Here is a 69,256-nt window from a genome sequence, read left to right as displayed (position 1 = left end):
TTTGCCCCCTACCTACCCCCCCGCGTCCCCCCCAAGTCATCTCTCTCCCCCCGCCTATCTCCCTCCTGCCCCCCCTCCACCCTCCTCGGTCTCTCCCTGTGCCTCAGTCGCCTCTGCCGGCTGCTCTCTCTCTCTCCCCGGCGACGGAATTATGAAAAATGCGCCCATCGACAGAGCGCCTCAGCTTCGATTAGCCGAGATGGGACATGACAGGCCGCGATCAATACTTATACCGTCCTATAACGTGTCAACTAATGAATCAATCTCGGCTAAATTTTCCATTTTTCAAAAGCCGACGCGAGAGACTGGAATATCCTCTTTTGTAAAGATATTATTATCGATTTCGTCGGCAATTTGACATCGGGGGTAGTTAATTCCACTCTAGAATAAAATTGAAAACACTTGAGATTGAAGTGAGAGAGGGAGAGAGGGGGTGAGCGGGGAGAGGGGGGAGGAAGGGGAGGGGAGGGGGGGGGGCAAGGGCAGGCAGCAAGGGAGGGGGAGACGGCTGTTGACTTGATAAAAGAGAATGGGAAGATGGAAGGAAGAGGAAAGGGGATAGGAAGCAGAGATCCTACTGGCAATGGACAGAAGCAGTCGCTTCATGTTTGTATCCATCTAAATAAACATAAAAACACAAAGTAACACACACAATAAAAACAAATATGAGCTGCTGTTAAAACCACATTCATGAAACTCTACTATTCACAAAGGGTTGAGGTTGTAGTTCCTGTCTGCGTTTATTTAATGTTGTATAGTTAATGTTGTTTGAAATGGACTTAAGGACCACTGGGCTGTAAAAGTGATACGTGATGTTCTTCATGCACCATAGTGTTCACTCACTAAACAGGAAGTTACTCAAAGCGCGAGATAATTTCAACAGCACCGTAAACTTTTGCATTTCAAAACATATATTTAAAAAAAACACAAGTTATGGGAACCTCACCTTCTGGGGGTTTCTGTGCACAAATGAGTGTGTGTCGGGGGGAGAGAGAGAGAGAGAGAGAGAGGGAGGCAGAGAGTCAGCATGTGTGTCAGAGTGAAATATAGATGGAGGAGGCCGGTGTGTGAGGGTCAGCGAGGTGCAGTGTAACTGTCGACAATCACAGCCTTATTTACCTGTCAAAAACACTATCATCCCACACAGCCCCAGCCAAGCAATTTCTCCTGTCTCTTCCTCCCTCCTCTCCCTCGCTCTCTTCCCCCCCCCCCCTCTCTCTCTCTGCCTCCAATTACAACCTAGAGGGCTATTTCTCTCCAGGACAAAAACACTCGCTCCTTTCCGATAGCCCCCGTCTCTCTCGTTTCTGCCCTTCCCTCCCCTTCTTCTCCCCCCCCCCCTCACTCTCACCCCTTCTTTTCCTCTGCCGAGAGTTGAGAGTGGAAATGAACAAGCTGTAAACACACACCACTTATCGCAGTGTATGCTGTCGTGTATTTGTTGGGCGAAGCCCGGCGAGGTGAAGGCTGTGGTGTGCGGGGCCAGAGGTGGGGGCTACTGTACCAGCCGGAGAGAAGCGGGAATAAAGATGCACAACAGGTCGAAGGGGCAGTTTGATCAATGCGCCCGTTGGCCGCTCCGCTCAAACACTGCAGCAGCTGAAGTGTGCACAGTTACAGGGTGCGTAGAATGAATCCTGTGCTACGACCTCGGAAGATAAAAGACCAAAAGCATCAATGAATCGATCCTGCGGGATTTGTCCGTCTAAAGCTCATTCCTATGGACCCCCCCCTCCTCCCCGTGGAGGGATGCGTCCGTGACCCTTATGATAAACGCATATTCTAAACACAAATTAAAGAGAGGTGAATATTATCTGCATGAATGAATTCAACATGAATGCCTGTATATTTATCAGATAGTTTTGAGGAACATTAGAAGGTATTCAGCCCAGTCTGCTATATTTCTGACTCCACTGTTCCGTCTCTCTTTGCCCCAGTTTCCTACAGAGAAATACAAGACATGTTTCCAATAATTCCACGTGGATGTTTTTGAATCTGTCAAAGAGGAAAATCGCTGTCAGGAAGGAGGAGCGTTAAATACTTTCAGCGCGGAGCTGTCCAGGTCGGTGGTGCTGAAGCGTTTTTTCCGTCAGAGGACAGATGTTTAACGTCTAGCTTCCAAAGTCGCAAAGAGATTATCTAACGGGAACAATATAATGTATTACCTTTTGAATGCTGTTTAGTTAGATATTTATCATACATGACCTATCGTATTGATATGTATCTAGATATGTCACTGACAAGTACATACACATTGCGCCTGTGTGTCTGTTTGGATTTGTATCCGATACACACACAAACACACAATACACACATTCATTCATGTGTAGGTAGAGATGTAAATCAGTATTTATGCCATGTTGGCTGTTTAAGTGAATTTTTCAGGATATTTGCCAGTAATCATCTCTCCATGAAGCAACACACGACAGACAGTGACGGATTGGAGCGACTAGAAAGCCGCTCACAGGAATTCTGCTGATACGCGACTGTGGCGGATACCTGGGCGGCCTTTTTGTTTCCTGAACTGAGTCTTGATGCCTGTGACTGAAGCATACACATGTGCACACACACACACACACACACACACACACACACACACACACACACACACACACACACACACACACACACACACACACACACTTACTCTCAAAGACTGATAGCAGTCTGCTGTCCGTCTTGGTGACTGGCTCAGTGAAAAGGCCATCTGACAAAGCCATTAACAGGGCGGTGTAATACCTGTGTCTGTAGCAAGCCGAGTGACACAAAAAGACATTTCTGGGCACTGCCATGACAGCAGAAGCACGGTGACATCTGACTGGATGAACTGACGGGATTGCTGGCTGGTTGATGGATGAAGACAGGCAGGGACACCAACACCACCGAGACAGTGATGGAGACGAGAAACGGGACCCTAAATCCCGTCGGAGCGAGCGAATGTGGGATTCACGAGTTCTACGAGACGCACAGGAACGAGTCGGCATCATTTCACTCACTTGAGCCATTTCAAAAGCAAAAAGCAGAATAGAACTAGTTTGGGAACACAAGCAGTACGATTAATGGAAAAACTGAGCGTTGTAGCTTAACCCCACACAAGAAGAATCATTTTCTCCATCGTTAAGTGTGTCGCTCCCCTGGAATCTATGGTGGAGTGGAGACATTTAAGGATTCGTAGGATGCACCTACAAACAGGAAGTAGAAGAGAGAGGGAGTGAGTTAAGAGACAAAAAGAAAGTCAGACATGTAAAGACACAAAGCGTGAGACCAGGAGACTGGAAGAAGGATGCTGAATTGAGAGTGTGTGCGTGTTATGGTGTGTGCAGCCAGGGCAGCTAAGCAGAACCAGCCAGCCCTCACAAACCAATCAGGCCTTCATTAGGCCGGGCGGGGGGGATCGATGGCCAGCCCGCATCAATTAAACAGCACCGGCACCGCACTACACACACACACATACACACACACACACACACACACGGCTATTCTATACACTGCCTTCCCCTTCACACACACACTCACCTACTGTGTTTCAGAAAACACTAAACACACACAGAAATGCACCTCAAACAGTATTAAATATCTTGGAATGAGGAATAATAATATAATACGAACATTTGTTACACATGTAGCCAACAAACGCAGAATAAATACAACCTTTTCTTACACTACACTCCTCTCTGCTAATATGTGCAATTAAACCTGCACTGATTTCCTTCGCCAACGTATCCGTTCCTGGAGGTTTTTCAAAAAACAAATAAACAAAGATGAAATAAAGGTTCTCGGCGTTAGTGATGGCTCCAATAAATTCTACAACTTCTCGAAAACAGCAAAATCAAAGAGAATTAGGCGGTTTTAAAGAGAATTCCCGCCTTAGAAGACAGCTAAAGTGTGTACTTCTCTCAAGGCCTTTTTTCAAACTGCAATCATAGTGTAACCTGTCCATTCGCTCTTTCAACCCCGACATACACTCACAACATCGATAACACCCAATTACACACAAGCTCACACATGGCGGCTCTTGAAAACACACAATTACATGCGCTCCGGACACACTTTTTATTAACACTCAATTACACACGCGCATAAATCACTGACGAGCCAGTGCATCCGCGGCAGCGCAGCGCCGAGAGAGGGAGGGATGGAAAAGGCCGAGAACTATTTACACCTGTGTGCGGCAGAATGGAGGAGGACACGAGTTACACGTGAACTACACCTCTTGTTTTGTCCTTTTTGATGTGCCGTGCTCCTGGTTTTTGGATGTAGTGGCAGAACCATCAAACATGCATCTCAAATACAAAGCGTATCCACCAGATGAGTTCTCTAAGGCCTCGGAACACACACACACAAAAAGTTTAGGTTCCAGAGTTATTCATCACACGAGGAGAGCAAAATTCTCTTGGCTTTAATTGCTGCACTCAATAAGTTACAGAATATGTTAGAGCCGTCATCAACACCTTGATTAGGTGTTTATTTAGTACAACACTGCAGCCTCGGCAAAGGTGTTTAAAAACCTGCAGGGATGGATTTGTTTGCCAAGAAAGTCAGTGCATGTGTTATTGCATGTATTATTTGCAGAATAGAGTTTAGTGCATCAATGGATCAATGTTCTAATCTGCCCGTGCAGACAGACTGACTCTCTGGTCTTCTCCGTGGATCCAGCTCAGCGTGCAGTGGTACAATTTGTGGTTCATTGCCGTCCGCACTCGACGTGAAACACAGGTAACAAAATGTTGTTTGAAGGCAAAAACACATGTTTATACCACTCCTTTTTTTACTATTATATGTCTATTTAGCAGTATGTTCACCATCTCTATTGTCAACAAACTTTCAATTTGAAATGGATTAGGAGGTTACTAAATGCATGAAATAACTCAATATAACAGAAGTGGTCTGTATACTGCTGGGGAATTTTCACATATTGACAAGATGCTTCAGAGAGAAATCATAATGGCTGATTTGAGAGTTCACTTAGATATAGATAAGATGCCTCCGTGACCCCCCTCCCCCCCCCCTCTTTAAATACCCGCTGCTGCTGCTGCAAAAAGGAGCGTGGTAAAAATATTGGACTAAAATAAATGTGTCTGCATTGGACGATTACCGGGCCGCGCTTCCTGCGCCCCGCGCGTCACCTGCGCGCGCGCGCCATTGACACGTCAGTCTCCCGCGGCTAACGCAATGTGACAGTGTTGAGATTATAATATCTGGCCCGTATTACCAGGCATTAACGCCATTACGGCGCCCCGCCCGCTCAGGTGGGCCACGGCGGGACTCGGGGAGGGGAGAGAGGTCTGGAAATTGGGAGACGGCGTTGTGGGAGAGGAGGGAGGGAGGGAGGGATGGATGGGATGGATGGGAGAAAATGGGAGAAGCTGTTTAGCTCCAGTAAGAGGTTGTACAGTAGAGGAGAGGACGCGCAAACATATGAAACCAAATTGGAAAGACGGGGCGTTTCTGTCTGATTTGATGGCGTTTCAGGAGGAACTGTGAGCTCATTGTGAGACTGACTGTGACAACTAAACCATTTACTGAATAATGACGGCTGAAATGTGCCATCCACCTCACCAGAGCCGTGTGTGTGTGCGTGTGTGTGTGTGCGCGCGCTCCTGGTGACAGAAGAGGAGCCGCTGTGTGATATAATAACAAAGAAAAGGGGTAAAGGGGGGGGGGGGGGGCGATTGGATGAAGCCATCGGGATAATGAACAGCTGAACAAGCGCCATCACTTCACATGATTTAATGTTCCCACCGCGACACGCCTGGTTTCATTCCGCTTTCACTGGGCCGTCATTTGTTCCACCCAAAGAAAACACTTCTATTCCTCCGCCTTGTTGTTTTAATTAGGGAAATTAATAAATAAGAATAAATTAATGTGGCCTCCCCCCCCACCTCCCAGAATGATGACAGGCGCCACCGCCCGCCTCCCTGCTCGCTCGCCTGCACGGGATGTATTTGCGTGCCATAATGAACGGTTAATAAGTAAGTGATTCATTATGATTAGCGTGCGGATTTGCAGTAATGGCCCCCCCTCTGCGACCCGACTCCCTCTGTTTATCCACACTTAAGCCCCCTGATCCATCTCACGTCACCGTGCTCCATTCCTCGGGTCCTCACGCCGGGCCATTTGTTGGGCTGCTGGTGGAGGTCTCCATCAATTCCAGTGTCATTAAGGGGTGAAGGGGGGAGGGGGGGGGGGGGAGGACTCGTAATCATAAAAAAATAAATAAAAATAAAGTAGGGGGGGTTTTGAGGAGGCGGGAGGATCGCTCATTCTGGTGATGAGGTAAAGATGTAGAAGTGAAAGATCCGTTCATCTGAAGAAGAATTAAGGTTTGTCAAGTGTGAGAATAAGTTGGTGCCAACGAGGCTCCGAGTGACGAAGGGTCCCTCGTCTTCATTCGTCATGTAAAGTATATGTTGAAGGCAGCTCAGCACAAACCCCACGACATTCATTCATTACTGTTCTAATGTTTTGGGGTAATCGTGACTTTTGCAACGTGACAGAAACTCATTTGGTTCGAGTCTCTGGGGGGCCGTTTGTTTGTTGTTTTGCATTCACTTACACCCCCCACGAGGGTGTAAGTGTCCCTCAAAGAGCGGAGCTCGTGAGGACGACTGGAACCACGAAGAGAACAAAATGACTGGTTCAGTGAATTCATTCTGCACCAATGAACTAGTTTGGGGTCCCACTTATCGAGGGGCGCTGTTCGCTCGGCGGCCAATCAAATCTTTTGGGGTAACCCCGACCTTCTCAAACGCACAGCGTCTGTTTCGTGGTATTTTCAGTAATCGCAGAGTTTCGGGGGAGCTGCTGTGACACACTCAGTGACACCACGATTCATCCTCATGTCCTTGTGCCGGAGCTACTGAGCATTTTAGGGTTTTCTGTCCCTGTGTTGGACCCCAATGATTTAACGCAATATGATGCCCTGTGAGGCGTGACATCTCCTATTTCAACTCTTCTCTGGTGTAGAGGTCAAGTGCTTGCATGTGCTCAGAACCAACACACTTTAAGACTAAATGAGCTTGAGCAAGAAGCTTAAATCGAACCTTTGCTCTCACATTCCTCGCCGGTGGAAATGGGACCAATAGACTGCCCTCGTTGTCTCTGCCGAGCAACGATCGGAATTATGACTCAAAACCCCGAAGCAATCCGAAATTATTGGACGTACACGTAGACACAAACATGCACTGAGGGCCCTCGGTGGGGATCCACCTGAAGAACATCTCAGTGAGCGTTCCAGCCAACATCTCCACTCGACAGCAGGCTGCTTGAGCATTTTGGAACCTCTCTCTCTCCCTCTCCCTCCCTCCCTCACTCTCTCTCTCCCTCCCTCCCTCACTCTCTCTCCCCCTCCCTCCCTCCCTCGACCCCTTCCTCATACCTCGGAGCATGTTCATTGCCCAGAAAATAATTTCTCTAGTCATTTCATCGCCTTTGTGAGCGGCAATCAATTTCTCTTCTCTTCATGATGGTCCCGCGTGTGGGCACAGAAGTTTGACCTTCTCTAAAAGATCTATCAATTTATCTGTCCATCCTGCAACCTATCCATTAATGTTTTCATCTTCCCCCCGTTGTTTTTTTTCTTCTTCTTTTTCTCTCACTGCTCTGGCTGTTGGTGGTAAAGTGGCTTTAAGCTTATGTGCTCTTCAAGACCCGTTTGTGCAATTATGCCTCAGTCCTGGAGCCGGACCAAAATCAGCCGGGGTAGAAAATGATGGTGATTCTGAGGAGGAGAATATGCACTTGAGACAAAGGGAAGGGAAGCCCATTTTCAGCATGGCGACAGCCGTGAACCCTGGGAGGGGACGGGGTCGGGCCGAGGCTAAATGACATATCGCATTACCAGCATTGGGGTCACCCAATTCCTCCCCATCTACGACCAGCATTTCTGTGGCAGCGGCTCTGCCGGAGGAACCCGATCACTCGGCTCGTGGATTCTTCTGCTGCTCCGAGGAAAAAAACGTATACTTATTTGATCAAAAACAAATCCACAAAAAACAAATGTTAAATGTGATCTATATTTTCTGGGAGGTTTGAATTCTTAATGGTGACTTATTCTGTTTATTTGGCATTTTATTTCATGCCGAGTTAAAACACAGTGATTTTGTCATCGCGTGGTTGTGACACTCAAAAGCAGGAAGCACACCATGAGTTGGCGGCACGTCTTCTGGTAACACCTGCTCTTAGATGTCCAAGCCCCAAAAACACTTTGTCTAAAAGTGTGCACAACCGCCGCTGTGTCATTACAATTTTATATATATATATATATATATATATATCGCAGTGAACAGGCACAAACAAAAAACAGTGTGGTTTGGAGAATCAATCATTATTATGGAGTGGGTGTAATTTATGACACTATCAAAGATGACTTCATTTGTTTTCCCTGGCTGAGGACCCACCACCACTGAGAATTACTGCTTAATTCATCAGTCGATGCGTGTGAGCACGCAGTGACGTCGCCTGAAAGGATGCGACCCGCTTTCTGTGAGAGGGGTCACGACCCCAGGAAGTGAAACCGAGCTCAGGAAACCGCGACCACGGCGTCCTGTCCTGCTGTCCGGCTCATAGACAGGTGACTTGGACCTGCACGAGATGAATAGGGACCCGTCTGCATCTGTGTGAGGTTTAGAAGAGAGAAGGTACCAGCTGTGGTGGTACCTTCACAAGGCCGACTAATCCGCTTAAACCGATGCCGTTTAATCATTTAGCTTTTTTCCTCCGTTACTCATTGAGCTAAGAGAACTTTGGCCGTGCGTAGCGTCTCTCTATGGGCCTATTCTTCTGCATCCTCCCCTCCCCCCCCCCGTTCAACCATTTCCCCCCCTCCACCTACCCAGAGCCTTCCCATTCTCATCTCCCTCCCTCACCCTCTTTGGCTCATTCACACTCCTCTCTCTGTCCCTTCCAATCTCTCTCCTCCTCTGCCCCCCCCCCCTCTCAGGCTCAGAGGACAGTATTATATATTCCAGTCTCATGCTTTGCATGATTTGGGCAATAGATGAAGCCATATCCCGCTCTCCTCCTCACCCCCCCCCCTCCTCTCTCTCTCGCCTTGTTGTTTAATGTTTCAATTTGGAGGAAGCAAACATTCAATCAGACAGATTAAGTGTTTAATGCATGTCATCAGTCAAACTGTCTACGAGAGAGAGGGGGCCCCTCGGCCTGGCGCCGCCTCCTGCCACCCCCCCCCCCACCTCCCTAAACCGCCGCCACGTCCTTCTCACTCCCCTCCGCTCTCCACGCGCACACTGTCGACTCTCATATAGACGGGCCCATCCGGGCCCCGGCCCAGACGCAGAGGCGTGTGTGTGTGTGTGTGTGTGCACGAACCCAGGCGTATTCACGGGCCCCCACACTGGGCTGCAGGACCAAATACTTCAAGACACGCGGTTCAAACAAAGCAGGGAATGCATTGGGACGCCTGCAGACAAAATGCTACGCAGATTACATGGAACATTCCGTGTAATCCCGACGTAAAGGATGCATCCACTAAGTCGCCGACAATTAAGTCATGCTCTCTTCAACACGCACACGCACACACACACACACACACACACACATCCCACAGGCCAGTGGATAGGGAAATCAAAGTGACACGGAGGTAGAGCAAGGGAGAGCGAGAGATTAGAGGAAATGAAAAGAGTAAAGAGGAGAGAGGGAAAGCGGGAGCAGGAGGCCGAGCGTGCTGCAGATGGAGCAGACTGTAAAACAGGGCGCAGAGATGATGCTGTAGGACCTCTGGACAGAACGACGTCGTCTCTGACAGGCTCAGATCGGGTTGTCACATCTGCTTACAGAGCACAGCTGGAATGAGCCGTGATGATGAGTTTGCATTTTTGCCCTTCACTCGTCTGGAAGTCAGTTTCTAAATCAGGCCCCTCGATGAGGCCACACCTTCTCATGTAGTCTACATGAGAACCTCTGGTGCAGGTAGTATGAAGAACACGGTCACATTCTTAGGTATGTTGATTGAACTCACTCTTCAAATCCAACCCAGTCTCCAAAAAAAGCGTGAAATGGCTACGTTGGTCCACCATGATAAACGTAGTCATGTCACGTTTTCCCCCAAAATAACGTTACTATGTTACGTTTCTTTTGGCCCATTCATTTACATTGCTTTGCAAATAGGTCACGTGACTATCAAGTTTCCCGGTAGCGAAAAGAAAAACATGGCGGACGGTCAGCATAGTCTCCGTGAAAAACACAATATTTTAAGAAAGCATCAGCATTTGTATGCATTTCGATGGCATTTCTAGCGAGAAGTATGCGTTATTCTTTCATAATCTTCTATCAGAGACTGTAGAAGACCTTCCGTTTATTCGTTTCTGCGAAGATTTGAGTGTCTCTTTGGGAAAGCGTGGCTACGCAACGCCTTTAACGGCGCATTATTAAAAAACACTTCCAGTGGGTGTCAGGTGTGTCGGAGGTGCAGGTTGAAGGCAGGCAGGCAGGACTCAAATGCAGGATTCAGTTTTCCGGAATGTGCTTTTTATTTTGCACAAAAACTAACAGAAGCCAAAAGAACGTGCACCAACAATGACTGACGTTAGACAATGACGCGACAAAGAACAACTGGCACACAGGGCTTTAATACACAAGGGAGGTGCAGGTGATTGGACACAGGTGGAAACACTCAGGCAATCACAGGACAAGGCAGGAAGTGAAGTTAACCCAGGACCACAAGGAACATGAAACTTCAAACTAAAACAGGAAGAGAGACCAAACCGTGACAGAACCCCCCCCCTCAAGGACCGAATTCCAGACGGTCCTAAAGGGGAGCAGAACCGGAGAAAATCAGACAAGGGGAGGGAGGGTGGGGACCCGACGATCCTGGACCGCGCGGGGAACTCCGGGTGATGGCGGTCATGTGTCAGGTCCTTCGGGGGGGCGGCCGGAACGGCGGCCGGGCCTCAGGGTCTCGGGGGGTCTGGCGGGGCGGCGGCCGGGCCTCAGGGTCTCGGGGGGTCTGGCGGGGCGGCGGCCGGGCCTCAGGGTCTCGGGGGGTCTGGCGGGGCGGCGGCCGGGCGTCGTGCTCTGCGGCGGCGGCGGCATCGTCGTGGCGGGGGGCGCCGAGCTGTGCGGCTCGGGCGTCGTCGTGGCGTGGGGCTCCGGCCAATTTTCAAATATTTTGAACTATGAACTGAACTAGTTCATTTTTAAAATGTGTGAACTAAACTTTGAACTAGTTAATGTAGAAAGTAAACTTTCCCAACACTGGCTATAGGACCCCGGAAGATGATGAACTATGCCTGGGAAGGGCCTGAAGCCATGCCGGTACGAGCATGATGTGCAAATTAGTCGTCCGATCAAAGTATAGTAGTGATAGACTAATCGAACCATCTAACAAGTGGCCCGATAGGGGCCCCCGGACTGTACACTGCTGGGCATTTACACACTAAAACTGTCATATTTATGAAAGCAAAAAGTTTATCTTGAAATTTCTTGTTGTCATGATAAAAGGGAACATAAGTGAGTGTGTTTGGATGTGAAAATCAGTATATATATTTTGATATTTGTATGGGACACACAAAAAACAGAAGAAACTCAGATTTGCTTGGGAAAAAACTACTTACAGGGGCTTTATCCCCATAAAACATAAAGGACGAAGCCTGGAATCTCCGTTATGTTAGCCTAGTGTGTGGACAGTATATCTGTAAAGGTTTTACTTTTATTGAGTTAAGCAGAACAAATAGAGAGAGACTTTAGTGGAGGCCTCACGGCCACTTCACGCACAGGGCAAGCAATGCAGCTCCGTTTGCCGGGAAAATGATAAGTCCCGCCTCTCCATGGATTCGTCAGAGCCAATGGAATGGAGCCAGACCCATGTGGGATAGATCGCCCGTTTTCCTGGCCAGTAAAAAGAGGAGACGTGTGGAGCGAGAAATGACGCTCCGCTCCGAAGGCGAAGCCCCGCCCCCCTTTTCCATGTAAACAAGACGTAATGTTCGGGGGGGAAGTTGCACTCACACAACTTCACAACAACCGAGAGTTTAAGGCGCGTCATTGACTTAGGAGGCTGTGATTGGAAGTCGGGACTGGAGCTGAATTTATGTTTAAAAAGTCATAATGTGATTCGTGTGCTTTGAGTTTGTTTTGTTTGGCGATTAGTGGCTTTAAGGCTGAACGCTTCTTTACGGTAACGCCCCCACTGGAAGTGTTTTTTTAATAATGCGCCGTTAAAGGCGTTGCGTAGCCACGCTTTCCCAAAGAGACACTCAAATCTTCGCAGAAACGAATAAACGGAAGGTCTTCTACAGTCTCTGATAGAAGATTATGAAAGAATAACGCATACTTCTCGCTAGAAATGCCATCGAAATGCATACAAATGCTGATGCTTTCTTAAAATATTGTGTTTTTCACGGAGACTATGCTGACCGTCCGCCATGTTTTTCTTTTTGCTACCGGGAAACTTGATAGTCACGTGACCCATTTGCAAAGCAATGTAAATGAATGGGCCAAAAGAAACGTAACATAGTAACGTTATTTTGGGGGAAAACGTGACATGACTACGTTTATCACGGTGGACCAACGTAGCCATTTCACGCTTTTTTTGGAGACTGGGTTGTCAAATCTCATTAAAGTGGTTTTCAGTAGATGAGTCCAATGGAAGAGGCTGAAGAAGTCGACCTTCACCTTGTGAGCTGCTCTCTAACTCAAGGTCCTTTTGCTCCTCAGCTTCACGCCTCCCTCCATCGTTCTCTTCTCCATCCCTCTGTGCTTCACCCTAACCCTGGCATCCGTTTTCACCTCACCTCCTGGTGCCGTGCAGCCTCTCGCGTGTGTCTCCCTCCCTCCCCCCCTCCCTCTCCCCCCCACTCTCTGACCACAGCACGCGGGGTGGCCAAACCTGGTAAGTATTGACGGGGAGCTCCAGTGACACGGAGAGAGAGCCAGTCAATGCCCAGACACCCAGGGCAGGGGTCAATGACAAAAGGCAGGCCGCCTGCAGAGAGGGAGGGAGGCAGGGAGGAGGAGCGAGAGGAGGGGGAGGCAGGTGATAGATGGCGAGGCGAGGCAGATATTTGGAGAGATAGTGTAACTTTGAGAGATGAAGACAAGGTGAAAGAAGAAGTAGAAGAACAAAGAGATATGAAAAGAAAGAAGCTGTTTGTATTTCAGAGACTAAACAGATCAAACTTTTGTTAACAGTAGAAAAGGGAAAAAAATAAAAATAAAGAACATTTGGAGAAGACAACATGGAAGTTCAAGAGTGAGATCGACAGGAACGTTCCTTTGAGGGAGAAGGGAGGCCACACACACACACACACACACACACACACACACACACACACACACACACAGTGTATCGACACAGAGAAAGAGTGTCGGCGTATATTGAACGGCGGGCGGTAAGTGAGCCCTCCTGTCCCGCCCATCCCCTCCTCCAGCGCTCCATCTCTCTATCGGATATCAGTCCCTTCTTCTCTAATCATTTCCTTCCTTTTGGGCCTCTCTTCTTTCTAATGCAATTATCTCCCATTCCTCCTTTCTTTCCTTCTCTATCCCTCTGTTTCTGCTATTTCCATCCTTCTCTGTGGTACTTTTCTGTTTTACTTAGTATCCCCCCCCCCCCCTCCCCCTCTTTGTGTCTCTCATGTTCTGGATAACAACACTGTGTCCACCATTGCACTGATTGTTCCTCCTGGTTTCCTCTCACCTCTTTCTCTGTCTCCTTTGTTTTGATCAGTCTCCCGGAGCCTCGGCGTGCGACATAAAGCTTCTCATTAATCAATATCACGCTCCAAATGTGATAACATTCTTCTCCGAGACTCTGCAATATGGCAAAGGGAGACGTGCACAGCGCCGAGAGGACAAGCGGGTTCCTCATCAGAGACCTCACAGAGCTGTGGTTGCTTGGTCATTGGAACATGTGTCAGTCAATATGCATTTCATTTGACCTTGTGGCCGTTTCATTTGGGTTTGGTGTACATTGGTTCATACTTTTCCTCTGAAGGGATCAAATAACTTTGCCCATTTGTTGACTGATACCGTCGCACAACTATATAACAAAAACCTTACTGTCATGACAATATAAGCCGTGCTTGGCTTATGTTAATTTAAAACTCACAGATCAGAGCGATAATTGCCGGGTCTGTTCCAAGCTGACGATGCTGTTAATTGGCATTGAATGTAACATTATACACCTTTGTGATGAACGTATTTAAAACTAAGCCCTATTCCTTAATTAAAATCAAAAATGCTTTAAACCGTGTGCTTTCTAAGCTCAAAGAAAACACAACAAAGAAGTCAGCAACAACGACTTCTTCCATTTGCGTATCGACATTTTGCATTTTTCACTAAAGGATCTTCTTTCAGATGGCGTTCTGAATGTTTTTAAATGTCTACAATTATACCAATACATATTATAATATATGTAATGCATTATGAAAATAAAAGTGAAAATAAATAAAAGAGGGAAAGCAACATGTCTTCCGTTCACCGTTCTTACCTCTCTGGGACGCATCCTGTGAGGAGCCTGCAGATTCCTTTGGTCTCAGGTGATGCATCCACAGGCCCCGTCGTCTCACCTCTGCGGGGCAGGGAGAAAACACGACCCCCCCCCCCCCCTCCCTACAGAGGGAGCAAGAGGAGATCTCATTAAGTTTCCAGATCGGACCCAGATGCACCGCTAATGACAATACTCTTCAGACCAGAAGAGGATGGAGAAGAAGGCCGTGAGGAAATCTAGATTTTGATAACAGCTAGAAGTAGAACGGCGGAAGGATCACATCCTTCCGCCGGTGGAGCATTACAGTCTCTGCAAACGCCCCTGGGCACTTCTCATCAGAGAGGTGGAGATTGGTTTTGTCTCTCTGCCAGTTTACCTTGACACCAACCGTCTCCACCCCCCCCCCCCCCCTCACCCCTCACACACTTGGCTGAACACCTGTTATGTGCTTACAGCCCAAACTTCCATTAATAGTGGATTGTGATGAATTAAACAGGTAAAGGGAACCACAACCAGTTTCCTGGTCCCTTCCTCCGTGATCAGTGACATTAATCTGACGCCGCCTCCCTCTGCAGAATTATTAGTTCGTTCTTCCGTTCTGTTCTGCCACACTTTATTTTCTGCTGCCTCCGTCGCTGCAGATAGGAATCCGAGCGAAACGGGGGGGGGGGGGGGGGGCGATATTTCACGAGCAAGCACATTGGCAGACAACCACCTTTCCTCGTAAATTGGTGAGCTTTGCTTCCTGCGCGCCCGCCGCTCCCCCGGAAACAGATGGTTCCCGGAATGTCCTGGAGCAGAGTTTCTGAAGAGCTGCTAGTAGCCCGAGAGGCGCGTGAAGGAAGGAGGGGTTCACGTCGTCTCTCCGATGAGCAGAACTTCATCCATCTCCGTAACCCCACCGTCTTCCTGTTAGGAATTAGGAGGCTTAATAATAGTTACACTAGTTACACTCTCTCCACGCTATCACAAAGAAAAGCACGTGACAGCCTGATGGTGTCGATGATTTTACAGCAGGTCAATAAACATGACGTATTCTGTATCAAAGCACATTTTAACACTAAAGACCGGGTGACAAACTTGTCAATTGGGAACATGTGCTTGACATGACAAATATTGGTAAGCCCATTGAGGTAAATCTGTCCGTAGGAAGTCTATGAACAAATGAGTTTGATTTCATTGACTGAACAGTGCTGCCCGGATGGTTTCAGCACCTCGGACAGCGAGGCCAAAGACAAACCCTTCGTCCTGCACGTTTGACCCTATCTGTCACACCTCAAACATTTTGCATTCAAATAATAAATGTGAGGTACGATAGAATCAATTATCTCCACTGCAACCATCTTTATATGTCATTGCATTTTAGGCCTAATCCACTACTTAAGGGTGTTCTTACAGCATGAAAATGTCACTTTCACCAAGGGCTCCTTCCACTACACAACCCCAAAACATATTTTCTAATAAAGGAGCCAAAATATAGAATATAGTTAAAGTCTTGCTCAAAAGCGAAGGAGCCATTAATGGACAGAAAGCATCCTCCCCGACTAGTCCGCTGTAATCCACTGCTCATCCCTGCTTTACGCCCCGCTTGTGCTACTCCCGATACTCTGATCCAGACTGTGCGGCACCCGGCGATCCGGCCCTTTGTTGTACAGCACAACGGGGTTAATCTCACTGACCCGTCGCCACCTTGACCACCCCCCCCTCCGGCCTTGAGCTTGGTTCATCGCCGCCCCGGACGCACACCGCTTCCCGGGAGAGAAAAGCGAGAGACCCCTCGATCGTTTCGTCAAACACGTCCCCCCCCCCCCCGCGCTGCGAGAGCGCGTGCGCGCCGCCGACCTCCCACTCGTGCCAGCAGCGGGGATAAGAGGGAAGTCGATGCGACAGCGCCAACGCGGCCGGTGATCCATAAGCGGGAGCCAACAGGCGCGCGCGTAATGAGGGCCTTCACCTGGACTCCGGGAGCAGGAGAAGCGGTTCCAAGTGACCCGGATGGACGCACAGCTAAAGCGCGACATGGGCGCACGTGGAGCCTGCGTGGTCCTCGTGGGAGGCACAGATTAGCACGCAGTCCCATTGGCTTGTGGATGGGAAACAAACAACCGCCAGCATGACAATAAACATCCAATTTCAAGAAGAATGCTTTTACGCGGAGTCCAAAGCAATACACGCGCACGCACACACACAAACACTTCAAACATAGAGACAGAGAGGGGGGGGGGGAGAGGGAGGGAGAAGCACCTTTCACCGCCCCCCTCTATCTCTCGTCCCCCCCCCCCCTTCTTCTCTCTTTCTCTCTGGAAAAAAACGGCAAGGAGGCGCGACTCGCAGGGCCGCACATAGCTGATCAATATTCGATTTAGTTGCTAATTTAGGGCCTTTCTATAGCTGTCATCCCGTGATGTATGAGTCCTAACCCGAGGTCGCCGCGGAAAAGAAGAAGAAAAAAAAAGAAGGGAAAAAAAAATCAAACACCAGTCAACTTTTCACTTAACAATAGAGCGACTTGAATATTATTTATGGGCGAAAGACCCACTTTATGGGTGAATTGCTCCTATCGCTGGTGGGATGATGAAGCGCCTTGTAAGTACATGCCACACAGGCTCTGACACCGGCGTAAACAGACGTGCAGGAGGGCGGGGGGGGACGGGGGGGGGCATGTAAAGACAAGCTGCCTCTAAAACAGGCTAAAGCCGTGCAAAGAGGGGAAATATTCATATCAACAGACGTCAATATCTCGGTTTCTAGGAGTTTACGATGCAATCCGAACGCATACATGTGATTAATGTGGTTGGTGTGACAAAGGGACCCCCCCTTCCTCAACCCCCCCTGACTCGCACGTGCAAACAGGCAGGTTTGGAATGACACAAAATATATCCTATTTGTCAAGAGGACTAATATTATGTATTATGAACCTAATTGTTTTTGCACATTGCCTGCCCCCCCCCACACACACACACGTCAAATCTGAATGCGGCGGTTTTATTTTGCCACTTAATGTCTTCCCGATCGATCACTGTTCTAAGGATGTTATCAATAATGTGAAAGCTTGATTAACTTCAACGTTTCCATAACAATTCTACCACGTTTATCCTCTCAAATTTTTAATTAACGCTTGCTTAATTAGTTCGAGATCGTTTGGGAGTGAGATACTTTATTTTAGGGGGAGGGCTAGAGGAAATTAACATAGAAATCTCTGCTGATAAATTGATAAATTATCAGGAAAGAAATGTTGTAGGAATTCCTCGGCGGAACGAGTCATAAACAGACATCCATCAAAATAAGACAATGTATAATTCTTTTTTTTAATTAATTATTTAACGACTTTTCTCTTCTAATTTCTCCAAATAATGAGGGTGTACATTCTTTCTGCCTGAATCATTCACAGACAAAGGGAGCCATTTATAAACATGCAGCACAAACAGGAAACCAATTTCCTCAGGTGACAAAGCATATTTTAGGCAACAGTCACCGTGGCAGCTCAGCACCACACCGCTCAATCAAAGGGTTGTAACTTTAAGTGATGAAGAACAGACCCGTACCAACGTCTTCACGGGCCGACCACCGAGGCTGGTGATGGAACATGCCCGTGTACTTGTGTGGCAGTTGATGGTTAAATGCAAGCAATAGGCCGCTATGTAAGCCATTGAAAGAATAAAAGGAATTTTAATTAGAGTGATTAGTTAAGGAATCAATGAGCTGGCACTGAGCTCACTCACAGAGGCCTGGGATCAGCTAATGAAGCAGTGGGGAAACCAAAGTAAGCTCCTACGCTTCCACTTCAAACTCCTTTTGTCATCGGCGAGAAGAGAAGCTTTACGACGTCGGAAGTTGGAGGCCGAAAGAAGACGTCGCGTAAGCGCTCTACAAAACCAGCTATTATTGCTCCTCTGATGCCTTTGACAGGTCACGTGGCTCTTTATAGGAGCCATGTGCGACTTACGCAGGGCCATCGAGTGTGTTTAAGAGTCTCTTTGCATATAAACTAGGACACCGGGAGTGGGAGGGTGTGTGTGTGTGTGTGTGTGTGTGTGTGTGTGTGTGTGTGTGTGTGTGTTGGCTTCTGCCAGCTGCCACGCAGCCTCCAGGTTGTTTGGTGAAAGTGAGAGTGTGATTTCCCCAGACCCTGCTCTCCGGGGACGCCCGGCTCCCCCCGTCGTCTCCCCAGAACCCCAACGGTTAAACGGACAGGTCATTGATGCGCGCACCCACCCACGCGCACACACACACACACACGGTTCGATCGCCCGCCCCCCCCCAGGCGCCATACGAGAGGCCACATTTCCCTGGTCGTTACTGGCGAGTCACAGAGAACCTCTCACCTTATACACGATAATCAGATCAAACCTGGGATTGCAAGTCATTAGAAGAACTGCAGGGGGCGAGTCACAATGGAAACGACCTGGTGAATAATGGCCGGCGCCGCCAATGAGACTTGTAATCGTAAATATGATTCTACCCCTCAACCACGCGCTGTAATGAGCACCCGCCGCTGTTTAAATGAATCAAATGAAATTGGTGCCGACTTACCAAGCGTGAATGACAGCTCATATGAAGATGTGTGCCGGGGAATGAGCTACGACGAGAGGCGCTTTGTGTGTCTGCGGATGGCGGCGGACCCCGAGTGGGGTGTTTAACAGTGGTATTAATAATCTCCATGATCTATGAGCTCGTCTGGTGTCACTCAGCCATTAGAGGCACAGCGGCTCGGTGTTCTCCACACCTCGTTTCCTCCCCCTTGGCCGTGTCAGCCCCCCAAAATAATTGCGTGTTAATGGGTGAGGAGGAGGAGGAGGAGGAGGGGAGACGTGGGGGAGCCCCGAGGAGGGGAGCACAGGAGAATCATCGGGGAGGTGGGTCAGCGTGAAATAAGGAGATGGCGGAGCCTCCCTTGACGGCGCAGGAGGTCTGGGTCTTATTTAGGGGACAAACACCGAGGAGCTGGGCCAAAATAAACCAAAACAGGGGGGGGGGGCAAGAAGAGCCAGGTGAGGCAGCCTGAAGCCTCCTAATCTGGGCGGAATGAGCCATGAGAGGAAGAAGGGACTGAAGGACACCAGCTAACAGGTCTCCCCTGACCCCCTCTCCGACTCCCACTCTCCCGCCTCGTTTCCTCTCTCCTTCCAACCCCGCTTTGCCCCCACTTCCATCTACAAAACAAAGTCGGGGCCCTGGGGGGGCCGCCAGAGAGGAGTCACCCTCGTCCAAGCCAAAGAGGTGAGAAAGCAAATACGGGAGAGAGAGAGAGAGAGAGAGCGAGCGGATGGAGAAGGGGGGGTGGGGGGGGGGGGGGGAGATTGAAGCGTTTCTAATTTAAATAAACCCTTCGGCAGACTGAAACTGGCAGCGAGCTTCCCCTTTGCTCACAAGGAAAGGAGGGCGAAGGAAGGGAAAGTGGTAAGGAAAGGAGAGATGGAAAGATGGATATAGAGATGTCTCGGCTTTGCTTATCCGCATGGGAGAATTAGAGGGGGGGGGGGGGGGGGGGGGAATACAGAGTGCAATAAGGGGGAGCTAGATGGAGGAGAAAAGGAGCGGGGACACAAATAATGGGGGAAACACTGATGCAGAGGTTCAGGGGGGTTGGAGAGAGCAGTGTGTGTGTGAATGCGGTGTGATGCATCTATTGGGGAGGGTTCATCCCTTCTCTCACACACACTCTCACACACACACACACACACATACACTCACACACACACACACACACACACACACACACACGTCTCTCAGCAGTGGGCCCGATGTCACCAAAACCGGGCTGAAGTTATTTGGATGAGAGAGAGAGAGAGAGGAGCTGCTGGGACCTAAAGCCCAACGCCACACGAGGCCCGTTTGGACGGGTCAGAGGTTGAGAGAGGAGAAGATGCTGCAGACACACCCCCCCCCAGAAAACCTTCACAAGATAACACAAAACAGCAAATCAAGACACAATTACAGCAGTCGTGTTCGTGGGGCGAAGCCAGCAAGCAGGAAAATGCATTTCATTTAAAAATGAATTGATTGGGCTTTTAAATCTACAAAGGCATCAAATGTGTCAAATTCTATATAAAACAGAGCTCTTTTCGGGGGGGGAAAGGTTAAGAAACCGTTACATGTATGTGGCTGAAGGTCATTTAGAGCCTCTTTACTTGCACCATCATGTGTGATGAGGTACCGTGTCCATATGGACCAGATGTTACAGCTTTATTACCGAGTCATCAGAAGATCACAAGAAGGTGTCTGCGTAAAGTTGTATAGAGGCCCACAGGTAGGGCCAAAGTCCATAGGATGGATGGTGAGGGGGGGGGGGGGGGTGGGGAGAAGTAGAGGGGGAGCGAGAGAGGCAAGGAGGAGGGGGGGGGGGGGGGGGGGGGGCGCGACACTCCGACCCCCTCCTTCAAACATACACACGGAGAACTGGCTTCGCTGGAGTGGAGAACCATAAATCTTCATATAGCGGCTGTTTTGATTAATGCAGCCGAGTGGAGCTGGGGGGCTGGACCTATCCCATTACGGCCTAATGGAAGATGGAGCGCCGCTGTCTCCACCACTAGGCCCCTGTCATTTGTTCCACTTTGCAGTCCATTTGGCCGAGAGACTACAAGCCACTCCATCAAAAATATTTTCAGAGTTAATTTCCGCCCGCTTAATTCGCCTTGATTCGGATTGCGTATCGAATGGCAGGATCGATTTTCGCCTGGCGTCTAAATTAAATAAAAGAGAGGGGGGTATACTTTAAGTCTGCGTTTTCTTTCTTTTCTCCTTTCCATTCCACTCTTCCACCTATTTCCCAGACATCCTTTACCGCGGGGCGGGTTCATTGGTTTTTTTCCCTTCTCTTCACAATGCATCTCATTTCCTCCTTTCTCTCAGATGGTGACGGAGCCGTGTTTGAGGAGGAGGAGGAACGCATCTGATCGTAGTTCCAGATGAAGGGAAACCAATTGAAAGGAGGAGCTGAGGTGGACGGATTTATGGATTTGTCATGAATTACAAACCGATACATAAAGACCTGGACATGAGGGGGGGGGGGGGGACACCTTTTATGACAGGTGCGTTCAGAGTAGAGACAGAAAGAGGAAGGAGCCGTATGCTGGGACAGATGTGGAGACAGAGGGGGGGGGGGGCGGCCTGCACTGGGAAAGTGGGGTAAATTAGGGGCATCGGGGTATTGAGGGGGTGAAAAATAATAGGGGGGGGGGCGCAAAAAAGAAATGAAAAGAGGCAAAAAGCACAGTGACAAATTGGCCGAGTGTGTCGCGAATTCCCTTTTAGATTTAAAGCCGTGTGTCGCCCATCGTCATATCTTTCCACAGTCATTTATTTTCTCATTTCTCTCTCTCTCCCCTCACGACTCTCTCTCTCTCGCTCTGTGTGCATTTCTATGGTAGTCACGTGGACAGAAGGGGGGGGGGGGTGGGGGGGTAGCCAATAAAAGTCTCTGGCGACAACTGTTTCCCCCGTTGGTCTCTTGTCTCCTTGATGCTTTTCTCCTCCTGCTTTGCTTTCCAGCTGTTTATTCGCTGGAGCTGCTTTGCTCCTCCTCATGTGCTCCTCCTCATGTGCTCCTCCTCATTTGCTCCTCCTCATGTGCTCCTCCTCATGTGCTCCTCCTCATTTGCTCCTCCCCATTTGCTCCTCCTCATGTGCTCCTCCGTCGGCTGTGCTTCCTGCTTGGAATCCTCTCTCATATCACAGGACTACAAGCTGTACTCCTCTCCGGAGAGGCCTATTGATTTCACCCCCCCACTAACGCTGTGAGAAGGACTAAACGAGGAAGCTGTAGATGCGTCTCGTGGATCCACCTCCGAAATGCTCCCGATAAGCGTCGGAAAGTTCTCAGAGGCTTACGATTTGGAGATGAAGGCCGGCGGGCTTTGGCCCGGAGACACGCAGCCACCTGTAGATCGCATTAACATGGGGATCGATTGGGTTTGATTACCCCCCCATCCCCCAAATCTCTCTCTCTCTCTCTCAGTCTGCGCTTCATACAACACGTGAGCACTGAGGAGCAGAACCTCTTCGACCCCAAACGGCACACAGCAGACCTCCGGTGGGACGATGAGACATTCCAAAGTGATGCTTCAGAACTTTGACACTGTGGTTCTGTTCAGGTGGGAAACCGCTTGATTCTGAGATGTTAACGTCGATATGAAGTCCACAGAGTTTATTACAATGAGAGAAGCACAACAGGAGATCCTCACATTGGACCTTTAACATTTTGTGTCCTCAAAGAATCAAAAGTAGTTATTAAACAAACTTCCACACTTTCAGACAAAAGCGTCCAATAAGTAAATGTTTGTATATTGTTCTTTCTTCATACTGAAACATAAATACTGGACGGCGTCTTCTGGACTAAACTAAAATGAGATGTTTTCTGCTTTCTGCCACCTTGAAGTGAAATACCAACAAACACTTACTTAAGCTCCAGTGTGATGGACACATGTCGTTTGGGTTCAGGTGGAGAACTTCTACCACGTCAGGTGGAGTTCATATAAAAGTAGAACTCTGGAGTCCAAGTAGCCTGCTATTAACCAACCAGCACACTTCCCTTCATGGGTGGCGACACGATGTACAGCCCCCCCCCCCACAGGGCATCACACTGAAGGGGTTGATCAATTGAAGGGCCTGCGGGTGTCCCCGAGGGGGGGTTTACACTTCCACAGCAAACAGGACTGATGGCCCGACCCACCCCGGCGATATGACCTGTCCACTCAGCCCCCTCCGACGGCTCGGCCTCCATTTCAGTCGCCACATCTGTTATTGTCTGATTCTTAAGAAAGAGAAAAGGCGGCAGGGGGGGGGGGGGCGGCTAATGAAAGCAAAGCCCAACACGAGCCCCCGGTAAGAACCACGCCGTGTCAATATTAATCTCCCTGACACAAAGTCGAAATATGGCATCTGTCACACATCATCTTCCCTCTCTCTCGTCTTTCTGCCCCGCAGGGAAAAGACGGGGGGGGGGGGAGGGAGGAGGCCTGGGTGGGAGCGAGGGAGGTGGAAGTGGCTGGAAATAGAGGACGCGGAGCGGAAAGGGCAAAGGACTCTGGGACTTTAGGAGGAGCAGTTTGTGGTCGCTGGTGGAGGCCGTTAACACGTACATATGCTATAACATGTGTCCCATGTGCGCCTCACGGGGGGGGGCATTAAACGCTCACCACATTGCACCATGAACCCAGCAGGTCCAGGGTCAGAATCTGGAGGGCAACAAGTCGAGCAGCTGGAGGGCGGAGGAGGAGATATGAAGTGTCCTTCGATGTTGCTTGAGGTTCCTCCTCCTCCTCCATCCTTTATTTATCCTCCAATCATCCGTCTCTTCCCTTTTTCGGGCCGTTATTCTCTTTCTTCCCACTCGCTTCGCCCAGAACACTTTCCTCCCTTTCATCCTCCTTCCATCGGCTTCCTATTCCCTCCCACCTCGCTCCATCCTCCCGAGCTCCCTCTGTCTTTTGGACATTTCTCTTAGTCCTTTCTGCCCCCCCCCCTCTCTCCCCCCCTCCTCCTCCTCCTCCGCCCCCTCTCTTTCGCCTGTGATGAATGGGTCTGTCTGCTCGCTGAGGTTCATATTTACTGAGCAGGGGAGCGCACACTGTCAGTCTCCCTCGACCCTCCACGTCTCTATCCCTCCTCTAAAGGAGACAAGAGGTTACCAGAAGGAGGCGGGGGGGGGGGGGGGGGTAAAAAGGAGGAAGGGGGCCGCGGTCAACGCGACAGCAGCCGGGCCGTCTATAGCGCGTTACTCCGGACCGGCGCAGACATTAGAGGCAGTTGGGAGGGAGGGGGGGGGGGGAAGAGAGAAGTCTTCCTCACCCTTTGACCAACCTGTCAACGCGGTGATACTAATAGGGAATAAACAGCGCCTCTCCATCCCCTTGTTGTGCAGCCCACTCTCAGCACTCAATGCGCCGCCGTTTAAATGGCGGTTTTTCTCTCTCCTTCCTTTGTGTGAGCAATGCTTTTAGGCCCATTGGGAGGGAAGCAGGAGGCGCTACCCGCTGCAGCGGCACCAAAGGCCCACAAACACCGCCGTTTCATCTACGCCCACGTGCACACGCACACACACACGCACACACACACACACACACACACACACACACACACACACACCAGTGCAGCGTTGCGGGGAGTCAAGCGGTGTGTTTTGACCCGTGCGTTGCCCCCCCCCCCCCGTCATGAATAAGAAGAGTGGATGTGGGGGCCCGGCGGAGCCCGAAAGGGGAGCGGGAGCCCCCGCGGCGTCACCGTCTCCTTCCCACGCGCTGACCCCTGGAGGGCCGGCCGGCACCGAGAGCACCGCGGCGTGACCGCAGAGGCGACGCCGCGCACTGAGCGCCGCTCCTCTGCCAAATTGACACAAATACAGCCAGTAAATACACGGAGAATTGGACGGTCCAAATTACATCAGAAACAGAAAATCCCCTCAACTGGACTTTTATAAGATTCAATATGGAGTAATTCAATTCTCAGGCTGCGACCTGAAACACGACCCGCTGTCCGTCAAGGGGGCGGATTGGAAATGTTTCTGCCATTTGGTTCTGGGGCAGAGGGGGGGGGGGGGGGGGGGGGGAGGGGGTAAATAAATGTAAGGTCTCACGGTTCGATTTGCGGTGTGATTCGCAGTGGGGCATCTACATCGGAGCCGATCCTGTCACAGTAAACATGGAGATAATGTGGCTGCACGACAGAACCCAAGAAGGAGAATCAGGGGAAAAGAGTGAAACGCTGAAAGAAGGGAAGCAAAGCATCATGCCGTAATCATCGCAGTATTAGGGAAAATTGGACACGGGAAAAAAGGCGAAAATTGGCTGTGGGGAAGATTTCTGAGGAGCCAGAATGCATCAAATGTGAAAACAATGGCATCAAAACGCACGGGAACCAACGCAGACGCGTCTAGATGGATCACTGCTGCCAACCTTCTTCAGGAGGCTCTAAAAGCCGTCGTCTAGAGACCAATGACAGGGTCAAAGGTCGCACACAGGGAGCGTTATTGGCTGGAACAACACTGTTAATGATGGATGAAAAAACGCGATGCTGCAGGAACAAAACTGTCAAACTTCTGAGCGACAGACTATTCCCCCCGAAGCGTCGTTTGCACAGCTATCCGTTTCCCCCTGGTGCCTCCAGAGAGGAACTGCTGCTGTGGGAGGGGGGGCCGGGGAGAGGGGGGGGGGGGGGGGGTCTGACTGCAGCACCGCTGAAGGCCTCGACACGATGCACAGAGAGGGTCAGCTGGGACACCTTCATCCGTCCGGATGCGTCCTCTGCCAGCCCGTGTGCTGCTGCTGCTGCCCCCCCCCCCCGGACCCCCCCCCCCACCCACCCCCGGATCATATTTGTCCATCTGCCTGCCGCGCCGATGCAACGCTCCAAAAAGGCTGCTGTGCAATCTATCTCAATTTTCCAAATCTATTAACTTTCTTTGTGCGGCCGTCTCTGCTGCAGCTCGATCTTTAAAAGCCGCGCTTGTTCAACAATTATGAGAACTGCAAGGGGGGGAATTAGAGAATCCAGCCATTCATCTCCCCTCCCCCCCCTCCCCCCCCCTCTGCACAGACATGACGCGGCTAAATGAAAAATGGACACGCTTTAAGAAGTATTGATTCCAGCTTTAAACAAAGGTACACTCAATATTATTTACTCTTAAATATATCTTTGTTATCTGCTCTGCAGTCGTAGTTACTGCTCCGTGCTCCTAATTGCGGACATGAACATAATAGAGCAATTCCCCCCCCCCCGCATTGAGCGAGGCGGGTTTGGTCCTGGTGATGGAGGGAATGAAGGTGTGAGCCACAAGCTCTGAAGACAGACCGATCCAAACGGAGAAATGAAAACTAGGAAATCACAATTACAATCACAATGCATTTCAAGGACTCCTCCTCTGGTCCAGTTTATTGTAGAAGAAATGGTTTGAGCCCCTTGTGGCTCCTTCCTTCCATCCTTTGTTTTGTTAGTGATGATTGTTAATATTATTTTTAGAGTTGTTTGTAGCGTGTCTACAGACACACACAAGAACCACTTTTATATGGGATGTTCAGAGTAAAATTTAACAACGCAAAATAGTACCATGTGACACTGATAAAAAGAACAATTTGACAAATCTAACACCAGAATTGATTAAAAAGCCTTTCATACGTCAGTAAACACATCTAACAGGAGGTATGTGTGCATATTGAGGTCAGAGGTCGGTGGCATCCAGACTACGTCTGAGAAGCTATTCCAATACTGAGCTCACAACTAGAAAACATTTATCCTTTAACTGTCAATGGAACATCTCCAAGTAAGTTGTCAAAACATCAAAGACACGTTAAATAATCAATTATAATTATCAAAGAAATTGGAATCCTTGAAAATGGATTTGTACGAGTCTAAAAAGTGTAGTTTAATTAGTCCAAAATAAGCTTAGAACCGTGTTCAACGAGATTAGATGTGAGAGGTCTTACTTTTACACCTGCTCACAGGTCCAGGTGAGAGTGGCTCCGCCTCCAATTCTCTCAGGTTCTCTGTGCTCCTCTCGGACTTATTTACAGGTAAAATCAGTCCCCGGTTCCTTCCTTTGCGTCTTTGTGGACCTCATCGTGCTGCTAACAAGGGACGCGTTCAGTCACCTGGTGTCACCTGGTCCGCCTTCCAACCTGTGGATCCTCATCTCACCGACCTCAGGTGTTCGGTGTGGAGTCCTTTGAGGACGAGGAAGTCATTTCACCTTCTCTATGTGACCGTTGAATAGAGAAGAAATGAAATACCAGGCAAACATCACATTACACACATTTTACAGCTGAATTTAGAACGTTACCAAAACGTTGCATTATTCAGACCAGTGTGTATAAATGTAAACATCTAATGAAGTCACATGGTGCTGAAAAAAAAAAAAAGAGGACGTGCACCTCCTTCACGTTGGCCTGCTCCTCTTCTCCGTTAATTCAGGTGAAAACAGACGGAGCAGCATACAAATGATGATTCAAAGTCACGTCTTTATGTTTCGTTGTTTTCATCATCAGCACACATTCAAAAGGTTGAGACTTTGGTCTGTTATCAGTGTTCCAGAGCGAGATCCTATCAGGACACAACAATTACAAGTTACAAAACAAGTATGGATCGAGTGCCAACATCAGAGTTGACAAACCTCGTATGATGGAGTAGGAATACGCTTACATCATCACACGTACAAAAGTAGACTTAAGAGAAGGAATTAGAAGCAACAAACGACAGCCTTTCAAGTACAACGGATGAAGAGCGTCAGTCATGTTTAATGCGAAGGGACCACAACTCGTCATCTGATGGGAAGTCCACGCGAGCTTTGGCCTCTTCCCACGAGCGCCACATCACACTAACATCACACAGCGCCTTCAGCGAATAAATTACTACATGTTTTAATGTGCAGGGGAGAAATGCAATTCATTATCAGCATTAAATAATCATGAACATGAATCCTTTGTCCACAGCCCCCCCCCCCCCCCCCCCCCCGGCCAACGCTCAGCGACATTTGGCCACGTGACCAGAAAGGTGGTGAGAGCGAGCGAACCGGCGGAGGCAGTTGGGGCAGGAATACGGCTTCTCCCCCGTGTGCGTCAGCATGTGCGTCTTCAAGTGGCCCGACAGGCGGAAGCCTTTGGCGCATTGCGGGCACGCGTAGGGACGCAGGTCGGTGTGGCTCCTCCGGTGCTTGCCCAGGTCCCCGGAGGAGGTGTAGCGATTGTGGCAGTCGGGGCATTCGTAGGGCTTCTCCCCCGAGTGGATCCTCCTGTGCTTCACCAGGTCGCCCGACTGAGTGAAACTCTTGTCGCAGTCGCTGCATTTGTAGGGTCTCTCCCCCGTGTGGGTGCGCTGGTGGTTCCGCAGGTGCGCGAGGCGGATGAACCGGTTGCCGCAGACCGTGCAGTGGTAGGGTCTCTCCCCCGTGTGGGTCCGCAGGTGGATTTTCAAGGCCCCGAGATCTCCGATCTTCAGGCCGCACTCCCCGCACTGGTGAGCTTTGTCTCTGGTGTGCAGCTTGGTGTGCACCCTCAGGTTCCTCTGGGTGTTGAAGTTCTTCCCGCACACGCCGCAGTGGAAGGGTTTCTCGCCGGAGTGCGTCCTCAGGTGGAGGTCCAGACTCGACTTGAACCCGAACTCCTTCCCGCACTCAGGGCAGGAGTACTCCTTCTTGCCGGAGTGCGTGGTCAAGTGGCACTTGAGGTGGTGCGATCTCAAGAAGGCCTTCCCGCACACCTGGCATTTGAAGGGCTTCTCCCCCGTGTGTATCTTCATGTGCTGGCGCCAGCCGCTGCGCTCCACGAACCGCCGGCCGCAGTCCCTGCAGACGAAGGGCCTGTCGCCCGTGTGGGTGCGCATGTGGTCCTGCAGGCTCTGCGGGGTGCCCATCTTCTTGCCGCACTCTTGACACTGCACACCGACGTCCAGGCAGATGGGCGTGTCCTCGGGCTCCGCGCCGCGCGCCTCGTGACACAGGTGAGGCCCCTGGCCCCACGTGGCTTTGAAGCTCTTGCCGCAGTCGGCGCAGCTCAGGTGGCCCCCGCCGGTGACCACGGACATGCTGTGCCAGCGCTGGCAGTGGTTCTTCAGGTTCTTCAGGTACTGGAAGCTGCGCGCGCAGGTGGGACAGGGGTGGAGTCTGCGGGGCGGGGCGGACGGGTGGGCTTCCCGGGCGTGCACCCTCAGGTGGGCTTTAGATTTGAAGGTGCCGCTGCAGACGGTGCAGGTGTGTTCGGGGACCAGGGGAAGCGTGCTGCTCGTCAGGCAGTTTTTCAGATTGGCGAGATACTGTTTCTGATGCACCCACTTGACGTGCTTTTCCAAGAAGTCTAGGTCAGTAAAGGAGACAGTGCAGTGAGGACATGGATAGAAGTCACATGACGACTCTGTCAGAGAGGAAAAACACGCAGAAAGCACAAAAGAGTTGATGAAGCGGGTCTTATTCACACGGACAATGCAAAATGATTTAAATGTATGGGAAACAAATACAGTAAATGTGTCGAATCAATGACATTTATGTAAGAAGGTAAATACGTGCAGGTGCTAAAGAGCCAATGAGACAATAAGATACTTAAAATTGGCTACATCTCATTCCTTGGCATTGAATTGTTGCAATTAAAAAGAAAACTTGACGTAATTAAGAAAACCAGGTGAATATTGGGCTCGTACCTGTGAGGACCTCCTCTTCTTCTCCACCATCTCCTTCCGAGGCGTTTGTCACCTCCTGCTCGTCCCGCTCTTCTTTAATCCACGACTCACACTCCTCCTTCACGGTGACCTCTGAACCGGGCCGTTGGTCGGAGTCACACTCCTCCTTCACGCCCCCCTGCTGATGGTCCACATCGGCTCTGAACGTAACAGAGTCTGGGTTAGTGTCTGAGCAGCTGGATGGATCTCCAGGGTGCTCCTCACTGATGTCCTGTGAAACTGGTTCCTCCTTGATGCGGATGTTGGGACTCCCTCCATCGGTGTCCTCTTCAGGAGAGTCCTCCTCAGCCACCGGCTCCAACTCATCTTCAGCTTTTACTGAGTCCACTCCGTTCTCTCCTCTCTTGGCTCTGGGCAGCCAACACTTCTTCTTGGCAGATTTGATCTTCATGTTGTCACCATTAGGATTTCGTCTCTTCACTGTGCTGCGGACCAGAGGAACACATTGTTGAGAGGAACATCTCGGAAGGCAAAGACAGCTGCGTGCGGGGCACAGTGAGAAAAACAACAACACAGACACGTCTTCTTCTCATCCTTTTGATTCGTCTTTCTGGTGTCTGACGTTAGCATCACAGCTAAGCTACACCTCGAACTGGGGTGGCCCATTAGCAGCGGCAGGCTAGCAGCGGCAGGCTAGCAGCGGCAGGCTAGCCCTGCGCATCATCTACTGACGCGTGCTTGTAACGTTCAGCGACGCGGGTGACGTCATTCGGCCTTTGTCCGCTGTGAAGAAAAGACACGCCGCGGAACCGTCGCCGTCTGTAAACATTCGGGCGCTTACGTTTGCTTCGGGGACGGCGACAAGAACCCAGGAAGAGCCGCGCGCTTCCTCCGGCTGCGGCCAACCAGCTCAGACCCTTCTTCCGGCGGGGTGTCCAGTCCCGTGACGTCATTAAAGCGACAGCAACTATTGGGTCTTATTGTTATTGGAAGATTGGAAACTACAAAGTCTTTCAGTTACCTTAGTTACCAATATAAGACATATCTAAAACACGCTTTTCCTGAAATATATAGAAATGAATATTAATGTAAATTTGTATGTACTTCTTTTACCAATGTTCAACATGTCTGATGTTCATCGGTTCATAAAATACAAAAACAAAGCAAATTATCCCCAGAGTCCTTTACATTTAAAGATCTATGAAGTTGCAAATGGTCCGATTCATAATTATTGAATTTGCAGGCCTACAGTCTGTTGGACAGGTGAAAATTAAGTTCTTGGCTTATTCCAAATATCAAAGGGTAGATTTGAGGTCAGTATTAATAAGATAAATGGACATTTCAATCATAGTTCATCTAAAACAAACAATCATATGCAGAACAGCAGCATTCTTTTTTTTATTGACATCTCAACATTTATTTTCTCAACCTCATGTCATAACTGTCATTTTAAATCAACAAAACAGATTTTCTCCTCTGTACAAAACAAAATCTCCTTTTCCAGCTCAGGACAGAATCTTAATGCAAACCTCCGTACGACACGGTTCCCTTCTTTGAAAAACAAGAAAACAACTAAAGTTATGTACAAAAATGTGTTAAAAAAACATAAACAAAGATACGAGACAACAAAGAAAACGCATTAATGCTTTTTTGCGGAGGATTGTTATAAATAGGGACAGTATTATCTGAGCTTTAGTGTACTTGTATACACTGAGTATTGGGTTCATGATAAAATACTCGTGCTACCATGATTTTGTTCATTTGATAAGAAGCCGGCAGCATCACGCCGATTCCATCCATCGTGTTTCACATGAGAAATGGGGCTCGTGGCCTCCATGCAGTGCAAAAAGGAAAACAAATGTCAAACAAACACTGAATCAGTAAATCAGTCGCATTGCAAATAAAAACACTACATACAAATAAAATAAAAATCTCTCACCAGGAGAACTCGTTCCATCAACATTGCAATTTCAGTAGAGTAACATTTCCCATACTGGATTTGTTTTTTAACCACATCCATTGTTTTTTCTTAATCAAATCATAGCTAGGATTGGATAATACAATCTAAGCAGACAAGTTGCCTGAAAAAAGCCGTCCAGCAGAAATAGCCAAACACCAACATACACTTCAAATCAACAAAATGTGATGAAATGCTTTAAAAGGACACATCTTCATTTGGGTGGACGAGTTCATTTCTCTTACAAACCTTTTAAGTGTGTGGAACCAACATTAAAAACACTATCCTTCATATTTTTTTTCCCCTCTTTACAAGAACCATATGTAGTACATGTTACGGTTATTAAATGCAAGGCAAGAAGTGAAGGCAGAAGCACAAATCAAAGTGTAACAGAGCAGTGAATTAATATGCAAAAACCAACCCAGGAGGCTTAGACACCGGCCTTGAGTTAGTGTTGGACTCATCCACTACGATATGAAAACCATCTCACAAGCACGTTATGTGGAACCAATCTAAGAATCTTTTGTTCTCGTTTGCCAGTGTGATTGTCACTTTTTCTTGGCTCCACAGGGGGCGGCGCTGGTCTGTGAGGAGACATCCTGGTGGGAGGGGACGGCCCCGCTGAGCGCGCTCGGACCTCCGTGGTGACGAGCAGATGTGCTGCATTCCAGAGACAGCTGGCTTGGTCATGTGACTGAAGCACTGAAATCCAGTACAGCGATACGCAATACAACAAAAGACACTTAATTCATTACACAGTGTATGTACATCTCTGTTCAAAATGATCACATGACTCTTTCTTCTGGACTTTTGCTTTGCAGCTTTTGAAAAAAAGAATCCATCACGCATCAAACACTTTATCCCATCTCTTTTATCGCTCTCCTCTTTAAATAACATTGCCGCTTCTACATTGCCATAGTGGTGAGGTGCTGATGCCCTAGCAGCCCCTTGCGCCCCGCCCCCGGGTGCCCCCCTCCTCCGTTGCCATGGCCACAGTATTCTTGCAGGTTCTGACGCAGAGTGACGAGCGCGGAACCCAGACAGGCACGATTCGGCGCCAAGACGCCCCCCGGCAGCTGGAAGAGGACGGTGGCCACCCCCGCCATGCCGTCGTCGGTGGGCTCCAGGGTGATGGGCCCCACCTTGAAGGTGGAGTAGGAGAAGCCCATGAGCTGAGAGAGGAAGGGGTCGGAGCGGCAGAAGTGCTGGTAGCCGCTGTACGTGGACGGGTGGTGATGGTGCGACGCCGGGGGGCCAGACGTGGTGCTGGCGTAGTGGTGGGTGTTCAGGTAGTGCAGGGGCAGGTGCTGCCCACCGGTGCCCCCTCCACCCAGGTTGAGGTGGTGGTGGTGGTGGTGGTGGTGAGCTGTGGGCCCCGAGCCCGAGTCATGTTTGTAGGAGACGGCCCCTGCCCGGCCCCTCTGGCCCACCACCACTCCGCCCGCCTTGTTTGCGCGGGCGAGCGACACCGTGCTGCCCCCCACCCCCCCGCCAGCCGACGGCAGGTAGATGAGCTGAGGCTCCTCTGGCTCAAAGTATATGGTGAGTTTGGCAAAGGGCCTCGACGCCATCTTGGTCATCTCCTGGATGTGGCGCCGCTGCTCCCGACGGAAGTCCAGGAACTGCTTGACCTTCCACAGGAGGACGCAGACGGACAGGAAGAGGAAGAAGCAGGAGAAGAAGACGGAGAAGAAGACAAAAAGGTCGATGTGGGCCTGATCTTGTCGCAGAAACAACAGGCCCTGGGACTCCCCCTGGCGCTGGTCGGTTCCCACCCCCCGCAGAGCGATGTAGAAGCGGCTGGACTTGAGGGAGTGCACCTCGTGGGGGAAGGTGATGACCACGCGGTCGCGAACACCTCGGACGATCAGCACGGTCTGCGGCTTCCACACGGTGATGTAGGTGATGAGCCCCTCCGCCCGCTCCCCTGTGATCTCTCGCTCCGCCCCGGGGACTTTAGCTTGCAGCTGCAGGGGGTTGTGGGACAGCGCGGGGCCCCCGAGCCCGGACGAGGCGTTGGCCCACACCTTGATGGGGGACGGCGGGGAGTCCTTCTCTCCACTGGCCGCCGCCCCCCGAGTCACCGCCTCCTCCTCGATCCTGATGGTGTGCACCCCGCTGTGTCGGTCCACGTCCACGATGAAGATGTCGTGGGAGTTGGACACGTAGACCTCCACCTCGCCGAAGGTGACGTCGATGGTGACTCGAATGTCCACGTTGGTGAACTTTGGCTGCGCGGAGAAGAAGACGGTGCGCCCCCGGGGCAGGTTGCGGATGGTGGGGTCGTGGAAGCAGTTGGCCTGCGACGTGGGGTCGAAGCAGCACTCCGTGTCCACGTTGAACTGGCGGTAGCACTGCCGCCCGTTCACCGGCGTGCCATTGAACGAGTCCTTGCACTTGGCACACTGGACATGAGAGCACAACAAATACAACATGAGCAAAGGAACCAGATTCAGGACACGGTTTATATGCACATATTTTAATTGCGCATCACTACATTCATGTATTCATTCATTTTCTCCATATATTTACTTAAACCTGTTCTGATCATTCTTAATTAAAATGTCTTCTAGTATCCTGTCAAGTATTTTATTTAGACAGGACTGAATAACATGTTTTTATAGAATGATCAGAAAATAACGATATGATGATATAATAACTATTTAGATATCTATTGAGCATTTACCTGTTGCCTGTAGCAGTCTTTGCGGTCAGTCTGAGGGCTGCTGAGGCAGGAGGACGTCTCCGTGTTGTTCTGACAGGGGCACCCTGTACCATCGTGTTCATTGCACGTGTCTGCGTGGCCATTGCACTGACATCTGCAATGAAAAGGATCAAATCCACAATACTCAGAGGGAGTCCAAGGACCAAGTCTTCCCTTTTCACCAGTTCTGTCTTTATCTCCCTTACAGGTCTGTGTGACACAGTTAGAAAGCAGTGGGATCATTCAGCAACAGGCAGCAGGCCTGTGTGTCTCATGTATCTGAATTGCCTTCCATTGTGTGCCCTCAAAACAATGGGGATGGTGTAAGCAGTGAAAAGGCCTCTTTAAAAGACACACATGCCTCGTAATGTCGGTCACAGCATGAAGTCACTGCGAGGAAGAAGCCTTTACTCACTTATCACACTTCCCCTGCAGCAGGAAGTAGCCGCTGAGGCAGCTCTCACACTTGTCCCCCACGCTGTTGTTTTGGCAGTTCACACAGACGGCGTTCTCCTCCGTGGGACCCTCGGACACCCAGCCCGGAATCTGATCCAGTGACAGGGGGACAGAGGGACAAAGGGATGAGAACAAACAGGCAGTGAACTCGCGGTGTGGCTTTCTACAGACAAGAGGACGGACACTCACGCTGCTGGGGTCCAGCAGGTAGAGCCCTGGGTTCTCAAGGGCCTTCTTATGTTCGTCTCCGGACAAACACACGGCGCTGTTTCCTCTGCAAAACTCCCGACACGAACGGCAGGTGCCCCCCCCCTTGGCCGAGCCCACGAACAGAGGCTTGCACTTCTCACAGTGCTTCCCCTGGAAAGGGAGGAGGGGAATTAGTCATCACCAGTTTGACACTGACGAGCAGCGTCTGCGTGTTATTTTGACACCACTCGAAGCACTTACTATGGTGTTATTGTGGCACTCGAGGCAAACATCCGGTTTGCTGACCCCAGCGCAGTTGCTGTGTTTGTTGCAGCTGCACTGAGAGGAGCAGTTCTCCCCCACGAAGCCAAAGTGACACTGGCAAACCCCCGGGGACACGCATGTCCCGTTCACACAGCCCTGTGCACACACCGGCTCACACTGGCCAGAGACACTGCGAAAAGAGAACAATCACAGCAGGTTTGTGTTAACAAATTCTCCTCCAATACAGAAGCCGTTGCGTTTTAAGGGTCACCTGACCCCACCTGCTGAGGATGTAGCCCTGCTTGCAGGTGCAGTGGTATCCCTGCGGCTGGTCGTGGCAGTCCTGGGTGCTGTTACAGTGGTGATGCCCATTGGCACACTCGTCCTCCGGTGGACAGTGAAGGAAGGACCAGCTGCTGTTCACCAGGGGGCAAACACCCTCACTCACACCTGGGGGGGGGGAGAAGGCGAGTAAATCACAGGCAGACAATCAGGTTGATTGGGTGGAGCGAAAAAGGATCCCCGCACTAGTTACACATGGAACTCATTCAAGAGATTTCTCACCATCGAGACCTCCCTGCAGGCAGCGTCCAGCCCCGTTGCCCACCTGAGAACCACACCACCCACACTGAGGCCTGGCAATGCATTGGGAGCACTGGGTGAGCTGGGAGCATTGGGGGGAACAGGAGTCGCCCCCGGAGAGCAGACGGCCGCACTGACCCGCCTCACAGCGCAGGGGCACAAACGAAGGGCTCATGCACTAGAGGAAGGGGAGACGCACATGAAGGCGTTTCGTCAAATCACGCGCAGAATGCTGGGTAAAGCGGCGGCGGGGTGGGAGGGGGAGGGGGGGCCTTACCTGCTGCAGAGCCATGCTCCACACGCAGTGCTGCCAGCCCCCGTCGGAGCCCCTGGAGCCCAGGCACAGGCTGCAGTTACGCAGACTGTGGCAGGGCGGCGGGCACGGCATGGGGGGAGAAGATTCCACCTGCATGGGTGAGACGTTGAGCAGGGCGTAGCTGAAACACGTCCAGTCATAGGTGGGGTTCACACTCAGGATGCGCCTCGTCTCACCTGGGAGGATTCACAACACAAACCACGTGAGATGAGAAGGAAAACCACCGAAATGTTGAAATCAACAAAACACAGCTGAAACCCAGTGAGCTGATTATCAAAATGATTATTCCCCCACAATCCAATAGCTGTAATGATCTCTGGTATTTTTAGCTCTGTTGTTCCTACCAGTGCGCTTGAACTGGCGGGTCCACATGCACTTCCCAGAAGCAGTGCACTTGGGGCAGTCAGAGGCCTCGCAGCTGGTCTCGGTGCAGTTGCTGGACAGGAAGATCTCTCTCTGGTTGATTCGACAGTCGTGTTCAGACGTGCAGCTGACGGAGCTGCTGATGCAGGCCCCTTCGGGACAGTTTGTGCACCACTTGCACTGCAGAGCCGGCTGGGAAATTCAGTAAGGAAAAGGATTTCAGTAAAAGTCTCGCCTCGAGCTGTTGTCAGAAGGGGGCCTCGTGGGCTACCTGCGACGGACTGGAGAATGTTTTGGGGTGTCGTGCGAGGCATTCGCTGCAGGTCTTCAGTCTGCGGCACTGGTCCGGCTGACGCGGGGTCGGCGAGCAGGAACTCTGGCCAGTGAAGCAGGCCATCCTGGCGGAAGGGGAGGGAGAGAAATGGCAGTAATTAGCAGCTGCACACAAAGTGCCCTGCGGGAGTAGCCGAGCCGGGTCGAGTCCATTCGAGCCGACCTCTCGGCGGCATCAGAAGAGGCACAGGTCCCTCTGCACCAGACGCAGCTGCCTGTGGTGACGTTGCAGGCCTCCGGGGTGGGCAGCAGCGCACAGGGGTCAGCGGGCACCGACAGGGTTAGGAGACGCCCCAGCGTGACGCCGTTGAAGCCTCCCGATAGGTAGAGACGGTCGCCCCAGCTCGTCATGGCCAGAGACACCGAGCGATTCACCGGGTCTCCGATGACCGAGACTGAAGGTGGAGACAAAGCGTTAGCGGCGTGGTCGCGGGAACCCGAGGATTTGATCACCACTGAATCTGCAGAAAGACATTAAAACGGCCACCTGGTTGAATCCAGGTGTTACAGTTTATCTGGTACAACGACACCGAGTTGCTGTAGTCTTCTGCCTCCGTCCTCCCCCCGACAATGACCATGGTGTCCTTGATCATGGCTGCGGCGTGGAAGAAGCGGGACAGGGGCTGCACAGCAAAGAGCAGAGTTATCCGCATGCCTGTGTGACACGTTGAGGAGGCCAGGAGAGCAGAGGAGGCTTACCTTGTTGCCCTGTGAGGGCACCAGCAGGGACCAGGTGAGGTTTGGGTAGTACAGACTGTACAGCTCGCCCGAGGGCGCCACAGTCTCCACGTGGAAGCCGTAGCCTCCAAACACGTATATGGCGTCGGTCTGCTCATGGTACACCGCCGAGTGGCCATACAAACCTGTCGGAACGACACACAGGGCCAAACTGGTTTGAGCATATTTTCCAAAACGAAATATGGAAAAAAAGATCTATATGTTATATCAGTCAACAAGTGGTCGATGGAGTAAAAGCGGCGTTATAACAGAGGGAAGAAGGCCACCTGTGGGCGGGGTGCCGGTGTGGGAGACGATGGTCCAGTTCCCGGTGCGGGGGCTGAACTCCAGCAGGTGGTGGTTGAAGCCGTTGTCGGGAGAGTAACCGCCGACCAGCAGCACAGACGAGTCGCGGCGTACCGTCAGCGTGTGGCCCGCCAGCGGGGGCATCAGCGAGCTCTGTGGGGACGGAGGAACGTTCCGGAAGCTCAGAGGTAAAAACACACTTCGGCTTTCCATGGTATTTGTATCGAGTCAAACCTTGTGTTCTCTCCAGACTAAACTGCTCAGATTCAGACTCCAGGTGTCCATGGCAACACCGCTTTGAGTGACACCCCCCGTCACCAGCATGATGTCGTGACTGGCGCCGTGGCCGGACTCGCGACCCGTCAGCAGGGCGGCGGCGGCGTGGTGATAGCGGGGGCCGGGAGTCGAGCCTTCCTCCGCGGAGCTCGTCAGCATTTGGGTCCAACGGCGCTCCGGCACGGAATATCTACACAGACCCGGGGGGGGGACAAAATGTGTCTTTCTGTGGCCGTGCGGCGTAATCACAGCCATCGAGTCCCGTGGCGCTCAACTCACGGCGCTTACCGATAAACATTTCCCAGAATGCCCTCGAACAGAGAGAGTCCTCCATACATCCACAGGGTGCCCTGGGGTCCAGACACCAGGGAGTGGCCCATCCTGTGGAGGAACCGGTGGGCCTGGTTCTGTGGAGCACCAATGTGTGGGTCAGTGTGTGCCGAGCCGCAGCGTCCCGTCGGATTCACTCTGTGTTTTGGGTCCCTACCGCGGTCAGCTGGGTGTCCAGCAGGGTTTCCCACACCAGGCTGTTGGCGTCGCGCTGAACGGAGCAGTCGGAGCCGGCCCAGCTGTGTGAGCACACACACACCCCCAGAGACTGGGACGGACAAAAGACGTCCATGAGCAAAGTAGGGGGGACTTGTAGCATGACCCGTGACCCCTAAACACGTTATAGCTGAAGATTCAAACCGGCACCACTCTTACTATGTTACAAGCTCCTCTGCCTTCTGCTACTCCGCAATCCTGAGGGCACATGGGCCGGTCGCAGTGGGGTCCCCCGTAGCCTTTGGGGCACTGACACAGCCCCCCCTGGCACAGGGCTCCACCTGGACAGGCTGGGGACCCCTCGTCCCCCTCGTCAGAGCTCTGGAGACAACGCCGCACCCAGAAAGACGCATTGAAGCCTTGGGGTTTGTTTGAGGAGACATTGGCCTCAAAGTAGACGGAGATCACGCCTGGTATTAAAAGACAAAGGACAACATTGTGAAAAGGACCTGCTGGCGGTAAAAAGATTCCCTTTTGCCTTGAGGTGATGTGATGAGCTGGGCAGCTCATGGTTTCTACAGATGGACGTATGGATGAGTACCTGAGGTGGCCTCGACAGTGATCGGCTGGGTCCTGGTCGTGCCACAAAACGCCCCAATCAGGTTATGATCTGAATGTACGACTCCATTGGGCAGGAAACGAGGGAGGCCATCGAACACGTAGACATAGGAGCTCTAAGGAAAGCAGAAGATGCACGATGCTGAGGGCGGAGCGGCCAGCGGATCTGGACGGCTGCTCGGGCGCAGTCGGCACTCACCTTACAGTGCGTGTGGGAGTCTGGGTGCAGGGTGAGGGCCACGGGGGGGCACAGCTGTCTGGGCAGACAGGGCACCAGCTTCTCAGTCACAGAAAGGACCCACAGGCAATGGGAAAGTCCGCCTCTCCCCTCGGCGCCGCTTCGCCATCCCAGAGAAGAGGAGAGGGGCACGGCGGCGGAGGAGGTGGAGGAGAGCAGCACAGAGCGACCCTGGCACTGCCGGTAGCACGTGCCATTGTTCCTGCGGGGGAGAGAAGGGACGGCCGAGTCGTGACCAAAGCATGCGAAAACGCCATTCACCATTTCTGTGTGGTGCGGCGTCCTTACCTGGGGTCTCCATAGTAACCAGCCAGGCAGGCCTCGCAGTGGGCCCCCTGGGTGTTGTGGGTGCAGTAGCACTGGCCCGTCTGGTTGTGACAGTAACCTCGGGCAGGGTCGCCGTGGCCGTTGCACTCGCATTGCACACAGCCGCCGGCGCCGGCCAGGGCCGACCCGAAGCTACCGGGGCGGCAGTGCTCGCAGTTGGGTCCCACGGTCCAATCTGACGAGACAGGGAAGGAGCTTTTACATTACATGACATGTTATTTAGCTGAATAAGCAATAAGCTTCAGCAGAGTCGATTTCCATAAATAACGCCGCGGAGGGTTTTGCCGGTTGAGTGAGGAGAGAGAGAGAGAGAGAGAGAGTGAAATACGCAGCGGTCACCTTGGCATTCGTCACAGATGCCCGGGGCCGTTATGCAGGTCGAGTGGAAGTTGCAGCCACAGTCGACGTCACATTCAACGCCGCTGAGAACCAGGGTGGCGGGGTCCGACGTCCAGCCCAGGGAACATTCGCACTCAAACCGCGGGCTGCCACTGCACTGGCCCTCGCGGCACTCGTTGTAGCACCTTTGGAAAAGGAAAGGGGGGGGGCAAAATGTCCAGTTTAGAAAAACAATCCCGGTGACTAAGTGTTGAAGATGAGTTTTAGATGAATCGTCTCACGTCTGGTTGCAGTGCAGCGTGCCGTCCCCCGTGTACCCTCTCTCGCAGTGGCACTCGTACGAGGTGGGGGTGTTGATGCAGGTGGCGAAAAGGTGACAGTTGTGGAGACCCAGCCGGCATTCCTCCACATCGGGGCAGGTGGGGTAGGACCAGACTGCATCTTGCTCTTGGTCGTCCAAGTGCTCCAGCTCCAGCTCCATCTCCAGGGGCCGCGGCGGGGCCGAGGTCTGGGGCTCAGGGCTGGAAGAGCAGCACAAGGAGTAGTGAAGAATACCACTTACACCCCTTCATCTGCACAATAAGTCACAAAAACCCAGTCGCTTGTTTTTCTTCAAATGGATATAACTGATTACAATGTTTTCTTTAAATACATAAGCTGGTAATTGATTCTATTTACTGCATCCGGACACACTTCATTCACAACATTGACAGAAAAAGCTTTTATCTTATTCATTTTGGAGCAAATCATAAAAGTATAAAGTAGATGTCTTTACTTTGCAGCCCGAGCCTCAGCCACAGCCACACTGCAGTTATACGCCAAGGGGTCGTCCACTCCAGCCCAGTCTCCCCTCAAACATCTAAAAGGAGGAGTAGAAAACAAAACTACATTTACCTCGGACAGTAACACATCGTTACGTTTCCTCCGGCCTTTTTTTACGCCTTTATCTTTATTAAATGTGATGTTTAGTTATGCCATCGCCGTACTTACTTTCCAATGGTAGGGTTGTTGTAGTCGCCGCACCAGCCGCACTGGAACGTTCTCAGGCAGTCTGTGCAGGAGTTCAAAGCCGAACACTGCTTACACTGAGGCACCGAATGCACGCTGGAGAGTAACAGAGTATTAGATCACCGATCCATGGATCCTAACGATTCCCTGAAACACTGATCACGTGATGCGAGTGTGTTGCACTGTGTTCAAGTTTAAATCAACAAAAGAGAGCACCGGCTGGATGTGTATTGATGAAGTGGAATTGATTGATTTACCTGTCGTACCAGTCCCTGCACTCTCCATAGGGGTATTTTGTGAGGTAGGCAGCGAAATAGAAGCAGGCCTGCGCTGACTCACACCACGCACACTGGCTGGAGTTGGAGAGGCACTCGCCACACGTCTTTCTCCTGTGCGAGACAAAGGGATGTCCACAGAGGGGCTTGTTAAAGACATGTACCATGCGAGTTCACCAGCGTTAGAAAAAGGGAGTTTTTCCACTCACTGGTTGCAGATTTTGGGACACCCGCCCGGGTCACGTATGGATCCGTCCAGCCTTCCGCGCCGACTGCACTGGTAGTCGCCTTTCTTGCTGGAGTTTATCTGCCACTCGCAAAAAGGGTCCTGCGGGACAAATTCAGCTCAGACCGACCGAGGAACACACTTCAAAATGAGCTGCGTGGCGACACTGTGTCAAAACGAGGCGTTATGTGTGATGTACCTGAGCACAGGTGGAGCAGTCCCTGTACTCTTCACACAAGGTGCAGTGCTGGGGGGCCAACAGCAGATGGCGCTGACCCTCTGTGTTGTCTCTCTCGGGACAGGGCTCTGGACTTTCCCTCAGCAGGCAGCGGGACAAAGACGGGCACCACCCGCAGGACTGGTCCGACAGACAGGCCAGACAGGACGTGTACGCTGAGCAGGAGCCGGAGCGGTAAGGCTCCAGGAAGAGGAAGGAGATCTCCTACGGGGCGGGCAAGCAATGGAGAAAACGTTATCACCACTTGGTTTTCCCAACTTTCACTGCATAAGACACGTGGAGCCCTTCAGTACTCACACTCTTTCCTGGTAGAGTCCTGTTCCAGATCAGGGCCATCTCGCTGGTCTGTCCTGAGCCAGAGTTGTTGAGGTAGCCCTCGGCCTGAACGAGGTAATGGTTGCCTCTGGTCAGGTTGGAGAAGAGTCTACTTCCATCCGTGCGAGCCAGCAGCTTTGAGTCTCTTTCCTGCGGGGCTGCCCACCGTCCCACCCCCTCCTGCCCCGTGAGGTACAAATGGACAGCAGTTAAGGGAAGGCTTTGGCATCAAAACAAACGTACACAACGTAGGGAAGCAACTATCAAGTGAGGTGGTCCAAATGTCCAACTAGTGGGGATGCCTTTCAATAGTCACAGCGCAATGATTTTCAACAAAGGAACCAGAGGAAATGACACTAGAGCTTAATGTCAATGGGGATCCATCTCCGGTGAGCAATTGGTTTTAAAAGAATTCATTAAATAAATACACACAGTTCACTTTCACTCACCAGTTGCCTCGAGTTGGGTCCCGAAGCTATTCGAGCTTCAAAGTGGAGCCCCTGGATGCGAGCCCACATGGAGACGGTCTCCGTGGGAGCGGGGGCAGGTGGAGGGGCGCCCCACAGCGGGTGGACGAAGCCCCTGAACTGCAGGGCCACGTCCATTTCTGTGGTGGGGCTGAGGCTGATGGTGGTGCTGCGGAGGATGGACACCTGCCGGAGAATTGAGGAGGACGGAGGACAGCAGGGGGCGGACGGGAGTGGAAACACATCAACGGAAGCACTATTCCCTACAGAACTGCTGCACACGTTTGATCAACTACTCGGAAGAGGAATATTCTCTCTATGAGCGCAATACACAGAATGTGGGAGAAGAACAATGACACACATGTGAGCTGTAGAGGTCAAAAGGCCAAGATGACAAGACAAATAAAAAGGAGAAAAATCATAGCATTGAAGCACAGTTGGCAGTTGAGATGTGGACTGCGTACCTTGTCGGGCTGGGAGTCGTTGCGGGGGTGCTGGAAGGTGAGCAGGTGCAGTCCCGGGACATAGTTCTCGGTGCGACAGAAGTGGAGGGAGGTGAGGAAACGGGTACGCTCCCCCCACCAGCCGTACGCGCCTGAGATCTGGTCCACACGGCACGCACTTCGCTCTGCGAGACCGAGAGGGAGGGGGGGTCAACACACAAAGAACACATCGCACCTCCTAGAGCCTCATCATACGGCGCCCCCCCCCCCCCCCTCAAGTACGGAGAAACCAGCCCCATCTGTGACGTTTGTGCGACGGGTATCCGGAGAGAGGAAAAATGAGTGACCTCACGGCACCAAAGGAAGGTGGCGATTGGACGGGCAGGTCAAATCACGGTCTGAGAAGCTGGTCCAACCTCAGCTGATGCCGTCACGTCACCGTGCTCGATCCGCGAAACACGTCCAACAAAAGTCCCTCCCTCCCGTCCTCCTGTGCCTGCCCTCCCCGGGTCTCACCTGACGCTGGGAGGCAGGACTCGTTCTGAACACACCAGCCAAATTTCCCGGGGGCCCAGCCCAGAGAGGAAGGGGTGCCGCTGAACACCAGACAAGACTGGCAGTCCGACAGGAAGCGAGCCAGCTCCAGGCAGCCGGTGCTGCCGCACTGTGGAGACAAGCAGAGGGGGGGGGGGGCAGATATTCATCAAAGCGGCAGACATGTTTAAGTGACTTTCAATGTGGGAATGGATAGAAGGTTCCTGTAGTACCGGGTTAGCGGGCTGGTACTCTCTACAGCGGCCTTCACACCAGCTGCACTCTGGGTTCGTCAGACACATACGTTCATCCAGGGCCTCGGCACAAACAGCGTCCTTAAGGCAACACACACACACACACAGTTCCAGAATCATTTGGTTAACCCCCGGTGACCCCCACCGACACGTCTTCTGGCCTTGCTTCATGACACTTTCACTCACCCGGTCACCTTGGTCGCTGCTGACAAACAGTGGGACTTTGTAGGCCACCAGGTCTCCCTGGGCAACGCCGCTGTAACCCCCAGCCACCAGCAGCACGCGGCCCTCCATCACAGCAGCGACGTGCGAGTAACGCCCCCTCACAGGATCCCCTCCTTGGAAGAAAGGAACGTTTTGGGTCCGAAGACGCTTCAGTCGATACCAGTTCAGAGCAGAGAAACTTACTGAGTGACCGTCTCTCCCCTGCAGACACCCATTGGTGACAGCCCAGATGGTAAAAGAAGATCTCCTCATCATAGCACTTCTCCTCTTGGTAATGAATGTGTACATTTCCTCCTGCAGGCGAAAGGATCGATTGATTGACACAGAACGACCAATAAATGGACCACTACTTCTATTGTGCGTTTCCTTTCATGTCCAAGGACACATCGACCTGTTCCTCTGATCGAAGGACCTTCCAGCCGTGGAATAGAGCTGCTCATCTTCTCCCTGCTTACCGTAGACGACCATGTAGTTCCCAATGACGGTGGCGGAGTGGAAAGCTCTCTCTCTGGGGCCGGTAGCTGGGAAACGGGAACGGAAAGACGTCCAGAAGCGCTTGTCCACGTGGAACATGTCGGTGTTGTTCACTCTCACACTGAACCTGAGACAAATGGGCAAGGTTTACAATTGGCTGCGTTTTTATCCACTTGGTGGGCGTTGAATTTAACAAGTCTTCCCAAAAGGAATCAGGTTTTATCTCATCTGATGGGGAAAGTCATTTAAAAACAGACACCCCCCCCCCAGGATCCAGTCCAATTCCCTCCCTCTGGTCTTTTGTCTGTCACTGTATGGAGGGAGCGTACCTGGCAGTGGTCGGCCTGTGGCCTCCATAGACCAGCAGGGTCCTGGAGGGGCTGTGGAACACCATGGAGTGACCAGCGGTGGCGGGGGGCTTCCCGCCGGTGGGCTGGACCACTTCCCACCGCCCAGAGCCACTCAGGCCGAACCGATACAGAGAGGAGGAAAACATATCCTCCTCGGTGCGACCTGGGAAACAAGCACAAGGCGGCGCGTTTCTGAGGGGATTCATGTGTGCAAAAGGAAACGCGAGGCCGCCAAGAGGAAACATCACGTGAAACCCACCTCCAAACACATAAAGGTGATCGTCCACCACTGCCGCCGCGTGATTGGCCAGTTTGGGAGACCCGCGCGAATTTGAAAAGCCGTGCTGTTGCCAGGCGTCGTTAAGAGGTCGGTACATCCAGACATCGCCGGCCAGGGAGCCGTTGGCCAGCTCTCCTCCAAAGATGACCATGTTACCCTCCCACTCTACCGCTGTGTGGGAATGACGAGCCGCCTGACCACGTGGCGCCGTGCAGAGGGGGGGGTGCAAAGGAAATATTCAATTGGAACATTATAATGTTATGATCCTTATAAACAAACGTATGGCATCATTAATCTAGCCTATATTTTCATTCCATGCTGTTGTGTGGGCAGAGTTTAAAAAAGGGTGAGATCACAGGCTCTGAAGCCAAAAACATCTGCTATTGGATTGGATTTTACAGATGATCTGCTGTTGAGCTGTGGAGACCAACTCTGTGTTAGACGTGTTCATTTTGGCCTGATTTTGGATGACTTTTTTTTTTAACAAATAATCATATTTCCAACCCTCCCTGTGACAATAAAGGTTTCTCCAGCAGATTACTAGTCATGTTGTTAAAAGACAGGTTTCCCATTTACATGACATTCAAAGGATAAAGTTCCTGCAGAAGGCCGATAGTAGACACGCCCCTTGCATGGAAACATGCTATATGATGTTCAAGAGTAGGAGGAAGTAAAGGTGGGGGGGCGTTTATCACTTACAGGCGAGTGACCATAGGACCTGCTTTCCCATTGGTTGGATGTGAAGTTGTATTTGATCAAGTCCCCGAGAGCTTTATTCAGGTCGAACCCTGGTGGAAAACAAGTAATGAACTGATTTCATCTGTAGAAGGTAAAAATTCAAAGGTGGACTGTGGGAATGAAGAAAGTGTCCCTCTCACCGCCAAACAAGTACATGGCTCCTGTGCTGGACAGATACACGCCAGCAGAACCCGTCCTGGGCGGTGTGTAGGGGAGTCCGTCACTCAGGCGCCACCACTGCCCCGCCCCGCTGTCGTTGTGCAAACCGAGCATGCAGCTGTGGCCGAGGAAGCCCGGCTTACACAGACAGCGCTCTCCTTTCTGAGACAGAACACCGAGCAAGAACAGCTTTAGACCAGAACTAAAGCTTAACCCCCCCCCCCCGTCCCAGAGGTCTCACCTGGTCACAGTGGCCATTCACAGAACAAGCCTCGGAGCACAGGGGGGTTGTACAAGCTGGTCCCCCCCAACCCTGATGGCAAAGGCATTTTGATGTGGAGGGATCACAGCGGCCGTGACCCCCGCAGGCTCCGGGGCACGCCGAGAAGGTGTAAGTCGCATTGAAGCCCAGCAGGTTGTAATTAGCGTCGCTGAAGAGATGTAGCAGCATCTGGAACAGGAACATTAGGTAACGGTCAGGAAGTTAATCGAATCAGTGGTCAGGAGTTTGGTGTCCTAATCGGGTACCTGGCCAGACTTGGCTTCAATGGGTTGAGGCAGAGTGTTGCCACTCAGGCTGGCCAGGAGAGGACTCTGATAGGAGTCCCCATCGTACACAAAGAGGTAATCGTAGGTGCACTCCGTGTCCATGAAGGTGAAATTCAACACGATGCGGAGGCTGTTGCTGGGAGCTGGAAGAAATGTAAAGGTGGGAAATGATCAGTCAGATTAACTGGCAGTCTAGTGGCTACAAGTTATTTGTTCATTATACCTTTGATAAGCCACTCGCAGTTGCCATTGACAGAGTAGTTTCCTGGTCCATCCGTGACGTAGCCCGGAGGGCCCCTCAACACCTGCCTGTGGCCCTTGCAGTCCCCGGCCTGGCAAACAGGTGACTCGGCCAACAGCAGAACCACCAGGATCAGGGAGAGCGGGAGGGGGGAGGCCATCGCTGGCACCGCCTAAATGATGGGAGGCGAAGGGGAAAGGGGAAGCGTTTGGTGTGGGACTTGAAAGACGAAGTTTCACCATAAATATGCAGCAGAATCACGCAACAAATGTGCAGCATCTCCAGCGCAAGCAGCGATCTAACACGGAAAACTGGAGTCGTGCAGCCCGGAGCCCCCACAAACAACGTCACGTGACCCCTCCAGCTGTACATCACGGTTCTCCGCTCCGCATGATTACTCAAGCCTTCACGACCCTTCTGTAAAATCCAATTCTAATGACCAAAAGGGCCAAAAAAACCCACTGGGCTCGATGCGCATTGCGAGCCTAGGAAACAGCGACTGTGAAGCAGCTGAGCCCGATGAGCAGAAGCAGTTAGCTCGTCACCGTTACACCTTTCTCACAATAACACAATATCACACAACGGCCGTTACACGTAGTGGTGAACAAAGCTCGCTATTCACCCACAGGGCGTCTACTGTCCTCGTTAACGTTACATCCGACTAACGTGGGCTCAGGAAACAACAACTAGAATCAGCAACAAGGGGCTCTGCACAGGCTATCACAACAAAGCTAGCCGAAAGGCTGCTAATCAAGCTAGCTGACGTTAGCAGAATAGCGCTAGCAGGCTAGTCTGATGTATGTCGGTTAACATACTCACCAGGTCCCGTCTCTTTGGCCTCGGGGTCATTTACATTGTCGGCGACCCTTCAACGTTCGCTACGACATTAGCAGACGAACAGCTAGCGATCACCCCCGATTGACAGCTAGCTCAGTTAGCCCCGACTGCGGCCAGCGTCCCTACACGGTGATCTGCTATGCTAGCTTGTTTGGCTAGCTAGCGGTAGCGGCTAAGCTAAATCCAGATGCGCAATCACTAGTGGCTGCAAATATATAAAGAAAAGTCATGAGAGCAATTCTTTATAATGCAACAAGGAATTTATGCTTATAAAACTCGGCCGTCGCACCGGGAGGAAATGCCGCCAGCTAACAGCGAAACCTTTCAACGAGCTCGACCCGATTCCTGCGGTCCATCTTAGGCACAGATGCCCGTTGTTCTGATGCTCCCGGCCGGCCAGCAGAGCCGTTCCCCCGGCGGCCTGTCACTGCCATCCAGCGGTGAAACACGTTTAAACATCTGGGCATCAACAACGAGAGCTACATGACAGCGATCATAAAATATGAACGTTTGAGAGGTGTGTAACATTAATGGCAACGTTGACTTTATATGTAATAAGCTATGAACACTTAGTGTTTATAATTAATCACACAAATCAGATAAATGTGTTTTATTGATAAGATAGTGTCAAATTTCAGCGTTTACAGATTCAAAGCAGTAGGATTGCATTGACCAAATACAAATAAATGGAAACCAACAAATCCGCACTATATCTGAGCAGAATAAACTAAATCAGGTAAAAGAATTATGATTAGATAAAAGGCTTTTCCAAAACTTTGCATTTCATTCAACTGACAACTCAAACTGTGTACTTTAACATAAGATACCGCAACTAGTATAAACCCATATCATAACCCCCGCAACCTCATTCATTAAATTCACATCCCACTTCTATATAAATTTCTTTATATTTCTTCTCCTCTTCAAACTAGTAAAGTTTTGGCCACCAGCATCAACCAGCCTTCTCATTCAGTTCACCCTGCATTGTGAAACACTTCCATCCCACTTCCTCCAGCTAAGGCACATCTAGAATTAGGTTTTTTCCCCCCATACATAAAGAAAGTCACTTTTTAACAAGTAATAGGACATTTAATACCAACATTCCCCTTCAACGCATTCATCTACTTTCTTACCACCTTCCACAAATTTGTTTTGTTCATCTCGTATCAACGACCCCTGTGCAGCACATCGGCGCATCACGAGGTGTGAACAGCTATTTTTGCGGGCGCCAGAGTGGTCGGCGTGCTGTAGAGCCCGGGGCCCACAATGGGAAAGATCCTCTCATCAAACTTGTGTTTTAAAGTGGCGAGGTGCTTGGTTGTTCCCCCATCCCAGAATGACACCTCTCCCTTATCGAAATCAAGCTTGACGCGTATCCTCTCCGGACGCTGCTGCACCGGCAGCTCGGTGCGCTCGGGGGTCGAGACGGCGTACACCCCTTTGCTGAGCACTAGGGCCCACACGCCGCGGCCCGTGGAGACCGTGAACTTCCTCTTGCGGGGCACCGACTCTTTGCAGACTCCCACAATCCACTTGGGGTTCTCGCCGACGATGACGTCCCACCTGTGCTTCCCGGAGATGTAGCCCTCGGCCCCCAGCACAAAGACGCAGGGGTCGAATCGCTCCGGGTTGTCGGGGACGACGAGGCGCTCGGAGCTCTCCATCACGCTGGACAGGTCGGCACTGAGGGACAGCCAGGGGGAGGCGGTGTTCGGGTTCAGCACCACTGGATCTGCACACGGGACGAGGCGAAGACGCGTTATACCTGCAGCACGGCGTCCTAAACGTCCTGTAAAGACAGATCCTTCCACACGCACGGTGTCATTTACTCACTCGATTTGACGTGGTCCTGCAAGCTCTTCCAGATCTTGAAGCCCAGAGCCCCGACATGTTTGCCCATGTTCAAAAGAGAGTGGTCGGTGAGGCGAGGTTCTTCACGCGTCCACTCGGTTCTGAGGCAAAGACGACAGGATGTGAAGTTAACAAGAGGCCAACTACAGCACAAACACAAAGGAAGAACATTTTAATCAGAGTTGAATTACAAAAATGTGTAATATACGTTTCAAAATAAAATCCCAAACCTGCCAAACAATGACTAATAAATACAAATGATAATATGTAGTGAAATGTACCTCATAGTGTAGAATATTTGCTTTAGTGAATTTTGCAGTTACTTACTCTCTTTTTAGCTTCTGGAAATTCTAAAACATGAACGACAGTAACGGAGATTAGTTTCATGTTCTCTTTCCAAACATCAGATGAAAAAAATGACGTCCCAACAGGTGTTCCCTCACCTGCAGGAGGGGAAGATCCTCGTTCCCCATCTGCTTCTGCAGCGTCTCGCTGAGCTTGGAGATGGCAACGATGTCGTCGTTGGTGCTGTGGAGAAGCTCCTGCAAGGCGCCGATCTTCTCCTCCTCCTCGGCCGCCAGGTCCTTAATGCGGCGAGCTTCCTCCGCCACCAGCTCCTTGTGGAGCCTCTCGAACTCCGCCTTGATCTGCCGCTCCGCCAGCCCCGCCTGGTACTGCGCGGGGAGCATAGAGCTTACAGGGGGGGGGGGGGGGGGGGGGGGGGGCGCTCCATGCTGGTTTGATTAACGTGGCGGAGGAGCCTTACCTTGATGTACTCTATCGCGTTGCTGAGTTTATGCGTCGTCTTCTTGTACGACTCCACTTTCTTTTGGAAAATCTGGACTTTGAAGCCAAGCTCCTTCTGCAGGGGGGGAGGGGGGGGGGGAAGCATCACAAGGCGATGAAAAGTCGACAGTGACGTTTTAGCCGCTTGTTCTTTATTCTGGTTTCCACACTGCTGTGTTTATTACTAGTTATTTAGTTATCATAATGAGACCTGTGATCTCTGGTGTCTGTATAATAAAGGGGTCACACGTTAGTAAGTGAGATGTAGAGGAAAGTGCGTGTTTGATGAGCATTTAGTAGACCAGAGAATAACGTACTTCCGTTCTAGTATAACTTCAAGTATTTAAAGACCTCATCGATGATCACGCATTACATTCAGCCATCAAACGTTTAAATAAAGGTGTTTTTTCCCCCACTTGTTAAACTATGAATACTATGAAGACATATTGAAGAGGAGTCCCGCACCTGGCACATCTGGACCCCCTCCCGCAGTGACCACAGCCGGTGCGTGCTGTGCAGAATGACGCAGCCGCGGCACACGGGCTCTTCGTCCTTCTCGCAGTACATGTCCAGCGGCCTCAGGTGCAGGGGACAGGTGTCCGCGCCGTGCGGCGTCCACCTGCTCGTCTGCTCGCGGAAGGTATCGCACGCGTCGCTGAGCGCGCGGTTGGAGATGGCCTGCGCCTCGTCGAACGCCGCCCGGCACACGGGGCACTTCCGGTTCGACCGAGAGCAGTTCCGCAGGCACTCGCGGCAGAAGCTGTGTGTGCACGGCAGCAGAGCCGGGTCCCGGAACACGTCCCGGCACACGGGACAGGTGAGGTCCTGCCGCAGCGGGACGGTCTCCTCCGCCATGTCTTCATCCAGGCTGTCCGCCATGTCAGCTTATGCCCCCCCCCCCGCCCACGCGTCACTTTACTTTACTTTACTTTCGGTTTTGAAGCGCACCCACCTGGCCCCGTGCGTCACGGCTCCGGCTGTTCGCGGCACTCACACCACGAGAGTTCAGGGGCAGAGAACCATCCGAACTGGACCGAGACGAGTGGGTGCTTCCTCACCAGCTCCTTTCCGGTGTGTCAGTGGCTCTTCTTCCTTCTTCCTCCTTCCTCCTCCTCCTCCTCCTCCTCCTCTCCGGGGCCTGTGTTACTGCCCCCTGCTGGACTGGATCGTATTAGTAGGTAAAAAAAGATGCTTATTGGGGTCCTAGCTGGTTGTCACGGTTACAGAGAGGCGTCCTTTGTGTTTTAACGACGCTTCGCTGACGAGCTACCGAACCGGGATGTCCGAATCTGTCCCAAAAAAACTTTTGAATCTGAAAAAAAAAAAATTGCAACCCGAAAAATATAATACAGTGAATATCAAACAATAAATAAAAAAAAAAGATTATTGAAAAAAAAAAAACTGAGTCAAAACTATATTCAACACGAAAATATTTTTCGTCCACTTATTTTTATTTTGAATACAATGTTTTATTTTTCAATGTTAAGCAACGAAACTTAAACTTTCAGGTTCACATTTTTTTTCTTCGAATGAACAAAACTTTTGACCTGGTCTCTCCCGACTTGAGGGTCCCGGGACAGGGGGGACAGGGGGATGGGGGGGACAGGGGGGACAGTTGGACTACTTACCCGTCCCTTAACTTATCTGGACCGGTCCAGATGTGCAGATGGTTTCAGCCACTACACCCCAGCACACCACAGCAGATTGTCTTTCATGTTTACATCACACATTGTCTTTTTCTTTACTTTTAAACTTGATAATCCCATAAAGTTTTGTCACTTTTTGTACCCTTGTAATCCACATGGCCGGCACCTGAAGTGCTTTTAATTCTTTTGAAATTTTGCCACGTTTTAATGCTTCATTTGGTCCCCGAGTTCATATCATTCTTTTATAAAAGACGAATCATCTCATTGACCGACGCCCTTTCTTCCAAACGGTTAATTGTACGAGTCCTTCCAACAGATGGAGCCACTTTTCCACCACGTGAGACGGCCGCGTGAGATCCATCAAACACGGCGGCGTCCTCAGAGCTGTGGGTACGAGCCGCTCTTTGCGTCCGTCCTTCAAACAACCATCGACCATCCGTCCCTGCACACCTGTGCCTGAAGGCTGGTGCATGAAGTAGACGTCGTGCACAGTGCACAGTGTGAAGATTGTTTACCAAAACGATCAAACTAACTGAAAGGAACATTTTGTTCTAACCACAAATACCTGCTTACACCCCCTCGTTTCCACCATTAGTTTATATGTAAGAGAGACATTTCCAGATGTCCATAACAGACTAATTTATCACAGTTGAACATCAGCATGACAGCTGTAACATTTCAATAGCTCTATTTGGTTTATGAGCACGTTTGACTACAAACTCAATTTTTAGCTAATTTAATTCTATTTTAAATCTTTTAACGTATATTTATTTATTTATTTGAGCAGTAACCATTCTGCTCAAAAGGAGTGGGCCGAAGCAAAAGAGCTTATATATTTGTCATCTCACAATAGTACAGACTATAGTGCCAAATACAACAAAACAACATCAACAATTACAAAACAACAGCAAGAGGGATTATATACACTTACAATGTCTGATCATGGTAGAATACTCCTAATGGACAATATTTTCTTTTTTATACTTGTCAAAACGTATCCTTCATCTTTTTAATGACTGTTTTTTTGGTGTGAAAATGTGGTTTTTGATCGTCATGGCAACAAATGTCACACAGGAAATCCACAAAGGTGTTGCATGTCGACTTTAAAAAAAAAGAAGGAAATTTGCACAAATAATCTGTTTTCGTCCTCTTACCCTTGTAAAACTTTTAGCAAAAGGCTTCACATCAAATCAACCCTTCGTGGACAACGCAGCTCAACCCAAAGACTCTGTTTTTCTCCTTTGTAGAAATGTAGAACATATTAACGTTCAAAGTCTCTAAGACACTTTTAAGCACATTTAATGATCCATTGAGGTCGTTATCCCTTTGGTATTCGTTGGTATATATATAAAACAAAGCACTTTATTCTAAAATTTTAGGCAAAGAAAGGATGCAAGATTATAAAGGAACTTTATACAAATTAAGGCCATAGATTTGTTGGTCCAACTTAATCTCTGACGTTACTGAGATATTAACCTACAATGTGGTTACACCACTCTCAGTTAAACCAGAAGAAGGAAGGAGGTGTGTAAAAAACGGAGCCTCGTACAAACCCGTTCTGACAGGTGGTCGAGGTTTGGATATTTCCGCATTAACATCACGAATAGTTAGTACAACTTCTAAAATCAGCGTTCAGAGTTTTTCAAATGGCCAAAAGTACGGGATCATAGAAATCAAAACTGGAAATGTATTTGGTTCTTTCAGTTCCACCACAGAAATACCTTCATGGTTTCACAGTTGCTGTTTAAAAAAACATGCCATGTAAAAAAATTGTTTTACTCTTTTTTTTTTTACTCTTTAGTTTATTCAGAATCTTAAAAGCTTATATAGACAAAAACAATGCCATTTAAAAATGTGAAAGAAGTGTTTTTTCTGTCTTAAGAGTCAAAAGAGGAAAAGCATTATAGTGTTTGTGAAGTAAAGAGACTCTCAGTATGAGCTGCTCTCTTCTGTGGATCTCAACATGAAACACATTCACGAATCACTGTTGCACATTTTTAAGTTGTTTCAGTTTAGATCTTGAATAGCTCGACATCATATTTTTTTTTACATTCATTGTGTCAGCAACACAATAAATGTTGGTGCCAATAAAAATTCAATATGGCTAAAATTTGTCAATATAATGGCCATTTGTTACTCATAATTCATTTATTTATTATTCATCTCTCTTTATAATGTTCTTTCTTTGTTCCCCACATGTGCTTCATAAACCAACGGCTGGATTTTAAAAGTCAATTCTTTGTTTGACAGGAAGTCAGCGTAAAGCCCTGAGAACGGGGGTCATGTGATCCTCTTTTCCTTCGTCCTTCATTTACTCTTTAGGTGACTGTTTTGATATAACGTGTCCAGGTCACGATGTTGTGTGATGTCATCTAGGCCTGTATGGCTGACTGAGTTAAATTGTGTCATGGTGTTTGAACAGCTGTTATCTGAAGGCTGAACCCAGGCCACAACCAGGCCACAACCAGGCCACAACCAGGCCCAGGAGGTCCACGCAGGCTACAGCACAGCTGCCAGGTACTGACAGGAGCTGTGTGAGCCTCTGGCCGACAACATTATGACATTGTGTGTTTTGCATGTCTTTTGCAACGAACCAGGGGGTCTGCAAGGCGTACGTCCTTGAAACCACGAGTCTTTCTTCAGTTGAGCAACAGATCAGAATAATCGTGAGGGCTGTGAAACCGACAAACCCACAGAGAGTCTGCGAAGACCTGATTAACACTGCTCTTGTACTCAATTGGCTTACATAATCTCTTTCGACAAATTTAATTTTATAAGTGCATAATTAGATTTCTCGTTCTTAGAAACCCATGTTTTCGTCGCAATAATTTGTCACAATAAGATATTCTACAATGGGGTAATTCACAGGATGGACAGTGCACAGTAGGTACATGGTCAATAACCAGAGCAGCAGTAGGTACAAAATATGATGCACACAAAAATGAAAATAAAGAAGTAGTGCAAAGACCACAGTAACTAACTATACTAAATATGTGCACAGTGTACCCCAGTGGTTGCACATGTGTTCCAGTGTTCTTTGGTCCTTTCCTGTGGTCCACTGGGTGTGCAGGAGGTCGTGCAGGAGGTCGTGCAGCCTGGCAGCAGCAGGAAGGCTCTGTGGATGAGCCGACATGCTGCTGCCCCAGCGGACCACTCCATAAAACATCAACACCGATGCCGGATCGATGTGCAAACCGTACTGGGTCCAAAGATGAGCTCCACAGGGCGGAGATGGACAAGGACCAGCCTCTCCAGGGTCTTCATCAGGTACATGGCGCCATTTGCTGGCAGCCATCAAGGGAAAATGAAATCAATCTTGTATTTCCATCAAATTTGCCTCACTAATCTGCTGGGCTTTATTGGGAAACATGATCTTCCCTTATGGTCCAAAACATTGAATTTCACAGTTCAACCAAACATTACAACATTCTAAATGTTGACAATTCAGTTCTTCTTGCCCTTAGATCTGACTTGCAAAGACCCCTCGCAATTCTCTCACTGCAACACCTGCAAAACGAGGGAAGACAAGGTGTGAAACAAACAGGAAAAAGCTCTGAGGCGTCCTGGCGATGGGGAAGCAGACACTTTCAAGCCGGAACTGCCACTCAAACATCTGCATGTAGACTATCACGTTAACATGACATTCTTGAGGATGTGAAAGTGATTCATGGGGGAGATCATGAGCTGATGGAGTGTGATAGAAATCCTATTAGAGCTCTTTCATGAGCTCATTAACTGTGCAACAAACGGCCCGTTCTTTCCTGATAAAACATTTGCATACTGAGTATATGTTAAATCCAGCAGTTCTTCATGATTGACAGCTTTCTTGTCAGACCCGTTGTCTTTGGTTTCCACGCGTGGTACACATGTTAGAGGCAGGTATCTCCCACGTGGGCTTCCTCTTTACTGGTTTTGTCCTCTCTGATCATTCATGCTCTGCGCTCTGCCTGCTCACTGAAGATAACACATCACAAGATTACAACTCGGTGAGTTCTGACGCTTGTTATGTAATTAATGCATGTACGGTTTGTTACTAGGAATAGGTTACTCGTCATTACTCGTCGTTTGATCAATGCATTTCCACTGCTTTTGTGTTTTTGGCGAATTAACTAAATACCGATAAACATGAATTGAATAGTTTTATCTTGTGTTCTCTGTCATGTGGTCTCTAGTGTGACGATGTGCCCTTAAGTTGCAGCGTTGTTGATATGCAACAAGTTGAAGCACGGTTATAACTATCGTCATTTCTTTTTTCCCTCCACTCTTCTGACTCAGTTTCTTTCCTTTATTTTCGTAGGAGTTTCCATTGACATTATTATGTTTATTTCATTATTTTTTTATTATGCTCATGTCCATCTATTCTTTTCTAAAATGTTTTTTTTTGTTAATCCTTTAAAATTGAGTTGTTTAAAAAAAACCTGCCGAACATTTGGGTGCTTCGACATTCTTGCAGAAAACTCTGAAACTGATAATTCGGCTTCCTCTCCACATGTGCTTCAATTTCTCTCTTATCTATAATTCTGCACAAGTTGTATGACTGAAGTGCTCACTGTTCCTCCCGCTAAACAGGGAGATGAGAGCATGTGGATCGGCCTCAGGTCCTGAACATTATCAGCTCTTATCTCATGAAACCATAAAACGTGTTTTTGTTACACCACCGTCAAGAAAAGATTCATTTAACTACAAAGGATGCTGTACGCCTCATATTTTGCCTCTAATGCGGCCCGAAACCTGTGTACAATACTGTTAGAAATTTGAATACGGTCTAAATAAACTTAAATTTAACATTTAGCAAAATGGATTTTGACTGATGAACAGGACAAAAAACAGTGCATCACTCTTTTGCTTAAAGCGCATGTGGTGGTTTGCCCCACTTCCTCCTCCCAAGCGGTCTGATGTCTGAATGGCACCACCGTGTGTTGGACGAGCTCCAACCGGACGCACATCTCGATCTGCTCTTCTCTTTGTGCAGAGTTCAGCGATGGACCTCCTGTCCACGATGGAAGGGAACTACTCCGACATCGAAGACTTGTACGACAATTTCTCCTACGACGAAGACGACGTGTGTGATCTGAACGAGTCGAGGCCCCTCGAGGCGGTGTTCGTCCCCGTTCTGTACTCCGTGGCGTTCGTCGTCGGCATCCTGGGCAACGGCGTGCTGCTCGGCGTCCTGGTCAAGAGCAGGAGGTCCTGGAGTGTGACGGACACCTTCATCCTCCACCTGGGGGTGTCCGACGTCCTGCTGCTGGTGACTCTGCCCGTCTGGGCCGCTCAGTCCGCCCAAGCCGAGGGATGGACCTTCGGCGCTCCTCTCTGCAAGATCACCGGCGCCCTCTTCACGGTGAGCGCCGCGCAGCGGGAACGACGCACGCCGGTCACAGCGCGGCCTTTTACTCGTGTTTGCCTGCTTCGTGCCCTCAGATCAACTTCTACTGTGGCATCTTTCTGCTGGCCTGCATCAGCCTGGACCGCTACCTGTCCATCGTCCACGCCACCCAGATGTACTCCCGCAGGAAGCCCGGCGTCGTCCACATCAGCTGCTTGGCGGTGTGGCTCGTCTCGCTGCTCCTCACCATCCCCGACTGGATCTTCTTGGATGCCGTGAAGGTTTCCAGAGAAGGCCAAAAAACCCAGTGTGTCCGCGACTACCAGAGCTACGCCTCCGGGGAAGTGGGCGACTGGCGACTGGCGTCCCGCCTGCTCTTCCACACCGTGGGCTTCCTGCTGCCTTCGGTGGTCCTGATCTTCTGCTACTCCTGCATCCTGCGCCGGCTGCGGTGCGGCGCCCAGGCCCCCCAGAAGCAGAAAGCCTTCAGGGTCATCGTGGCGGTGGTGGCCGTTTTCTTCCTCTGCTGGACGCCGTACAACATCACGCTCCTGGTGGACACACTTCACTCCGGCGACAAGAACGACACCTGCGGCGCCAGAACCTCCCTGGGAACGGCCAAGATGATCACCTCCTCCGTGGGTTACCTCCACTGCAGCCTCAATCCCGTCCTCTACGCCTTCGTGGGCGTGAAGTTCCGACGTCAGCTCCTCCTCATCCTGCGGTCCCTGGGCTGCAGGGTGAAGATGGGCGCCAAACTGCAGTCGGTGACCAGCAGGAGAAGCTCCGTTTGGTCTGAGTCTGGTGACACGTCCAACTCCATGGCCATCTAGGAGAGAGACACCAGCGCAGAGACGGCAACGCGAAAGGTTTCTGGTAATGTCTTGAGTTATTGACCTGTGTGTGGATCTATTTTTCTTGTATTTCCCTTTTCTTCATTGCAACAAGACGCTTGTTCTCTGTAAGTTACTAATGCTGTATACTGCTTTCAAATGGATTTCATGCCACAATAAAAAGTTCCCTTAAGTTGTGTTTTTGTGAACGGATTGTTTCACACATTACAGTACAACAGACCCAACAGGTTCTCTTAAAGGCAGATTTAGGTATTTGGTGCTAAATATGATCAAGATTACAGAAATGACATGAATGAGTGTGCAAGCTTTCGAGTCGGCGATTCAGAGAAAAACATCTCTGACAGGAAACTAAAGTCACAAACAGCCGCCACTCATCCTGGAGAAGATGTTTCCGACAAGCAGAGAGCGCTCAGAGATCATGTGTCTCACGTCACATCTGATTCAGATGGAGGAGCAGACGTTTCACAGCAGCAGACCGGTGGCCCCCAAAGCTGCAGAGAGAGTTTCCCTTAAGCCTTGAACCAGCTGAGCGATAGCAGTGAGCAGAGCGGGTCGGTGGTCCGTCCGGGTTCACAGCTCCACCTCCAGCTCTTTCTGGAATGTTTCTACCAAGACGATTCAAAGCCTTCTGTTTTCAGGCCGACTCGACTCCCTTTTTATGTTATCAGTACAAACAAAGTATGTTTGTACTGATAACAGGTTGGTTGTTCATTAAAGTGATAAGAAGTTCACAGGCAGCTACACAGGAAATGACTCTTCAATCTGATGCAACACTTTATAATCAGACGGGTTGCTGCTGTCACAGATAAAAGCAGCATTTCTCACAGTTAAAGAGGAACAGGGCCCTGAGGGGACAGACGTTGTTTTATTATCTTCTATAAACTTATTTCACGCCGAGTTTCAAAAAGCACATTCGGTTGTGAAAGTCGGTTATTTCACGTCATTTTGGTGTGTTTGAAACCACGAAGTAGCGCCGCAATCCTTCAGATAAGATCGGATCCTTCAGATCCTTTTTCCATTCCACCACGCCTACCCAAACAGACAAGTCTTTACAACAGAGATATGTAAAGGCCGTCTTCCCCCCCCCCCTCCTCCATCACATGATTGATGACATCACCACCTGTTTGTGTCCACAGGCACACACGCGTGTTGCAACAAAGGAGGGAAAACGAAAGCTGTGGCGAATAGGAAATTCCCTCCCAACACTGCAGTGACACACACACACACACACACACACAGTTCATTTTCTTAAAGCAAATGACAGGAGATTTTTTTTAATTCTTCTCGCTTGGTGTTTATTTCACGCAGCAAAAGCGCTGACTAAATACACAAAAAACACACATTCTGTCACTTGGTAGAAAAACTGCTCTATTGCCTGATGCACCTGCTGCAACCAAGACTTCATTATCCAACAAATGTACCTCTCAACACGCCACATGTCTTCAGCTTGTGCACAACATGGACGAATCAAACACCACATAATCAGCCTTTGCAACACTCCAATCAACCAACTGGGCTCTTTCAGGCTTCATTATGGTTTACAGCTTAAAAACGGTCATTGACACATTTCTTAAACGTCTATAAAAAGTAATAATAATAATAATAACAACACAAATATAAAAATTGAATAAAAAAAAGGTTAACAAGCTAAAATTGTGAAACAGTGATTTCAAAATAAAAAATAACAATGTATGTCACAACAACTTGTAATGGACACTCGGGTTAAAGTGCAACATCTAAGAGTCACTTAAAAAAATAATCTATTTCCCAACCTCTCATCACGAGGTCCTCCATCCCCTGAGCCCATGACACGGCGCCACGCTGACGGCCCCTCGGGGGGGCGGAGCCTGTTTCAGAGTCACTGGAGGGAAACGTTGCCCATGGATCAGCACGGAGTTGCCTGCACCTGCACCTGCACCTGCACCTGCTGGTCTTTACTAGTCAGCGGTTTGAGCGCTTCCCCTCCGGGGTTCCCCTCACGCGGGGCCCCCTCGGCCCCCTCGGCCCCACCCAGCTCCCACAGCGAGCCCTCGCACTCCTCGCCGGCGCACCTCAACATGGCCACAGTCCGCTTCCTGACGTTTCCGCACAGGCCGAAGTAGAGCAGGGGCCTGAGGCAGGCGTGCGCGCAGCCCAAAGCCGAGGTGACCCCCAGCGCCGTTTCCAGGGACGCGGCGTGCTCGCCGGGCTCCTTCGCGCGGCTCCTGGCGGTGTCCACGATGAGCGCCACGTTGTACGGCACCCAGCAGAGGCAGAAGGCCGCTACCAGGGGCAGGAAGACGGCGACGGCCCGCCGCCTCTGCGGCCGCGGCAGGACGCGCGACCAGCAGAGGGCCAGGGCGGCGGCGGGCAGCAGGAAGCCCAGCGCGTGGCGGAGGACGCGCGACGCCAGCTGCCAATCCGTCAGTGGCCGCGAGTACCTGTGAACGCAGAGGGCTCTGCCCTGGGCCGGATCCTTCTTCACCGCCAGGAAGACATAGTCGGGGCTGGCGAGGAACAGGCAGGCGAGCCAGATGGACCAGCAGGTGATGTGACCCAACCTGGGCCTCTTCTGGGAGAAAAGCCGGCTCCCCCGGACGATGGAGAAGTAGAGATCCAGACTGATGCAAGCCAGCAGAAAGATTCCAAAGTAGAAGTTCACCTGCCAAAAAAGAGAAAGAAGAGGAAAACTTGAGCTGTGATCTGATGTAAGAGGGAAGCCCCAGCTTTCATTTCCTCTTCTCTCATCATTTCCCATAAATCTGGGGAGCACATGATCGTGATCAATACAAGCGTCCGGTACGATGACCCCTGTCATCAGCCCACCCGCTACTTACGTTAAAAGCGGCGCCACTGATCTTGCAGAGAAAATCCCCGAAGCTCCACCCGCCGCGCTGAGCCGCCTGCGCCGCCCACAGGGGCAGCGTCACCAGCAGCAGGACGTCCGCCGCGCTCAGGTGGAGGACGAAGGTGTCCGTGGTGCTCCAGGATCGCCTCTTCTTGGCCAGAAGGGCGAGCAGCAGGCCGTTCCCGACAAGCCCGAGGACCAGCCCCAGGGAGTACAGAACCGGGGCGTGCGCTGCCCCGCCGGCCCCCGGCTCGGGGTCCCCTTCGTACTGATAGTCTTCGTCGTCGTCAAAGGTGTAGTTCGGCCGAAACAATCCATCAAGATCCACCTCCATGCTCATCTGCTGTGGAGGCGACAAGAGAGAAATCTGAAATGCTCCAGAGCCTCAAGAGGACGGACGCGAGCTCAGGCAGTCCTCTGTGCGCGTGCACGTGTGCGCGTGTGCGACGGTTGGGTCCTTAAGAAGTCCAGCTGAGGCTCTTTAAGAAGGAATCAGCCCGGCTCATATGATGGGAAATAACTATGATGCAATAGTGGAGTTTGCTTGGAAAGCCCAGTTTCGCCCGGTCATGTGCACGCACGCACTCACTCACACGCACGCACTCACACAACAAACTGCCATGTCACGCAAATAAAGCAGCGCGGTCGTCACTATGTCAATACTGTAGAAGCCACAGCTTCTGGTATGAGCTTTTTTGGTCTTCAGCTGACGTCATGCATCAACTATCTCGTGCACGCGTAACTTATAGCTGCTTGTCACGACAGGAATGATCGCGCACTTTAAGGATGAACCTCGCGTTGCGCGGTTCGCGGGTGGAAACCAGTTAAAGAAGGACAGAGTCTCCACAGGGGTCCCCGGCTTTAAGTCAAAGGAGGCCTAGCAGCTGCTGCACCAGACATTCAAATCCAACAGGAAGACGAACCAGATGTTTCTCTGAGTTCACGCCGAAACCCAGAGATGCGCGCGGGAACCACCACACGCGCTGCGCGAGTCAACGGCGCCCAGGTGCAACGAGGAGCGCGAGCGGACGGTCTGCTTTGCGACGCGGAAGCACACGGCCGCGGGCCCCGTCACGACCCCGCGGGGGACTTACGTGCTCGTCGGTGCGTCCTCGCTGGACGGTTCCGGTTGATCGAATGGCTCTTCTTCGTCGCGCACAGTGCGAACTCTTGACAGACTTTCCTGATGGAAACCCGAGGCGCTCGATTGTTTTTCAAAATAAAACGCACGTTGGAAAACCGTTCAGTCTCAGCTGATAGAATCACAATAAAATGTTGAAAAGTGGGCGGTGCCTTTGAGTTCATTTCTATTTCCACATTAGTTGATAAGACATGGCACGGTACCTACTACCTATGTCGTTATCGTGGGGTTAAGGTGCTTTATTCTGAAGGCCAGACATCCGCCCGTCGGCTTCGTGTCTTTGATGCTTCTGAGAATCACATCATTGCTGAACAACAAAGAATCACACAAAGTGCCGCACAGGCAGCTGCTTACCGCCAGGTGGAGGTGTTTCCAAACAGAAGGATGGAAACATGAACACGCGAATGATCGGTCCGTGTACCTTTTGATCGTTCCTTTTACCGTAAAAACCAGAAAACGAAAACACTCGTTTCTCGTTTTTCGTTTTACATTCGGTAAAAGGAAAGTCGGCGGCCGTTTTCTCGTTTTTCGTTTAGAACCAAAAAAAGGAGACCAACTGACAACTTTTAACTCCGTTAATATCTTTTGTGGGTTTTTCCATAAAACGAAAATACGAAGCGTAGCCGCTAAACCGGAAGTACGTAGATTTCCACAGTAAAATCCACGCAACTGTCTGCAATGACAGCAGTAGTTGACTACACTCCCTGCTCTTTAAACCATAGATTTATCTAGGTCACTTATGTCAAACTCCGCCACAGGTGTCTGGCTGCACGTCCAGTGCGGTCCGCCACCGGAGTGCGTGCGTACGGTCGAACAGTATCTGGCCCGAACCTCGAACCTTAAATGAGTTTGACACCCCTGATCTAGGTTATTACAGGTGTATTTGATGCTGTTTATTTCATGTGATTTTTAGGGTTTTTTTGCAACCATTGTTGATTCATCTTCACCTTATTCATCGTGTTACATTTATGTCATGAAAGAGGGAACATGTATTGTTTATTAAGCAATAAATAATGACAGTTATGGTCAGGGTTAGACTAGAGAGGTCTGGTTCATTAATTCTGGTTTGTTTATTACACTTCCATGCATAATTGAACGGTTAGGCCCAAGAGGTGAAAAGGCCCAGATGATAAGAAATAATGTTGGACAGATACCACCGTCAGGCTAGAAATGGGTTGGAAATCATTGCAACAGACTACCTGCTTTTATTTATTTTTTTTAAGCCAAAGAGGTGAAAGGATGAGAAGATCTAATGTTGGACTGTGTTCCAAAGAATATTACTTTAGTTTAATTGTCGTCAGATTTATTACTATTTTGAAAAAACTAAGCCTTAAATTATCACTGATTGCGCCCATGTTAGTTCTATCTCAAAGCCAGATTTAAGGGAAGCTTCTCGATTGCACAGAGACATTTTATTTCCAAGAGAAAATTATTGTAAAACATTAAATTCCTATTTCAAGGAAGAGTTTCCAGCGCCATCAAAAAAAAAATGCATGGAGGCGACAGCTGCGTGTAGCAAAGAGGCGGCGTATAATAATTTAAATGAGTTTTATGAAGTTACTGTGTATTGGAACCACTATATTGTTGTGTGTATGTTCTATACTGACACCTAGTGGCGAATGTTGATGTTGAATGCGGATAGCTAGCGACTAAAATAACAGGAAGTGACATACAGGATGTGACATACAGAAGTGTGATTCAGGAAGTGATCGTGCCCTCAGTGTTAGCATCTCAGCTTACCATCTTCACAATCCTATGCCTTAAAGTCCACAAACCGGCTTCATCTGTAAGTTGACAATCATTTATAGTTATATTAAGATGTTTAGGTCAATATTTGTTAAGTTATCCGTACATAGTCATGATGATGATTTCCTGTAAATTACATATGAGTCTGTTATCACATGGTGACCACGTTTTGGCGCTAACATAAACCAAACACACAGTGCTTGTTAGTTCTGGTTTACACTAACAATCTTTAGTTTGTGACCGATGTGATTTGTACTTTCCACGCACTTACTTTTTGTATTGTGCTCTTTTCAGTTTTACAAATACTATTTTCCTGCATTAAATCCTGCCAAGCACAACACCCCGTCTGTTCATTGGAGAATGAGGTGCTGGAGAATATATGTTAAGCTGGCTGTATAGCTATAAAAACAAGAAACTTTTAGCGAGGACAGCACAGTAAAAAGATGAAGCCGCCCACCGTGGGACTTTCAAGAGGATTTCAAGATAGACAAGCTACTCCGTACCTCATCACCATGGAGACTACAGCCAAGCCAGTAGATGCTCCAGATGAATGGACAGCAAACTACTCACAAGATGGTGTCAAAACAGGTACAGCCTCCTCACACCATGGCTCTGTAAAATCACGCTCTTCACGCTCATCGACAAGCTCTAGAGTCAGCTTAGACGCAGCAAGAGCCCGAGCTAAAGCAGAAGCAGCTAAAACCAGGTTGGCCTTCACAGAAAAAGAGAGTGAACTAAAAATTGAAAGAGCTAAGCTGGAAGCCAGAATCGACTACATCAATTTACAGCGAGAAGCGGAAGCTGCTCACGCAGAAGCTGTAGTGCTGGAGAATGCAGCAGCAGATATGGATGGATCTGAGCATAACAAAGAACTAAAGTCCTTGCCCCTTCAAGAAAGTGCACTTAAAAGAACGCATGATTATGTCGGCGATCACGCCCTGCATCATTTCACACAGGCACCAACGGAGGATAAGGAAGTCTACCCCTTACATGCACTACTCTCACCCCAGCAGACCCAGTCACTCACCATCAATAGGAGATCGATGTATCATCAAAGAGATACACAAGAGCCTCCCACAGAAGTCTTACAGCGGAGGAATTATGATCAACAGCATAATGCTCTCCCCTCAAAGTCACCCGCCTCAGACAACATAAGTCATAATGCTACAGTAACTGATCTTGCCAAATTTCTTGCTAAAAATCAGCTGGTATCCTCAGGATTGACACGGTTTGATGACCTACCTGAACACTACCAAGCTTGGAGAGAGACCTTCATCAACACAATTGAAAACCTCGAGATGTCAGCAAGTGAAGAGATGGATTTTGCTGATAAAATGGCTGGGAAAGGATTCCAGTGAGCAAGCGCTTAGGATCAGGTCTGTCAACATCAGGCGACCTTCTTTGGGTCTTCAAACAATTTGGGAGAGATTAAACAAAACGTATGGCTCTCCAGAGGTCATAGAGAGAGCTCTTTTTACTAAAATAGAGAACTTCCCCAAGATCCATAACAGAGACAATAAAAAACTCCAGGAGCTGGCAGACCTATTAGTAGAGTTGGATGTGGCTAAAGGAGATGGATACTTACCAGGGCTAGCTTACCTTGACACAACAAGAGGAGTGCAGCCTATTGTGGAGAAGCTTCCTGTCCATCTACAAGACAGGTGGCTGTCTCAGGGATGCAAGTACAAAAGAGAACATTGTGTTGCCTTTCCTCCTTTCTCATTTTTCCGAGAGTTTGTCTGCAGAGAAGCCGAAGACAGAAACGACCCGAGTTTCAACGTCCCCACTTTCGTTCCAACCTCTTACAAGAATGAGAAGTTGACTCATATTAAACCGGTCTCTGTACACAAGACAAGCATCTCATCCCAGGACGCAACCACCAAAACAGAAGATCTCGACAGACTGTGCCCCCTGCATAACAAGCCCCACGCACTAAAGAAATGCAGAGGTTTCAGGAGAATGATCTTAGATGACAGGAAGAAATACCTAAAAGAGAACAATATATGTTTTCGTTGCTGTGCTTCCACAACGCATCAGGCAAAGTTCTGCGAAAACCTCATAAAATGCACAGAGTGTGACAGCAACAAACATCTCTCTGCTCTTCACCCCGGCCCTCCTCCTCAGTCCCAGCCATGTTTCTTCCGTCCCTCAGAGAACGGCGGGGAGTGTGAGGAGACAATGCAGCCAGATGTCACATCACGATGTACCGAGGTTTGCGGTAAGGACTTTAAAGGCAAATCCTGCTCAAAGATCTGCATTGTGAATGTGTATCCCAGTGGTCACCGTAACCTAAAGAGAAAAATGTATGCCATTTTAGACGACCAAAGTAATGCGTCCTTAGCTAGATCTGAGTTTTATGAAATGTTCAACATCAGGGGAGAAGCAGTGTCATACACACTCAAAACCTGTGCAGGGATGGTGGAAACAGCTGGCAGAAAAGCCTGTGGATTTACCGTAGAATCTATAGATGGAAAAATGAACATGGCACTACCTACACTAACCGAGTGTAATGAAATTCCAAATAATAGGGCAGAAATCCCAACGCCAGAAGCTGCGTACCACCACCACCACCTGAGACAGATCGCGACCGAAATCCCTGCTCTTGATCCGGACGCTGCTATTTTACTACTTCTGGGTAGAGACATTGTAAGGGCCCATAAAGTTCGTAAACAGCACAATGGCCCTCACGATGCACCTTATGCACAAAAGCTAGACCTCGGGTGGGTCATAATAGGGGACGTATGCCTTGGAGGTGCCCACAAGGCTAACACAGTCAGTACCATGAAGACTTCCATCCTCGAAAATGGAAGACCAACTTGCTTTACTCCATGTGAGAATCAGATACGAGTGAAAGAAATCTATCGTATTGAAAACAATGGCAAGAACCCACTCCTTCACAAACCCACGCCAAGTACCTCGATAATACCAGAGCTGTATAGCCTCGGGAAAGCAGTGTTCTGTACAACGGAGAATGACAACTTGCTAGCTCATTCCATCGAGGATCTAGCCTTTATACAGATCATGGAACGAGAGTTGTCACAGGACGACACAAACAGCTGGGTCGCTCCGCTCCCTTTCCGTCAGCCACGAAGACGTCTCCCTAACAACAGAGACTATGCTCACGGCCGTCTGATGTCACTGCGACGGACGCTGCAGAAGAAACCTGGAATGAAAGAACATTTCACTGAATTCATGCAGAAAATGCTTGACAATAAGCATGCAGAGCTTGCACCACCACTCAAAGAAGGGGTAGAATGCTGGTACCTCCCTACCTTTGGAGTGTACCACCCTCAAAAACCTGACCAGATTCGTGTGGTATTTGATTCCAGTGCACAGTGTGATGGAATCTCACTGAATGGTGTGTTGCTTTCTGGACCAGACCTTAACAATAGCCTCATTGGAGTGCTTCTCAGATTCAGAAGAGAACCTGTTGCAGTAACAGCAGACATACGACAAATGTTTTACTGTTTTTCAGTGCGTGAAGATTGCAGGGACTTTCTACGGTTCTTGTGGTTCAGGGAAAAGGATCTCAACCAGGACGTGGTCGAGTACCGAATGCGAGTTCATGTTTTTGGGAACAGCCCATCACCGGCAGTGGCGATCTTTGCTCTGTGGCGAGCGGCAAAGCACCAAGAGGAATGCTACGGCAGTGATGCGAGACACTTTGTTGAGAGAGATTTTTATGTCGACGACGGTCTTAAATCATTTTCAACTGAAGCTGAGGCCATCGAAGTCGTACGTCGCACACAAAGAATGTTGGCTGAGTCAAACATCATGCTGCACAAGATCGCCTCAAATCGAACAGAGGTCATGAATGCATTTCCAGCAGAAGAAAGAGCAAAGGATATCAAAGACCTCGACCTTTCCACCGACGACTTGCCTGTTCAACGGAGCCTGGGAGTCAGCTGGAATATAATGTCGGACACTTTCACTTTCCATGTTCCCGAAGGTAAAAAACCGTTCACACGTCGAGGGGTGCTGTCAACAGTGAACAGTCTGTTTGATCCACTGGGTTTTTTGGCTCCCGTCACCATTGAAGGCAGACTGATACTCAGAGAGCTTTCGACTCAAGACACAGAATGGGACACATGTCTCCCTGAGGACAAATCAGAAGTTTGGAGAAAATGGCAGGAATCACTTTCTACACTGAATGAGGTACATATCCCACGCACATATGCGTCTTTCTCAATTTCCAAAGCGCAGAAAACAGAACTGTGCGTCTTTTCAGATGCCTCTGTGAAAGCAATATCAGCAGTGGCTTACCTGAAGGTTACAAATGAACATGGTCACAGTGAAGTCGGCTTCGTCTTTGGTAAGTCCAAACTAGCTCCCCAGCCTGAACTGACAATACCCAGGTTAGAGTTATGTGCAGCTGTATTAGCTGTTGAGGTTGCAGAACTAGTCATCAAAGAGATGGACCTGAAAGTAGATACAATCCAATTCTACACAGACAGCAGAGTTGTGCTAGGATACATACATAACGAGAGAAGAAGATTCTATGTCTATGTAAGTAATCGTGTGCAGCGTATTCGACAGTCATCACGGCCAGAGCAGTGGAGTTATGTTCCTTCTGAGTCAAATCCAGCGGATCATGGGTCCCGTTCTGTTACAGCAGCCAAACTCAGAGACACCACATGGCTGACTGGTCCAGCTTTCTTGACCGGGAAAGGTTCAGTGGCTGACACAGAAGAAAAGATAACATACGTCCTTGTGGAACCAGATTCTGATGTTGAGATTCGATCTAGCATTACATCCCTTGCCACAAAAGTGAAGGAAGACAAACTGGGTTCGAAAAGGTTTGAGCATTTTTCCATGTGGAGCTCACTCACCAAAGCAGTAGCTCGCCTCTGTCACATAGCTCAATGCTTCTCTCTCCCATCAAACACTCACGGCTGTGCCGGATGGCACATGTGCAAGAAGGGGTTGGCAGTTGCTGACATTACCAAAGCAGAACATGTCATCATAAAGTGTGTGCAACAAGAAAGCTATGCAGAAGAGTTGAAATGCATTAAGTCGAACTCTGACCTCTCTAAAACGAGTCCCCTCTACAGACTTCGGCCAGTTGTTGACGATGACGGGCTTCTGAGAATAGGTGGACGTGTCGATCAGGCACAGCTTGAAAAATCTGAAGCACATCCCATCATTATCCCAAGCCGTAACCACATCGCAACTCTGCTCGTACGCCACTATCATGAACGCGTGAAACACCAAGGAAGACACTTCACTGAAGGTGCAATCCGTGCCAGCGGTCTGTGGATAGTAGGAGGAAAACGTCTTATCAGCAGCTGTATTCACATGTGTGTCACATGCAAAAAACTGCGAGGAAGAGTGGAACAGCAACAAATGTCTGAGCTACCTGTTGAACGTCTCCAAGTTGACCCCCCCATTTTCCTATGTGGGCCTTGACGTTTTTGGGCCTTGGGAAGTAATTACACGTCGCACCC

General features: G+C 50.0%; 5 protein-coding genes across 6 annotated transcripts; 1 reads left to right on the top strand and 4 right to left on the bottom strand.

Moving 5' to 3' along the window:
* Positions 1 to 27,895: 27,895 nt before the first annotated feature.
* Positions 27,896 to 30,474, bottom strand: LOC119198055 (zinc finger protein 436). The gene is made up of 3 exons (XM_037454887.2): positions 30,393 to 30,474; positions 29,573 to 30,036; positions 27,896 to 29,289 (listed from the first exon to the last, which is right to left on the bottom strand). Exons 2-3 carry the CDS (start codon positions 30,000 to 30,002, stop codon positions 27,905 to 27,907), a joined length of 1,815 nt encoding a protein of 604 aa, XP_037310784.2. The 5' UTR covers positions 30,003 to 30,036; positions 30,393 to 30,474; the 3' UTR covers positions 27,896 to 27,904.
* Positions 30,475 to 30,936: 462 nt separating this feature from the next.
* On the bottom strand, positions 30,937 to 48,044 carry megf8 (multiple EGF-like-domains 8). The gene is made up of 44 exons (XM_037453286.2): positions 47,618 to 48,044; positions 46,781 to 46,970; positions 46,537 to 46,700; positions 46,250 to 46,459; positions 45,990 to 46,170; positions 45,811 to 45,899; positions 45,091 to 45,304; positions 44,811 to 44,994; positions 44,463 to 44,608; positions 44,191 to 44,301; positions 43,969 to 44,120; positions 43,762 to 43,863; positions 43,511 to 43,658; positions 43,016 to 43,179; positions 42,534 to 42,737; positions 42,067 to 42,264; positions 41,731 to 41,973; positions 41,515 to 41,633; positions 41,288 to 41,419; positions 41,013 to 41,126; positions 40,798 to 40,881; positions 40,304 to 40,543; positions 40,023 to 40,207; positions 39,645 to 39,858; positions 39,318 to 39,558; positions 39,102 to 39,234; positions 38,720 to 38,970; positions 38,502 to 38,612; positions 38,303 to 38,421; positions 37,973 to 38,204; positions 37,720 to 37,891; positions 37,415 to 37,578; positions 37,203 to 37,338; positions 36,879 to 37,110; positions 36,654 to 36,780; positions 36,364 to 36,574; positions 35,981 to 36,195; positions 35,686 to 35,881; positions 35,403 to 35,571; positions 35,119 to 35,311; positions 34,858 to 35,028; positions 34,628 to 34,758; positions 34,195 to 34,327; positions 30,937 to 33,913 (listed from the first exon to the last, which is right to left on the bottom strand). The coding sequence occupies exons 1-44, from the start codon at positions 47,645 to 47,647 to the stop codon at positions 32,414 to 32,416; spliced, it is 8,655 nt and encodes a 2,884-aa protein (XP_037309183.2). The 5' UTR covers positions 47,648 to 48,044; the 3' UTR covers positions 30,937 to 32,413.
* A 192-nt stretch (positions 48,045 to 48,236) lies between these two features.
* On the bottom strand, positions 48,237 to 51,343 carry trim35-28 (tripartite motif containing 35-28). The gene is made up of 6 exons (XM_037454075.2): positions 50,738 to 51,343; positions 50,253 to 50,348; positions 49,930 to 50,160; positions 49,814 to 49,836; positions 49,469 to 49,587; positions 48,237 to 49,367 (listed from the first exon to the last, which is right to left on the bottom strand). Exons 1-6 carry the CDS (start codon positions 51,149 to 51,151, stop codon positions 48,832 to 48,834), a joined length of 1,419 nt encoding a protein of 472 aa, XP_037309972.2. The 5' UTR covers positions 51,152 to 51,343; the 3' UTR covers positions 48,237 to 48,831.
* Positions 51,310 to 58,350, top strand: cxcr3.1 (chemokine (C-X-C motif) receptor 3, tandem duplicate 1). The gene is made up of 4 exons (XM_037454079.2): positions 51,310 to 51,450; positions 52,235 to 55,904; positions 56,891 to 57,259; positions 57,340 to 58,350. The coding sequence occupies exons 2-4, from the start codon at positions 55,785 to 55,787 to the stop codon at positions 58,075 to 58,077; spliced, it is 1,227 nt and encodes a 408-aa protein (XP_037309976.2). The 5' UTR covers positions 51,310 to 51,450; positions 52,235 to 55,784; the 3' UTR covers positions 58,078 to 58,350.
* A 1,004-nt stretch (positions 58,351 to 59,354) lies between these two features.
* LOC119197616 (C-X-C chemokine receptor type 3-like) lies at positions 59,355 to 62,421 on the bottom strand. Of its 2 annotated transcripts, none has more exons than XM_037454083.2 (3): positions 62,020 to 62,421; positions 60,915 to 61,265; positions 59,355 to 60,739 (listed from the first exon to the last, which is right to left on the bottom strand). In XM_037454083.2, exons 2-3 carry the CDS (start codon positions 61,263 to 61,265, stop codon positions 59,984 to 59,986), a joined length of 1,107 nt encoding a protein of 368 aa, XP_037309980.2. In that variant the 5' UTR covers positions 62,020 to 62,421; the 3' UTR covers positions 59,355 to 59,983. The 2 variants fall into 2 exon arrangements, with proteins under 2 accessions (XP_037309980.2, XP_037309979.2); XM_037454082.2 differs by having other exon boundaries at positions 60,915 to 61,268; positions 62,020 to 62,418.
* Positions 62,422 to 69,256: the final 6,835 nt, after the last annotated feature.

The sequence above is a fragment of the Pungitius pungitius genome, chromosome 11 (genome assembly GCF_949316345.1).
Source record: "Pungitius pungitius chromosome 11, fPunPun2.1, whole genome shotgun sequence".
Classification (NCBI taxonomy): Eukaryota; Metazoa; Chordata; class Actinopteri; order Perciformes; family Gasterosteidae; genus Pungitius; species Pungitius pungitius.
This window is presented reverse-complemented; position numbering and strand designations above follow the sequence as displayed.

Coding starts and splice junctions, on each gene's coding strand:
- LOC119198055 (XM_037454887.2), bottom strand. CDS start 30,002: ATGAAGATCAAATCTGCCAAGAAGAAGTGTTGGCTGCCCAGAGCCAAG. Junction 29,290..29,572: donor AGAAGAGGAGGTCCTCACAG/GTACGAGCCCAA, acceptor CCTCTCTGACAG/AGTCGTCATGTGACTTCTAT.
- megf8 (XM_037453286.2), bottom strand. CDS start 47,647: ATGACCCCGAGGCCAAAGAGACGGGACCTG. Junction 42,265..42,533: donor GACCCAACTCGAGGCAACTG/GTGAGTGAAAGT, acceptor CTCACGGGGCAG/GAGGGGGTGGGACGGTGGGC. Junction 37,579..37,719: donor CACCGGCACCCCGCCCACAG/GTGGCCTTCTTC, acceptor TCGTTCCGACAG/GTTTGTATGGCCACTCGGCG.
- trim35-28 (XM_037454075.2), bottom strand. CDS start 51,151: ATGGCGGACAGCCTGGATGAAGACATGGCGGAGGAGACCGTCCCGCTG. Junction 49,837..49,929: donor AGGATCTTCCCCTCCTGCAG/GTGAGGGAACAC, acceptor TTCATGTTTTAG/AATTTCCAGAAGCTAAAAAG. Junction 49,588..49,813: donor TTCCAGAAGCTAAAAAGAGA/GTAAGTAACTGC, acceptor TCTTTGCCTCAG/AACCGAGTGGACGCGTGAAG.
- cxcr3.1 (XM_037454079.2), top strand. CDS start 55,785: ATGTTAGAGGCAGGTATCTCCCACGTGGGCTTCCTCTTTACTGGTTTT. Junction 55,905..56,890: donor CATCACAAGATTACAACTCG/GTGAGTTCTGAC, acceptor CTCTTTGTGCAG/AGTTCAGCGATGGACCTCCT. Junction 57,260..57,339: donor TCACCGGCGCCCTCTTCACG/GTGAGCGCCGCG, acceptor TCGTGCCCTCAG/ATCAACTTCTACTGTGGCAT.
- LOC119197616 (XM_037454083.2), bottom strand. CDS start 61,265: ATGAGCATGGAGGTGGATCTTGATGGATTGTTTCGGCCGAACTACACC. Junction 60,740..60,914: donor TCAGTGGCGCCGCTTTTAAC/GTAAGTAGCGGG, acceptor CTTTTTTGGCAG/GTGAACTTCTACTTTGGAAT.